Source organism: Cucurbita pepo, chromosome 12, assembly GCF_057944985.1.
Source record: "Cucurbita pepo subsp. pepo isolate OVF chromosome 12, ASM5794498v1, whole genome shotgun sequence".
Taxonomy (NCBI): domain Eukaryota; kingdom Viridiplantae; phylum Streptophyta; class Magnoliopsida; order Cucurbitales; family Cucurbitaceae; genus Cucurbita; species Cucurbita pepo.
In genome coordinates, this window is record NC_141809.1 from 9,110,135 (window position 1) to 9,182,223 (window position 72,089).

At 34.6% G+C, this 72,089-nt stretch overlaps 6 protein-coding genes across 14 annotated transcripts; 1 reads left to right on the plus strand and 5 right to left on the minus strand.

Moving 5' to 3' along the window:
* Nucleotides 1-2,570: 2,570 nt before the first annotated feature.
* On the minus strand, nt 2,571-3,246 carry LOC111807812 (uncharacterized). Its single transcript, XM_023693689.2, has 2 exons — nt 2,956-3,246; nt 2,571-2,858 (listed from the first exon to the last, which is right to left on the minus strand). The coding sequence occupies exons 1-2, from the start codon at nt 3,182-3,184 to the stop codon at nt 2,830-2,832; spliced, it is 258 nt and encodes an 85-aa protein (XP_023549457.2). The 5' UTR covers nt 3,185-3,246; the 3' UTR covers nt 2,571-2,829.
* Nucleotides 3,247-4,689: 1,443 nt separating this feature from the next.
* LOC147789975 (uncharacterized) lies at nt 4,690-9,617 on the plus strand. Of its 9 annotated transcripts, none has more exons than XM_087129480.1 (4): nt 4,690-5,621; nt 6,413-8,339; nt 8,714-8,760; nt 9,288-9,617. In XM_087129480.1, the coding sequence occupies exon 2, from the start codon at nt 6,775-6,777 to the stop codon at nt 7,540-7,542; it is 768 nt and encodes a 255-aa protein (XP_086985606.1). In that variant the 5' UTR covers nt 4,690-5,621; nt 6,413-6,774; the 3' UTR covers nt 7,543-8,339; nt 8,714-8,760; nt 9,288-9,617. The 9 variants fall into 9 exon arrangements, with proteins under 9 accessions (XP_086985606.1, XP_086985605.1, XP_086985602.1 ...); XM_087129479.1 differs by having other exon boundaries at nt 9,408-9,617; XM_087129476.1 differs by having other exon boundaries at nt 6,413-8,594; nt 9,284-9,417.
* Nucleotides 9,618-20,049: 10,432 nt separating this feature from the next.
* Nucleotides 20,050-20,628, minus strand: LOC111807245 (uncharacterized). Its single transcript, XM_023692886.2, has 2 exons — nt 20,338-20,628; nt 20,050-20,250 (listed from the first exon to the last, which is right to left on the minus strand). Exons 1-2 carry the CDS (start codon nt 20,564-20,566, stop codon nt 20,222-20,224), a joined length of 258 nt encoding a protein of 85 aa, XP_023548654.2. The 5' UTR covers nt 20,567-20,628; the 3' UTR covers nt 20,050-20,221.
* An 8,328-nt stretch (nt 20,629-28,956) lies between these two features.
* On the minus strand, nt 28,957-29,460 carry LOC147789976 (uncharacterized). Its single transcript, XM_087129418.1, has one exon. It carries the CDS (start codon nt 29,458-29,460, stop codon nt 28,957-28,959), a length of 504 nt encoding a protein of 167 aa, XP_086985544.1.
* A 4,338-nt stretch (nt 29,461-33,798) lies between these two features.
* On the minus strand, nt 33,799-34,351 carry LOC147789977 (uncharacterized). The gene is made up of 2 exons (XM_087129355.1): nt 34,061-34,351; nt 33,799-33,967 (listed from the first exon to the last, which is right to left on the minus strand). Exons 1-2 carry the CDS (start codon nt 34,287-34,289, stop codon nt 33,939-33,941), a joined length of 258 nt encoding a protein of 85 aa, XP_086985481.1. The 5' UTR covers nt 34,290-34,351; the 3' UTR covers nt 33,799-33,938.
* A 3,635-nt stretch (nt 34,352-37,986) lies between these two features.
* CCD7 (carotenoid cleavage dioxygenase 7) lies at nt 37,987-41,932 on the minus strand. The gene is made up of 7 exons (XM_023692618.2): nt 41,141-41,932; nt 40,629-40,757; nt 40,388-40,519; nt 39,388-39,657; nt 39,208-39,293; nt 38,324-38,638; nt 37,987-38,230 (listed from the first exon to the last, which is right to left on the minus strand). Exons 1-7 carry the CDS (start codon nt 41,910-41,912, stop codon nt 38,078-38,080), a joined length of 1,857 nt encoding a protein of 618 aa, XP_023548386.2. The 5' UTR covers nt 41,913-41,932; the 3' UTR covers nt 37,987-38,077.
* Between the last annotated feature and the right edge of the window lie 30,157 nt (nt 41,933-72,089).

Genomic DNA, 72,089 nt, shown 5'->3' on the forward strand with positions numbered 1-72,089 from the left:
ATGCTATAGGATGATGAGTGTCATATTGCATCATTTAAGATCGCTAGACACAACCCTAAGAGCATGAAAATGATATTAATATAAATATCCACGAAATGTAATGGAGAGACGAGACTAAAGGGTTGTATTTTCATAAACATAGGGCTACTTTCCCTAGAGATAGAGTGTGGACACTAGGGGGTTCCACTGACCAGACGTTGCTACAGATTAGTGACCAGAGAGGGTCTAGGGGGTGTGCAAGCCCACCTAGGGACTCACACTCGCATGTGTGGGTCGTGTGTAGTGGGTCGTGTGTAGGGAAGTATTAAACATCCATAGTTGTCCAAGACTAGTAGGGGTAATGATAATAGAGATAGGTCCCAAGAGCATGATTGCATGTGTTTGCATTTATGTAGCCCCCTATAGTGGGGCTAGTTACTAGTTACTAAGTATTCTTTGAAATACTCGGGCCGTGTGCTACATCATTCCACATCATTTTTAAGGTAAAGGCACATGTACGGAGGACTACTAAGTATTCTTTGAAATACTCGGGCCGTGTGCTACATCATTCCACATCATTTTTAAGGTAAAGGCACATGTACGGAGGACAACAGCATCGCGAACAGAGACTATGACACATGCAGGGTAGACACATATTTAAATTTATAGTCTTAGATTAGATTGGTTGTTTTGCTCTCATTGTTTTAAATTATTTTGTATTTATTTTTAATATCTCTAAATGTTAGTATTTCATATTTAAAGAAAATGGTTTTAAAAATTTTTGACATTTATACGATGAAATTTTCTTTTAAGAGTATTTAAAGAAGATGGTTTTAAATATTTTTCGACCTTTCTACGATGAAATTTTCTTTTTAGTAGAGTATGAAACATTAGTAGACTCATTTTTAACTCATTTCTTTATTTTTTATTATTTTTTATTTTTTATTATTATTATTTATTTATTTATTATTTTTTTTTTTTTTGTCTATATATAGACCTCATGTACAACATTAATAGATAGACCCAAAATTTGGTTCAGAAGATAAGGAATGTGGCTGCTTTGTTGCCATGACGATGGGTTTGGTCGGGGCTCAGCTCGAGGTTGAGTTTGAGAAGATAACATACAATCGCCAATTTCCATGTATTACATTCATTTGGTTAACGATCTAAGCATACTCGACTTCCAGTCAAGGACAATGATTTGAAAATTCATCATTTGCCTATTCGGAGAGATGATTGCCATTTTGGGTTTAAGGTTAACTTTTGGATAACAACTCTCTTCTGGTGCAAAGTGGATAGGCCAGATGCGTCTCTTTCGCATGCTTATGGCATGAGAAGGACCACACATAGCTTTGTGATAGATGCCGAGATCAAAATGTAAGAACTTATATTGGAAAAGCTAAAAATGATGAAATTTACCTGAGAAACAATGCAACTAACCTTTATTATTAATTCATTTTATTCTTGACTTATACCTGAACAAATGAAAATATACACCAAATACTTGAAGAATAAAGAGTGTAAGTTGGGAAACCTTGTTGATTTTTTTTTTTTTTTTTTTTTTTATAAAAATATATTTGATAACTAATTTTAGTTACTTCTCTGAAATTTAACAAAATTTGAAACTCAAAATTAGGAAAAAAAAAATTAGAAAAAATAAAGGTAATAATATATTAATATAGTTAAAATAATGTATTTTTTCACTTATGCTAAATCCACCCCATCAAACATCTGTAAATAAGTTTAACAAGTAAATAAGTTTCCATCAAATAAGTATAACATCCGTATTTTTTTTTATACGGGTGTGAAAATTTTACGTAATGGACTAAAACAGACAATATACACTAGTGGTGGACTTGGGTTGTTACAAATGGTATTAGAGTGATGTGAAAATCTCTCCCGGGTAAAGACACTTCGACATTTGGTTCTAAAGCCGTGAAGACAGGTTCTAAAGCCGTGAAGACAGGTTCTAAAGCCGTGAAGACAGGTTCTAAAGCCGTGAAGACAGGTTCTAAAGCCGTGAAGACAGGTTCTAAAGCCGTGAAGACAGGTTCTAAAGCCGTGAAGACAGGTTCTAAAGCCGTGAAGACAGGTTCTAAAGCCGTGATAGTAAAGATGTTTGCTATTACAAATAAAACCCTCTCACACTCCACACTATCTAGACAACCTCTTTGTGACCGCATAGATTATCTGGCACACGACCGTTTGAGGTAAATTACCTATGTAGTCCTTCGTTCCCTCTTAGGATGGGTTTACGAAGTCACACCCCAGACCTTAAACCATTTCTTCACATGATAGTAACTTCTTTAAGTTCAATGTGCTATCCTATCTGAAATTGGTCAAGCTCAATGATACAAATACTAGCTATGACACTACTAAGTTTGCCCTTGATCACTAGATAGTGTTAATGAGGTACCAAAGGAAATAGGAATTAATTTAACTCTTACCATACCATACCATTCACATGGCTAGTAGCTCGATCAATACCATACCAACCTAGATCAATATTTTAGCGTACTACTCTTAACTCAATACAACTATGCATGCTTTAGACTATGCATGCTTTATTAGGGAGAGAACCGAACAAATAATTCGTCCAACTATGCATGCTTTAGACTATGCATGTTTTATTAGGGAGTAATTCGTCCAACTATGCATGCTTTAGACTATGCAGGCTTTATTAGGGAGAGAACCGAACAAATAACTCATCGGAGATAACATTCGCATATATCACATTCTCAAAAAATGGAGGAGAAAGAAGGTTTATCAAACTCCCTTACAATCTTAAACTTGAATACAATTATTACTCAGATCCTTCTCAAGGGACCTCTTTCTTTTGCATTCCATTGTTCAGTTCTTCACTTTGATGTGTAGCTTATCTGTGAAACAAATACAAATACAAATACAATAATCAATTAATTAATTAATTAATTATTAAGAGAAAATAAAAATGATTTAAAAAGGAAGAGAACATACCAGCGGCTTCTTTCTCACCACAATCTTCGTCGCACTTAACTTCGCAGAAGCTTTGGCCATTGCCCTTTTCAAGGCATTCCTTCTCGCATTTTTCGTAGCATAACCTATACTCGTTTTCAAATTTAGCCTCATATTTGGCCTCCTTCGCGCTTTCAGTGGCACTCGAAACCTGCAATGCACCCACCACCACAACGCACACCAACAACACTGCAATCATCTTCTTCGCCATTTTATTTTATTTTATTTTATGCTTTTTCTTCTGCCTTTCCAATGCTTCTTTTTGCGACTGGATGAGTGTTTCAAAACCTTAGCAACCCTTTTATAAGCTTCTACCAAACCTAAATTTAGATCAATACCCTTATTTTCGGCCATATATTTGGTTCCCTAATAATTCTGTGCCTTTCATTTATAACCAATACTATCCATAACCAACCAAATTTCCTCTCAAATCTCCAAACTTATGTCACCAAATAAATACCAACTCCAAATCTTAGGTATTAGAAATGTAATTTACTCAAATGTATATGAAAACATATAGTGGGCAATAAGTGCGAGGGAGGACTCCTGGATTCCGAAGGGGTGGATTGTGGGACTTGTTAGATCACACATTGGTTGGAGAGAAGGGGTGGATTGTGGGACTTGTGAGATCCCACATTGGTTGGAGAGGAGAACGAAACGGATTGTGAGATTCAACGGAGAGGAGAACGAAACGGATTGTGAGATCCAACGGAGAGGAGAACGAAACACCCTTGGAAGGGTGTGGAAACCTCTCCCTAGTAAACCTATTTTTAAAACCTCGAGGAAATTCCCTTATAAGCAAATCTTATGACTTTTTTTTTTATTTTTATTTGCTTGAAGGTTACATTTACGGGCTAATTATGGTTGTAATATATGAAAGTTACTAACCTTGGAATGTCTCACGTAAGTTTGAGACTATATAAAACCATGTACTTTATCTTGGTAAAGTACTATATAAAACCATGTACTTTATCTTGGTAAAGTAGACTTGGAAAATGTAGTAAAAAGATCATTTTTTTTTCCTTTGACCAATGACTTAATTTCTTTGGAATTCTATATAATTTAGATTGAATGTTTAGAATCATTCAAACTAGACGATCTTGCTTGTGGAGTGATTTGAATATCAAACAACTGTTCTTACCTTGAGATACCTTCAACAAGTTAATTCGAATCTTACTTCTCTTGTAGTGATTCCTTATAATCCGGACTGTGTCAGTCAAGTAAGTGACTCCACTATCAATTTGGTTGGAAGAATTGCTTTATGTATGATGACACGTGCCTAGTGGCCCATGCACGTGTCACTACAAGAAATGGTACATTTAATAGCATTTCCTTATAGCCTTTTTCACATGACTCTATAAAAGTCCTTACAAAAAAAACACAGGTCGGCTCAACAAAATTTCATTTTAGGGCTCTTTTTATTATTTTTATTTGTCATTCATTTTCTATTTCGTTGCTCCTTCCTTCAAGCTGTCCAGCCCATTTTTATTTTAACAATTTGGATTGCATTTCTTTTTTACAAAATTTCAAAACCCTAATCGACCATGTCAGTACGAGCTAGAGAGCGAAGGAAAGTGCGAAGGGAATAAAGGAGAAGACGGAGGATATGGCGAAGGAGGGGTCGAACAAGGCGACGGAGACGGTGCAGAATATTGGGGAGAAGGCGAAGAGGACGGTGGAAGGGAAATGGGAGGCGGCGAAGGATACAACGTAGAAGATAAAGGAGAGGTTTGTAGGGTCAGATGAAGATGAGGGGGAAGAAGGGAGAGGGGGAAGAAGTTGGATGATTGAAATAATGGGTGGAGTTCCTTATAGTTGCATCAATGAAATTTCATGTTGTTTTAGGCTTTTCGATGTTCAATGTGTTTGTGGGAACTGTGGAATAAGGTAGATATTTGAAGGAAATTTGTTTTGTTATGCTCTTTTTAAGTGTCTATGAATTTAAACATAAAGGAATTTATTTCGGGTATATACATTCAGTCCAGATTTGTTGCTCTTTCGGCCAAGAGCTTTGATATGTGTTGTCCACTTCAAAGGGCAAGGTGAGATGAACCAGTATTTTTCTTTTCAATTTTTTCATGGTTTACTTCTTTCTTCTTTTTTTTTTAGTTTTTTATGGCTTTCTTTCTCTGTCTTTTAGCTTTAATAACGATGGCTCTAAATCATTTTGAACCCCATTTTTTTTTATTTGGCTTTCTGGGTGTTGGAATCTCGGTCGAAAATTTGTGTTTTGAGCTTAATTTGTGGAAGGGTTTTGATTGATAAGGCTTCTAGTGGGTAGAGTCTAAGTGGGTTGCTTCGATTTTGTGTCATGGTTGTGATTGAAGAGGGAAAATTTTAATGGAGGAGTGTCGGTTGAAAAGAGTTAAGGGATTGGTCACATTGTGCCTGAAAATGAGACGTTTGGCCATTTGATTGAAGAACATGGACGTGAGAGTAGCTCGTGCTCTGATTTTCTTACTTCAGAGACCACAGGGATTGAGGAGCACAGTCATAGCGGCTATGAGGACTCATCTTCCCCTTCTTCATTGAGTTGGTCCACTCGAAAAGCTGACGGACCCGATTGTATTAGACTTAATGTTCCTGATAAAGTAAAAAAAATTATGTTGTTAATAGGAAGGTGGAGAAGAAAGTATCTTCATCATCAGGTAATTTTAATCCTCTTTCCTTTATGCGGTTTCTCCATATAAATTGTATTCATCTTTTAATGGTGTGTGGGGCTATAGAGATTGAGATGATGAAGGAAAGATTTTCTAAACCGCTGCTTAGAGAAGATATGTTAGGCTGCGGAAATGGGGTTCGTACGACATTGGCTATATCTAATGCCATTACAAATATTTGTGATATGCTTTGTCTCTTTTACACCATTGTCTAATATTCTATCTAGGATTGGCATTGGTTACTGTGTCTAATGATGATTCCCTTCCCCATTGTTTTGTTATAGCCACTATGTTTAGGCAATTGTGGCGATTAGAACCTATTCCCCAACAAATTAGAACCTATTCCCCAACAGATTAGAACCTATTCCCCAACAGAAGAAAGTGTTAGGTTATGGAGCCTGCTCCTTATTTATAGCTTGGTCAACGGTTATATCCGGTAAAGCTATATTTGGTAAAGCTATATCCGTAAAACTATATATGGTAAATAGTTATATATAGTAGATTGCTAAATCTGGTAAAGCTATATATATAGTAAACTAAACCATATATATATCCCGTCCCATAGAGCTTTGAAAATGTACTTTCTATTCTCTGTACTCTCTCTTGTTGTACATACCTGAAGTCATCAATAAAAAAAATTCTTTTAGCCAGAGTTCTCCTTGCAATTTTCTCTATCCTATTCTTTGTGTTCATCTAGATCGAGCGTGTGCGTTGTTGTGCGATTCTAACAACTAGTATCAGAGCTAACGAATGGTATCGATCCCAACAACTGGTATCAGAGTCAGGCGGAAGTCAGAGCTAGGCGGAACTCACTACGATCTGTGAAGATGGAAAGTTCAAAGATTGGAATTGAGAAGTTCGATGGATCCGATTTCGGTTTCTGGAAGATGCAGATTGAAGATTATCTGTACCAGAAAGATCTTCACGAACCTCTGTTGGGGGTGAAGCCTGATACCATGACCACGGAACAGTGGAAGCTCAAGGATCGACAAGCCTTAGGGCTGATCCGGTTGACGCTATCCAGAAACGTGGCGTTCAACATTATCAAGGAGAAGACAACGTCAGGTCTGTTGAAGACACTGTCGAATATGTATGAAAAACTGTCGGCTATGAACAAGGTGTATTTGATGCGGAGATTGTTATGAGTCCTTGTGAGAACTGCATTATAAGCAAACATAAACGAGTTAGCTTCACAAAGACTATTAGAGAATTGAAGAAAAGTACCGGGACAACGAAGCAAGTGGGAGTTGAGGTTGAGTTGCTCAAAGATTCACAGAGTGATCTTGTAGCAGATACTCAAGAAACTCCTGAGACTCTTGCTGAGAAACCTAAGGTGAAGCAAGTGGGAGTTGAGGTTGAGTTGCTGAAAGATTCACATAGTGATGTTGTAGCGGATACTCAAGAAACTCCTGAGACTCTTGCTGAGAAACCAGAGGTGAAGCAAGTGGGAGTTGAGGTTGAGTTGCTCAAAGATTCACAGAGTGATCTTGTAGCAGATACTCAAGAAACTCCTGAGACTCTTGCTGAGAAACCTAAGGTGAAGCAAGTGGGAGTTGAGGTTGAGTTGCTGAAAGATTCACATAGTGATGTTGTAGCGGATACTCAAGAAACTCCTGAGACTCTTGCTGAGAAACCAGAGGTGAAGCAAGTGGGAGTTGAGGTTGAGTTGCTCAAAGATTCACAGAGTGATGTTGTAGTGGATACTCAAGAAACTCCTGAGACTCTTGCTGAGAAACCAGAGGTGAAGCAAGTGGGAGTTGAGGTTGAGTTGCTGAAAGATTCACATAGTGATGTTGTAGCAGATACTCAAGAAACTCCTGAGACTCATGCAGTTGGCGAGGAACCCGGTCTATCATTCAAAACACAGAAGGCGATACCATTTCACTCGGAGGTTAGTGGAAGATGGTGATGTGTTTTGAGAAGATAGAGGGTGCAAAGAATCCAGCAAACATGTTGACAAAATGTGTTGATGTTGGAATATTGAGGTTGTGCAAAACCTCAATTGGTATGGTGCAGTGAAGACATTCATGATCGTTTGAGAGTGAAATTCTTGGTTGACTGGATCAGTCTCCAAGTGGGAGAATTGTTAGGCTATGGAGCCTGCCCCTTATTTATAGCTTGGTCAACGGTTATATCCGGTAAAGCTATATTTGGTAAAGCTATATCCGGTAAAGCTATATATGGTAAATAGCTATATATAGTAGATTGCTAAATCTGGTAAAGCTATATATAGTAAACTAAACCATATATATATCCCATCCGGTAGAGGTTTGAAAATGTACTTTCTATTCTCTGTACTCTCTCTTGTTGTACATACCTGAAGTCATAAGAAAGAAAAATTCTTTTAGCCAGAGTTCTCCTTGCAATTTTCTCTATCCTGTTCTTTGTGTTCATCTAGATCGAGCGTGTGCGTTGTTGTACGATCATAACAACTGGTATCGATCCCAACAGAAAGTGCTCGGCTTCTTTGTGTTAGCAATCATTGACGCCTACTTGGCAGGCAAGCTAGAAGTACTGGATAAGGATAACTTCAAACAGGTTTTTTTATGGCCGTATGGGTTTTGGGAAAATAAACTTTTTGCAGGAAGTATTAGATAGTTTTGAAGTTTTCCTAAACCTTAAACTCTCCTCGCGTCGTTGAAGGAAGCTCTGGATTCGACCAAGGAGTTGCTTAGACTTGGGAGCAAGGGGAGCAAGGTTTGTTTGGTGCGTTTTCTCTACTTTTTGTGTGCTATCTGTTTAATTAGCGCAGTCTACCCTACAATGTTGTGAGTTGATGAATTTCGTTATGATTTAGTGTTGAACAAGTTTGAGCAAAGATCTGGTTTGGGGCTTGAAGGAGCTGCTTTGGCAGCTTCTATTTAATCGTAGATAGTTTTTTTGGTTGTGGTCGTTCACATGCTTAAGTCTCATAAATGTAAGCTCACATGGAAAGGATTCTCTTTGAAGCTTTTATGCAATGTATTATTCTAATTCACTTTCACTTCGACTTCGAACTTTATTTGGACTCAAATCTTCCTATATTGTGATAACTTTATTTGAAATTTTAAATGCATCATCACCTACTTTAGTTGATGTAGGTGGACAAGAGCTTGGAGGAATGCATTATGTCACATTATTTGTCGAAGTAAGAATCTTGCTTATCGATGTAACCTATAACCTGTATAGCAACTGTAAGAGTAAGTGCACTATCTCTCATTGAAGTGTTGTGATATTGTGGCTAAGTTGCATGGTTGAACTTGTTTTCATTAGTTGTCTTGTTGTGGTATTATTTCTATTTTTCGTAAAATGATTGTCGTTCAAACATTCAGCCAAGACACAAGACCTCCAAAACCATATGTTTTCTTATTCTATTGCTTGTTTTTTCTCTATGTTATTATTACTCTTTTAAATTCTCATATTCCAACCCCATCCCTAGATGAAGCTTGCTGGATTAATTTATGATGGGTTGGAAAAACCTTTTTATTCCTTTTCGTTCCTTAGTATTTTAGTATTTTTTTTGTGTTGTCATATTTTTTAGAATACATTGCTGCATATCATAGGTGATGGTTTTGAGAGCTTGTTTACCGCCCTATGATGCTTAAAATTCTCTCAAAGTTATGAAATAGAGTAAGGTTAGTCCATTGGAACTTTTTTTTTTTTTTTTGTAGATAGACCTAGAAAAACTCCTCAGTACTAGAAGGTTAGCACGAGGAAGGAGCGAGAAGCCTATAACCTACACATATAGAGGTACACATGCTACCTTCTTTTTATTGGGTTATTGGTTATTTATAGGAAATGGAAGGTGATAGAAGACTTAGAATACAAAGGCATGAAGCAATCCCAGACAATCGAGCATCGATCCAAATAATGGAGAATATTTTATTTTGTATTGTTTGAAGAACTTTTTTATTATACGAAATTACTGAATACTCATTCTGTAATGTAAATAGATGATGAAGTTTCAATTGTGAATGGAAATTACAGTATTTAACTTGCAATGAATTGTTTGTGTGTGGATTTAGTTAAAAATGAATACATGAATAGATTTTTTTTTTTTTTATCAAAATATAATTAATGAAATGATAATTAAATAATAAATGATCAAATAGCTTAAGCTATGAATACTATATTATAGCATTAAAAAATGTTATAATAAGTTAAAAGATAACATAATATTTTAGCTATATTCAACCTGCTATAGCTTTAATAAAATGCTATGAAATATTTTTATAACAATGTATATAAGTTATAGTTTTATACTATATTATAGCATATATTACAGCTATAAAAAAACGCTATAAAAAGTCCTAGACTTTTAATAACATGGGCTGTCACGACGTACGAAAAATGCTATAAAAAGTCTATGATAGCGTTTTCGTATGTTAATGTATTCATTATTTGTTTGTAGTGTGTCATATGTGTGATATGCTTTAATATGTTATGTTATGCTATTATATACTATGATATGCCATAATATGTTTTGAAATAAGAAAATCTATAATGCATAACGTCCCTATGCCAAGTCATGTATGAAATCATGTATAAGAATTATGTAAGTATAATTACCAAATTTAATATGTTATGAAAGAATGAAGGTTTGTCTTGCATCATTTATCATTTATTATGCCATGATAAAAAGTATGGGGACCTCATGCATAACTGTGTTCACGTGAATCAGAATACTTCCCCATTATGATGAGTATGAACGTGTATGCTATAAGACTGATTATGACACTTATGTTCGTCATGATGATACAACGACCGATATTTTCTTTAGGTGTTCGGCAACAGCCCGCCAACGAGTGCTAGCCAAGGCGATGTGCGAGCCTACCTGGTGGGGCCACATTTGCACGTGTGGGCTGTGTTTAGAGAAGTATTACACATCTAATTTAGCTCAAAAATTGGAAAGTCGCCTAAGAGAATGAAAGAATGATAGTTCCAACCATGTTGCATGTGTTTGCATTACACGAGCCCAATATTAATGATAGTTCAAACCATGTTGCATGTGTTTGCATTTCACGAGCCCAATATTGGGGTCATTTACGGAGTACTTCTTAAAATACTCTCATGGCTTTACTTGGGCTTCCCCAATCCTCAACAATGGATTTTATCGACATGGACATGGTTAAGTTTAGGGCATGGCTCTGATACCATGTTAGAAATCACAACTCTCCACAATAGTATGATATTGTCCACTTTGAGCAGAAGTGTGCTCATGCTTTGCTTTGGGCTTCCCAAAATGCCTCGTACCAATGGAGATAATATTCCTCACTTATAAACTCATGATCTTCCACTAAATTAACCAACGCGGGACTCACTCCCAATAATCCTCAACAAATAAAACTTTAAGGAATATTTGGGGAACGACCCTCTTTTGGTGCAAATTTGAGAAGTCAAGTGCCTATATCTCTTTTAATAGCTTTTGGCCCGAGTCAAGAAAAATAGATGACTTCGTAAAAGGTGCAGAAATGGATAAGAAAGAACTTATATTAAGAAAATACATATAACGACCCTAAATTTCCACATACTCAGAGTCGCTACTAACGTCTCGTGCTCATCTATAATGCGGAAATATAACTCTTACATGAACATAGTTGATAACGTAAACTTCAAAAAAACGTTTAAAACAACTTCTTCTCTGCAAAACACAGCCATGGTCTTACGTGTTTAAATATGAAATACTGAAATTTAGAGAAAACAAAAACAAATACAAAATAATTTAAAACAATGAAATGCAAAACAACCTATTATAACTTAAGACTAGAAATTTAAATATGAATCTACCCTATGCACGTGCCACAGTCTCTGCTCGCGATGCCGCCGTCCTCCGTACAAGTGCGCCTTGCCTTTACCTAAAAAATGATGTGGCACACGGCCTGAGTATTTCAAAGAATACTCAGTAAGTGGCCCTGCCATGCAAATGCAAACACATGCAATCATGATTTAGGGACCTATCTCTAATCATCTTAGGGGTGGCCTCCAGTCTCGAACAAATTGGATATGTAGTACTTCCCTACACACGACTCACTCGTGCGAGTGTGAATCCCCAGGGCGCTCGCACACCCCCTGGACCCTCTGGTCAAGCTAATCTGTAGCGACGTCCGGAGGTCAGCGGAACCCCATAGTGTCATGCGCCTCATGAACACCCTCATCTGTGTGCATTCGCACCTGTGCGCATTCGCGCTCATCATATGGTGAGCGTCTGCACTCATCATCTCTAGGGGAAGTAGCCGTCTGCTTATGAACATACAATATGCATGAGGTCCCTCTAAATCCATCATAATGTCTCTTCTGACACAACCCTCTAGTCTCATCTCTTTGTTACTCTAGGTAACACATACTCGTGGATATTTATATTAATATCATTTTCACGCTCTAAGGGTTGTGTCCTATGTCGATCTAATGACATGATGCAATATGACACTCATCATCATATAACATGCTCAATATGGAATACATCATCATATTAAGGTAAACGTCACGCAATCATCATACTCATCATATTGCCACAAAGTGCATCAAACATATCAAGTACAACATTCATCAAAATATATATATACGGCGCACATCAAGTATCGTAACCCACACATCATCATAACTCATACATCATCATAACTCATATACCGCATCGTACGATATAGTTCATACATCATCGTAACTCATACAATTTTTAGCCTATCCTATAGTAAAACCACTTACCTGATTAGCTTGTAAGGGTGTCACCAATTCATCCTTAACGAAAGTTTGATTTTTCCCTTTGTATCCAAACCAACCTATAAGAATCCATGACATCAATTTCATGTTCAATTCTCTGACTCTTACCATAGTTCATGTGCTAAACTTCATGCGAGCATTAAAGACTTTGCATGGATAAAGTCTTGGAACGTTATAATATACATCTAAATATATATAGATATTCTATTTATATTAAGATTTCATTTTCTATTTTTTATCTCGAGTGACTATTTTCTTGTCTTCTAATATTCTTTCTGTACTCTATTTTTTCTCTCAATCTTTTGTTGAAGACATATTCTTGACCAATTTTTAATCGATTCTTACTTAATCATATTATTGGTCAATTTTGATCGATTCTTACCCGGAACTTTTCCTTTTTATTTTTCTCTTCATTCCCTCCGTACTTCCTCCTCTCTTTTTTTCCTTCCCTCTTTATTTATTTATTTATTTTTCTTTCTCCTCTCTTTCTTTCCTTCCCTCTTTATTTATTTATTTTTTTTCTTCTTTTAGATATTTCCTCTTTTTCTTTTGAGTTTATTAATAGCTGGCTTTGGTCTTCTCTTTCTATTTTTTCTTCCTTCCAAAATCTTTCTTTTATCTTGTTTTTTTTTTCTTTCATTCCATTATCATTAATTCTTCCTTCCAAATCTTTCTTTTATCTTGTTTTTTTTTCCATTGGATTATCATTAATTCTTTCTTCCAAATCTTTCTTTTATCTTGTTTTCCTTCTTTTTTTCCTTTAATTTTATTATCATTTAAATTCACAGATATCATAGATAATTTTTTCTTACCAAATCTTTCCTTTCTTATTTATGGTTAATTTTTTTTTAAACAGAATCTTTTCTTTCTCCTTATCCTGTATTTACTTCTTATCTTCCCTCTTTCTCCCTCTATTTCTCTATTTATGTATTTAGCCTTTATGGTTAATTTTCTATCACCTCATAACCAAAACAGAATCTTTTCTTTATCTCTGTCTTGTATTTACTTAATCTTTCATTTTTTCCCTTTGTTCTGTATTTTTTTTATGGACAGATATTAGCCTCAGTGATGGTTAATTTTCTATAACCTGATAACCAAAATCTAAATAAATGGGCAGGGAACAAGAGATCTTATTCTGATTAATTAGATAAAAAAAAAAGGAGATAAAGAAAAAGGAAATCTGATTGGGACAAATGAAAAAGAGATCCGAAATATGACCAGTAATAACAAAGCAAGATCTCTCTCCAATAATTAAATCTACAGCTCTCCTTGCAAATCTGGTTAACCTAGGATGCATCCAATATTCTGATTTGAGTTTTTTTATGGAAGAGTTGGTTGAGGAGAGATAGTTGGGAGAGGGAGGGAGTTAGTGGGGAGTAGTGTAGGAAAAATTATTGTTTTAATTATTTAATTATTATTTTTTTTTTTTTTTTTGTGGTTACCATACCAGATGAAATTTATTTGCTTAACTAGATGAAATCTACTTGTTTAACTTTTTAGAATGGATGAGTTTGAAGTGGAATAAAGAAAGTAGAGTTTTGAATTATTTATTTTTATTTTTTATTTATGATAATGTATTTGTTTAATTAAGAAAAAGACGTGAAACGTCTACTAAAATATAAAATTTTAAATTGTAATATTGATTTTAAATTAAAACTAGGAAATTAAATAATATGAATTTTCAACTTAAGTTTCTCCCCGAACAATAAAATAGAAATAGGTAGATTTCGAACTCAAATCTGGAAAAAAAATTTATAACGGTAAGTTCAAATTAATATTTCATATATTAAACGTAAAGAAAATATATATTTAATTTTATGTGTTTAAATAATATATACTGTACCCACATTAATATATTAAATGCTAAAATATTTTATTTTGAATTAAATAAACATTTAATCTCATATTTTTGTCTCTCGACTTTTTCTCCTCCCATATTTGAGAATTGTCTTTCAAGAGGCTTGTTTGTCCCAAGTCAGATTCATATATTCGAGTCATAGTAAGAAAGATATTATATAGGAGATTATATGTTAATAGTTTTCTATATTTTCTGTATCTCCGATCTCGGCACGCTCCCAAAGCACCTTCCAAAGAGAAAAACAAAGAGGATAGAGGAAAGAGAGAAGTTTTCGAAGTTTTCCAGCGAGAGTCGCATATGATCATCATGTGAAATATTAATCTTCTCAATAAAAATAGATTAAATATTTCTTGGTCTAGTCCTATACAAACTCATTGTATAGGATAACCCCACTTACATGTCTCCACATGAACGATTTGGATTAAATCATTTGTAACGATTACAAAGTGAACCATATCAATAGTGTTTCCAGGATAAGGTAACAAACCAAACCTTATCCATATACTATAAACTCTTTAGGTTATTACTTGAACACGATCCTCTTGTATGTCAACCACATACGGTTCAAGATTGCATTAATGACCTTAGATTTTCATACCATGAATGACAATTAAATTACAAATAAAATAATAAAAATTATGGTTAAAAACTAAATAATTAATTATGAGGATTTACGGCATAAATCCCAACAATCTCCCACTAGTGAGACATGTGTCTTAGGGCATACTCTATACCCAACATGTTCTCCCACTTGCCCTAGAGAAGATGAGACATGTCTCGTAATCCTAGACATTCTAGATGACCCTCAAACACTTTAGCTTAGAGAGACATTTTATATAAATGATTATCCTTAAAAGTCATCTTGGTCACTACCACGATGCTTTCTCTCAATATCATTCTTTATAAATTGATCTTTTATAACTTCTGGATGTTGAACGCCAAAATAATTATATAAATCAAAATAATTATCATTAAAAATCATCTTTGATGTTGAACGCCATGTTTCTGGATAACATTAACCGGATCAACCCTAATGCTTGTCGATCCTAAAGCTTCCACTATTCTGTGGTCATGGTATCCGGCTTCACCCTAGTAGGGGTTCGTGAAGATCTTTTTGGTACAGATAATCTTCAATCTACATCTCCCAGAAACTGAAATCGGATCCATCGAACTTCTCAATTCCAATCTTTAAACTTTCCATCTTCACAGATCGTGGTGAATTTCGCCTAGCTCTGATACCAATTGTTAAGATCGCAAAACAACGCACACACCTGATCTAGATGAATACAAAGAACAGATAAAGAAAATGCAAGGAGAACTCTGGCTAAAAGATTTGTATTGATGACTCCAAGTATATACAGTAAGAGAGAATACAGAGAATCCATAAAAGTATATTTTCAAAGCTAGGCTTGAGTGAATATATATATATGGTTCAGCTTACTATATATAGCTTTACCAGATATAACCATCTACGTGTATAACTATCTACCAAATATATAGTTTTACCAATATAACCTCTGCTATATATAACTATCTACCCTATACAGCTTTACCGATATACCTTTTCTTTTTTTATATTATTTACTATTTATGACAATTTACTTTATATGTCATTTACCATATCTAGTTTTACTATGTATAACCGTTCACTAAATTGTAAATAAGTAGCAGGCACAGGTCCAGCCTGCCAAACTGAGTCTCAAACTCATCTCGTCCCAAAAGCCAACTGTTGGGTTTTACGTCCTACAACTCATAGTTTGTAAACAAAATATATTCTGTTTTTAATAAAGTTATTATTGATGTTTATTCAATAAAGATTGTTATTGAATAAAGTGAATTTTACGATCATTAATCTAAATCCAATAAACTAAGAACACTCTGACTATAGTATGATTACTTGAACTATATGTAGAGACATAAGAGTGGATCAAGTTCAAGTATATAGTGAAAATGATCTATAGTACATGGATAAGGCTGAGTACTTTCTTCTCGGGACACTATGGATGCGGCCCACTTTTGTATTTGATATAAACAATGTGATCACTTGTACATGTGGAGACATGTGAGTGGGGGTGTCCTATGCAATGAGTATTGCATAAGATCGGACCATGAAGAAAACCACTCTCACTTTATAATGTCGTTTACTGTTGAGACTAATTTTCTTTTCATTCGATAACCTAGGTAACTCGATTTCAATCCTGAGCTAACCATGAACTCCTGTGTATTCGGAATTATCCTTAGATTTGCATGGGTGAGAGTGGCTCTAGTTCGCCAACTCAATAGGCCTCCCATTTCAGGGGTAAGACTGGGTGAATGGCAGGGGACGTGGGGTGCAAGATGGAATTCACTCCTACCCGCTTTTAGGGATAGTAGAGAGGTTGTTCCCTTAAGTACTGACTCGAGGTCTTGAACAAGGGGCCCCACCCTCTCATTGGCCCGAGAGGGATTCGGTTTGGTGGTTGGACCACAAACCAATTGTTCATTACAGGATCAGTCCCGGACTTAAGGAACAAGATGTAACTTTAGGAGTAAAACGGTAAATTGACCCAGCTCTAGTTACGAACAACCTGTGAAAGATCGACTTACTAATCATGGTTATATCAAATGGACAAAAATATATCTATAGTGAGAGGAGTGCAACTACTAGGCTATAGTGGAGTGTCCTAGTAGTTAACGAATGTTGGTTAACAAGGTTAATGAGTTTAGCCGGTTAATCTCGGATCGTTGGAGCCGATGATCTGTAGGTCCTTTAGGTCCCCTTGCTAGCTCATATCGAACTAAACCTTAGAACAGTGTGATGAGTGAGTTCGAAGTGTTCGAATTCAAACTAGGGAATATATGCTAAATATGTACGATATATTTAACCGCATTTTGTTTCAATTATGAATTAAACAAAAAGGGAGAATTAGAGATATATAAATAAGATTTAAATATTTTAATTATGAATAGAGATTCATGATCCATACGTGCCAGAATTCATTGAGATTGGCATTTGATTTAATGTTAAATATTAATTAAATTGTTTAATTAATCATTTAATATTATTTTGATTTGAAATTAATTGTTGAATTAAAATAAATTGATTTCACCCCGGAAAAATTCATGTTTGAGTTAGTGAAATATTGAGTGTCAATACATGGTTTAACCAAACTTGCATGTTTGACAAATAATCCCACAAATTTGAGTGAAATTTTAAGTGTCAAAATTTGGTTTAACCAAACTTGCATGTTTGCCCGATAAACTCCACAAATTTGAGTAGAATTTTGAGTGTCGAAATTTGGTTAACTCAAACTTGCATGGTTGTCACATAATCCCACAAATTTGAGTGGAATTTTGAGTGTCAAAATTTGGCAATCTCAAATGTGCATGAACATGCAAATATGACTCTATAAATAGAGTGATCAAAGGTACATGAAAATTCTTCTTGAAAAACTTTGAGAAAATCTCTCCAAAAAATTCTTCTTGAAAAACTTTGAGAAAATCTCTCCAAACTCTCTCTTTAGATATACTAAATTCCTATCAAGTTTAGTCACTCACTCGATTCCACAATCCTGTTCTAAGGCCAGAGAATAGTAGGGAAGACCGTGAGGAAAAAAGAATTTGAGGTTAGTATTCAAACTCATTGAATGCTTTTGAACATGCTAGCTAGTTTACTATAATTGATGTACTTATTGTGCCTAAGATCCAAATTGCTTCCGCATGTGTTATATTAACACCATCACCAGCGACCTGCGAACCACGACCCAAACCGCATTTTGTCCAGCACCTCGACCCGAGACGCCTGTGCTGTCGTGGCCCGTTCAGATGACGCCACATCTCAAGCGGCGATGCAAAAAGCCCTTCGACTTGAGTGGCTTGGACGACGCGGAGGCTTGCGGTGGTGGGTGGTGGGCGGCAGCTTCCCGACTGCTTTCCAGTGTATTTTTCGGTGACTGTTCCGGTGACTTTTCCGGCGACTCCCCGGCTTGCCATTTTAACACCAACGACAAAAGTCTACAGACCACCTAATTAACACCAACGAGTAAAATCTCCTTTTGCTTCAGGACCCCATAGTAACAACAAAGAGTGTGCTAAACTATTAGCAAGAGTCGAAAGTTAAGAAGTTGATCCTTCTAAATAGGAACTTGCCAATCCATGGGTATACCATGAAGTTGCCAAAGTTGTACCTGTGAACCAACCTCCTACGGCAAAATAGGCACAAGGAAAGAGCAATAGACTAGACCAACCTACAAAAACATAACCAGTCATCCATAATATCAAATAAATCATTTTCGCCCTTGGTAAATTTACCACTATAGTCATAGTGATCCTCCTATTCAACTAACTTCAACCATTTTTGAACACCTCATAGCATTTTTAGGGCCTTTGAGTCGATTTATGTATGATTTCTACTGTACCTACTTTCTAATGGGCTTCGAATATAAAAATCATTTTTTATTGGTCCATAACCTAACCTAGATCAATATTATGAACTCAATACTGTAAATGAAAGTATCATTCTCGTTTCTATTCTTCGTCACATTGTTGTATCAATATGAAAATATTTGGCACATGGATTTTTTTTCTTCTATATATTTACCTCATGTCCAACATTAATAGATAGACCCAACAAAAATTTGGTTCCAAAGATGATAAGGAATGTGGCTGCTTTGTTGCTCGTGACGGTGGGTGCACTACCAATCGAAGGACAATGATTTGGGAATTTATCATTTGCCTATTTAGGGAGATGATTACCATTTTGGCTTTAAGATTAACTTTTGGAGAACAACCCTCTTCTAGTGCAAAGTGGACAGGCCAGATGCTCTTTCGAATGCTTTTGGCATGAGGAGGACCACACCTAGCTTGTTTTTTCTCTAAAATTTAAAATTAATAAAAAGAATTGAAACAGAGTTCATAACATTAGGACAAAAAAAAATGATATTTAGATTTTAGAAAAATAATAGCATTTTTGAATATTTTCATGGTATAAATTTATTTGTTTGTTTAAATATCATTTGATATAATTTAATTTGATTACTACCATAGAATAAAAAATCCCTCCATCGAGCACAAACTATAGAATAAAAAATTAGGATCTATAATTTTGGTAGATTACACCGTGTAGGTCGTTACAAATTTTGAGGGACAAGTCAAGCAAATTTCAAAAATAGAATAGAACGTTGTAACAATATGGTTGATGACGACATCACAACTTGAGACCATGACACATGTAGAAAATAATGTTTTAAATGATGAAGGTTATGTTTTAAAAAGTTTAAATGTAAGTATATTTCGCATTCAGTGTTTTAAGAAGGTTATTTAAAGTTGATTACAAAAGGGACGAACATTTTTTTTATCAAAGCAATTATTGGAATTTCCTAATGTTTTGAGCGGATGAATATGAAATTCCTTTTTTTAGTGACCGCACAAATTATCTGGCGCACGACCCTTCGAGCTAAATTATTTATGTAGTCCCTCACCCTCTCAAGATGGGTTTACGAAGTCGCACCTAAAGCCATTTCTTCACATGATAATAGCTTCCTCAATGCACCATCCTATCTGAAATTGGCCAAGCTCAACGATATGAATACGACAATGACACTACTAGAGGTGTTAATGAGATACCAGAGGATATAGATGCTGTGGAAGTAATTAGGATTTTTGGACATCTAAGCCGTTCAAGTTTTGGACTCTCATCCCCAAGACTATCTCGGCTAGTTTCTTGGCCTATTATGGTTCTGTGGTGCATTACTGTCTATACCTATAATAGTCTATTACATTCTGAGATACTCGGTTTATAAGAAATGTTCTAACCCACATCAATATAAAATCATCCTAGTTCTAGCATTCTACTATTAACTCAATACAACTATGCATGCACGATGAACCGAACAAATAACTCGTATGGAGATAACATTCATGAATCATATCACATTCTCAAAAATTGAGGAGAAAGAAGGTTTATGAAAGTCCATCTTGCAAGCTTAAACATGAATACAATTATTAGTTAGATCCTTGGAAGGTTAAGAGCCCTCTTTGTTTTGCATTCCATTATTCAGTTCTTCACCTTGATGTGTAGCTTATCTGTGAAACAAATACAAATACAATAATCAATCAATCAATTAATTATTAAGAGAAAATAAAAATGATTTAAAAAGGAAGAGAACATACCAGCGGCTTCTTTCTCACCACAATCTTCGTCGCACTTAACTTCGCAGAAGCTTTGGCCATTGCCCTTTTCAAGGCATTCCTTCTCGCATTTTTCGTAGCATAACCTATACTCGTTTTCAAATTTAGCCTCATATTTGGCCTCCTTCGCGCTTTCAGTGGCACTCGAAACCTGCAATGCACCCACCACCACAACGCACACCAACAACACTGCAATCATCTTCTTCGCCATTTTATTTTATTTTATTTTATGCTTTTTCTTCTGCCTTTCCAATGCTTCTTTTTGCGACTGGATGAGTGTTTCAAAACCTTAGCAACCCTTTTATAAGCTTCTACCAAACCTAAATTTAGATCAATACCCTTATTTTCGGCCATATATTTGGTTCCCTAATACAACAACAAATTCTATGCCTTTCATTTATAACCAATACTATCCATAACCAACCAAATTTCCTCTCAAATCTCCAAACTTATGTCACCAAATAAATACCAACTCCAAATCTTAGGTATTACAAATGTAATTCACTCAAAAGTATATCGAAAACATATACTGGCCAGGGTAGATTGTGGGACTAGTAAGAAACAAGTGTGGAGGACGCTGGGCCTCAAGAGGTGGATTGCGAGCGTTTGTTGCAATTATCTAGATTTGAATTAGAACTTAAATTATAAGAATTTTAAGTTTGAATAATTTGTGTTTTAGATCGGAAATTAAGCATAAAAACTTAGGTAAATCCAATCCAATAAATATAATCTAAGGGAATGTGGTTGTATGTGAATTTGGACAAATAATTACATCGGGTAGATGTAGACAAGAATTTGAGAAAAATAAAATGATACCATGTTGAAGGAAATTTATTATTAATAAAATTTAAGAATCTATAATTAAAGTCTAAATGAATTATGTAGGCTACCAATAATCAAAATTATACCAAACCAACTAATTGAAATACAAAACGATAAGACTTAGATTTGGAAAGTGGGAAGAAAAAAGAGATTCTCACATCCCAACTAAACCACGCTCGCCCCGACGACCTCCACCACCGAGAAAAGAATTGTATTTTTTCGAGGGGAAAACGAGAAGAAAGTTGTATTTTTTCGACGAGCGTAAACCAGCAAAGACACACGTGGACACAATGCAAGGGACGTTATAGCAAAGGAAGAACAAGGCAAGTGTACGGGATACATCACGGTAAGCTCGATAACCTTAGTTTTGGATGTACTTTTGCTGCAACCCAAATATCCATTCGGCTCAAGCCTGCACACCAGGCCGAGATCTGTAAATCGAAAGCCTCCTGCAACCTGCAGCAGCCTAAATTCACGACACTTGACCCCCATGCTTGCAGTAACCCGCGCCTCTACCCGACTCGACCTATACATGTGTCAGTACCTCGTTGCACCATATTTTGCACCTGCAGCCAGAAATTCCTTCTGCTTACACGTCTCAGCTTGGCTTCGCAGCTCAAAAATCACTCCCTCGGCTCAGTAACGGGAAATTGCCCATTTTCCAATGATCCGACCATCTCAAAGCTGAAATTGACATTGTTTAAGGCAATTAAGGTCAGTATAAGGTTCAATTCCTCGATTAAAGTTATGTTGAGTTAAGAAATTTTGAGTCACTAACGAAATGAGATGGACGTTCTAATAGGAAACGACAACCGGCAATACTTGGAGCAATTTCAAGGGACGAAAAGTAATCGTACTCGAATTTAGGAAAACACCTGCTAAAGCCAACCAATTAAGTGGCTTTACTATCGGTTTGGTTATAATTGTATATTGTATGATAACACGTCCCGTGGCTTTGCATGTGTCATATGCTCATATATTTGAATGGATATGAAATGATATGTGTACATTATGATATGTTAGTGTTGTGATGTATGTGATGAAATAATATGTTTAGGATATGATATGTTATAAGATTTATTTGAAGACATGCTCGTGTTATGATATGTGAGTTTTATGATATATGTTATGATATGATATGTGCATGATATGATTTGATACGTTAGAAGACATAATAAGTTTATGATATAACATATGTTCGACATGAATGATATATAATATGATTGGCATGCAATATGATGAATTGACATAATGCACAACCCCGACATATACATAGAAGTTCTGATAAAATGATATGATATAAAGGAAAATGCAAGAAGAGTTGTTATACATGATAATGAAAGGAAAAAATGTTGGGACCTTATGCATCATTGTGTGATCATGCATTAGGGGACGATATCCCTTCTCCTTTTATGATGGTACGGACGCATACATTACAAATAGGAAAATGATCATTATATTCACCATAATGCTGCTATGATGATCGTTATTCCTAACGAGTGTCCGGTATCAACAACTATTAGAGAATGCTCGCCCCACAAAAAAAGGACCTAGGAGGTGTGCAAACTAACTGGTGGTCCATACTCGTATGTGTGGACCGTGTGTAGAATAGTAAATACACATCCAATTACACGTTTAGGATATCCATCGTAGGAATATAGACTGATATGATAGGTTCCTCTCATGATTGTATATGCTTGCATCTAACCTCGATAGGGGCCACTTAGTGAGTATTTCTTAAAATACTCAAGTCATGTGCTACTCTTATTTTTCCACGTAAAGGCAAGGCAACCCTGTATGGCTGACGATGACGTCACAACCTAAGAGACTGTGACACATGCATAGGGTAGTTTGCAATATGAATTTAGTAGACTACAGGTTAGTTTGCATTTCCATTTAGTAGCATATAGGTGAGTATAAGACATTTTTACTTTATGTTAGTTTCAGTTTTTATTATTTTATTTAAAGGCCTTTTAAGAAACATGTAAGACCAAGCTTATGTTTCTATGATAAAGTTTTGAATGAAATATTTCTGCATAAAACATCTATGATATGTATACAGTAGCGACTTTAGGTTAAGTAGCAATCATATAGAGTACATATGTCGAGATATTTCTTTATCTTTAATAATTGGACTACAAGGTGACTTATCTTTGCATGCATTTAAAAATCAAATTAAAAAGGAAATGTAAAAATCAAGATGTAATGGTCAATTTAAAATATCATGTTCCGATTTTTGAAACTTTGAATCTTGGACCGCGACGAAAAAGATACGATAAAAGTACGATAAATTTTGGGCAATTTAAAATCAAATAACATCATATTTAAAAAGGAAATTTAAAACAAATTACAAAATAGTGTTGTTCAAAGTTCGTTAATAAACATGGACCGACAAACGAAATACAAATTTAAACAATGTAACAAACCCCAAAATACACAAAGGGTTGACGCCTTGGAACAACCTCTTTGTGACTGCACAGCTCCCGAACGCTACCCTAGGTCGATTAGTAGTAAACGATCACCAAAAAAAAAAAAAAAAAAAGAATCATATGAGTATAAAATTACTCAGTAAGAAACCTACCAAAAAGAATCATATGAGTATAAAATTACTAAGTAAGAAACCTACCTTTGGTATATGGAGCCTGCTGCCTAGATCTGGTAGAGATATATTTAGAAGATATTTCGTAAAGATCTTGTACAATCCTAAGATATATATAGTAGATATTTGGTAAAGATTTGATAGAGATATATTTGTTAGATTATGGTAGGTTTAAATCTTTGTAAGCTCTATTTAGTAAATTGAAACCATATATATAGATAGGCATAGGCAGTGCTGTCAAGACGTACTTCTCTTCATTCTGTATTCTATTTGTACATACTTGAAGCCATCAATAATAAAACCTTTAGCCAATATTTCTCATTGTATTTTCTCTCTCATGTTCTTTGTATTCTTCTTGATCGAGTTTGTGTATTGTTGAGCAATCCTAACAATTGGTATCAGAGTTAACAACGGGTATCAGAGCGAGACAAAATTCACCACGATCTGTGAAGATGGAAAGTTCAAAGATTGGAATTGAAAAGTTTGATGGATCCGATTTTAGTTTCTGGAAGATGCAAATTGAAGATTGTATGTGCCAGAAAGGTCTTCACGAACCCCTGTTGGGGGTGAAGCCGGATAGTATAACCATGGAGTAGTGGAAGCTCAAGGATCGTCAGGCCTTAGGGTTGATCTAATTGACGCTGTCCAGAAACATGGCGTTCAACATCATCAAGGAGAAGACAATGTCAGATATGTTGAAGACGTTGTCGAATATGTACGAGAAACCGTCGGCTATGAACAAGGTGTATTTGAAGAGGAGACAGTTTAATCAACAAATGTCTGAAGGTGAATCTGTTGCTGGTCATATAAATGAATTTAATATGATTACAAGTCAACTGAGTTCGGTGGAAATTAATTTCGAGAATGAAATTAAAGCATTGATTTTGATGTCATCTTTACCCGAGTCGTGGGATACTGTTGTTGCCGCGATCAGCAGTTCACGAGAATCTGATAAACTGAAATTCGATGAAATTCGAGATGTAGTTCTTACAGAAAGTATTCGCAAACGGAAAATCAGAGATTCATCAAGCAATGCTCTCAGTGTTAATCGAAGGGGAAGAAGCAAATCAAAGGGCCCAATCAATGGGCGATCAAAATCAAGGAACCGAGGAAAATATCCAAACAAACCAAACGTAAAGTGTTGGTGTTGTGGAGAAAAAGGTCACTTTCGGGTAGATTGTACAAAGAGGAAGCAGAATCACAAATCAGAAGATGATGATTTGGTAAATTCAGCAGAAGACATTGGGGATGCTTTAATCCTCAGCGTGGACAGTCCGATTGAATCCTGGATTTTGGATTCAAGTGCATCTTTTCATTCGTCTCCAAATAAAGAGCTATTTAGAAATTTCAAGTCTGGAAATTTCGAGAAAGTGTATTTTGTCGACAACAAAGATTTAAAGATTGAAGAAAAAGGGGATGTCTGCATAAAAACTCAGGTAGGAAATCAGTGGACATTAAAGAATGTCAGATATATTCCTAGTCTCAAGAAGAACCTGATCTCTATTGGTCAGTTGGACAACACAGGTTATGCAACAAAGTTAGGGAAGAGTTCATGGAAGATTATGAAGGGTGCTATGGTGGTAGCACGTGACATAAAATCTGGAACTTTATAAACCACTGCAGGGTGTATGAACATGGCTGTTGTTGCTGAGATTGCTTCAAATTCAAGTCTATGGCACAATAGACTTGGACATATGAGCGTGAAAGGAATGAAGATGCTGGTTGCGAAAGGAGTTTTATAAGGTCTGAAATCTATTGACGTGGGTCGTTGTGAGAACTACGTTATGAGCAAGCAGAAACGAGTTAGCTTCACAAGAATTGCCAGAGAATTGAAGAAAGATACCGGGACAATGAAGCAAGTGGGAGTTGAGGTTGAGTTGCTGAAAGATTCACCTAGTGATGTTGTAGCAGATACTCAAGAAACCCCTGAGACTGTTGCTGAAGAACCAAAAGCGGAGCAAGTGAACACCTGAGTAGGTGTTGAAAAGATCATCCAGAGCCATCAGAGTACCAGATAGGTATGTATTTTCTTTACACTATTGATTGGTGACTGATGAAGGGGAACGAGAGCCTCTTGATGAGGCCCTACAGTTGGAGAATACAACTAAGTGGGAGCAAGCCATGAATGATGAGATGTCTAGGCTTCAGAAATGCGTTGCTCTTTCATCTGCTGAGGCTGAGTACGTGGCAATAGCTGAAGCTTGAAAGGAGATGATATGGATGACAGGCTATCTAGAAGAATTAGGCAAGAAGCAGCGTGAGAAGATTCTTCAGGTAGATAGTTAGTGTCATGTAGTTGGCGAGGAACCCGGTCTATCATTCAAAGACAAAACACAGAAGGCGATACCATTTCATTCGGAGGTTAGTGGAAGATGGTGATGTGTTTGGAGAAGATAGAAGGTGCAAGGAATCCAGCAAACATTTTGTGTTGGTGTTGGAACATTGAGGTTGTGCAAAGCCGCAAGTGGTATGGTACAGATCGAGAATGAAATTCTTAGTTGATTAGATTAGTCTCCAAGTGGGAGATTGTTGGGGTTGACTAGACCAGAGATTGTTGCGGTTGATGGATTAGTCTCTAAGTGGAAGATTGTTGGGATATTAAGCCTGATGCCTACATCTGGTAAAAATATATTTGGAAGATATTTCGTAATGATCTGATAGAGATATATATAGTAGATATTTGGTAAAATTTGATAGAGATATTCTCGTAGGTTTAAATCTTTGGAAGCTATATTTAGTAAATTGAAACCATATATATGTTGGAAAGAGGGATAGTGAAAGAGATAGGAATAGATGAGAATAGATAGAAGCTGCAGTGCTTTATTAATGTCTACCGACTTAATGCCTAAAGGGTTACACAATTCCAGTATTTATACCTAATACACTATACCATAAATATGAAATCATGCAAATCTAGATAAATTCAAATCTACTAACAATCTCCTAAAATCTCCTAAAATCTTGGTAGTTTGAATATTTGAATCATATCTCAACTACTACTTTGAATCATATCTCAACACTCCCCCATGATTCAAAGTTGCAGATGTAAGTACAAAGCTTTTCTTCTGACAAGGCCTTCGTAAGTATGTCTGCTTTAACCCGTACAATGTCTGTCTCAACTTGTATACCTTTGTTTCTTTGTCTTCCTTTATGAATCCCTTTGGCGGTGTTACATAAACCTCTTCTTGTAAATCTTCATAAAACTTTTCGTTTGGTAGGTCAACCATATCCCATGTTCCATCTTTCTTAACGGACTGCATCTCTACTGCCAGGGCTTTCTTCCCGTCTTCTTTTTCAGTTGCTTCTTCATAATTCATAGGGTCTGAAATAGTAAGAGCAAACTGACATGATGCATATATGTCAGCTAAAGATTTATACTTCCTTGGAGGTGTCTCATCCGAAAGTTCTTCAAGAGAAGAATTGCTATTAAGTGATGCTGAAGATGATGAATTTGACACACTTTGTGTTGCAGTGGATCCACTGGGAGATGCACTGGAGTTGACCCTTGTCTCTTCATTTGGGGAAACTTCAACTGTAATCTTTTGCTGCTCCTGTTCTTTACTCCAACTCACGTTTTCATTAAATATTACATCTCTTCTAACTAAAATCTTTTAACTAACGGGGTTGTATAGTTTATATGCCTTTGATTGAGTACAATAGCCAATGAAAATGCATTTTTCAGATTTTTCATCAAGCTTTTGACGAGTTTGAGGATGTTTCAAAGCATAAGCAACACAACCAAAGATTCGTAAATTTCTTACAGATGGTTTCCTTCCATGCCATGCTTCATAAGGAGTTCGATTCATAACCGCCTTTGTTGGTGAGATGTTTAATAGATAAACAGATGTTGCTACGGCTTCGGCCCAAAATTGGTTTGGAAGTCTCCTTGCTTGTAACATACTTCTTGTCATCTCCACAATAGTTCGATTTTTTCGTTCAGCGATTCCATTCTGTTCTGGAGTGTAGGGAGCTGTTAATTCCCTTTGGATGCCCTCTTCTTCACAAAAGAGATTGAAATCTTTAGATATGAACTCGCCACCTCTGTCTGTGCGAAGAACTTTAATGTGACAGCCACTTTGGTTCTCTACCATAGCTTTAAAAATCTGGAACTTCTGAAAAGTTTCTGACTTATGTTGTAGGAAGTAAACCCAGCTCATGCAACTATAGTCATCAACGAATAGTAAAAAGTATATACTTCCACCCAAGGACTTCGTTTGCATTGGCCCACATAAATCAGCATGAATTAGTTTTAGATAATGTGAAACTCTTTTAGCTTTTCCAACATGAAAGGACTTTCTAGTCTGCTTGCCATAAATGCATCCTTCACATAAATTAGTTGAGTCAATTCTTGGTAATCCGAAAACCATACCTTTATCCCTAAGTATTTTCAGGCCGTTCATATGAAGATGTCCATATCTGAGATGCCATAATGTTGAATCATCTTTCATGCTAGCAGTAAGAGCAAAATCCTCCATGTTAGAAACATCAAGTGGAAACATCTTATTTGAAGTCATGACAATTTCAACTTTATAGCCTGATTTCTTATCTGTGATGACACATGTGTTATCATCAAATAGAACTGAGTGTCCTCTGGTCATCAATTGTCCAACACTCAATAAATTGTACCCTAAATCAAGTACAAATTGAACATTATCTAATTGTTTTATCTTACCGTGACTGGTTTTGACTTTCACTGTACCTTTTCCTTCAACTTGCATCTCTTTTGTATTTCCAAGTTGCACCTTAATCTTTTGCGTCTCATCAAGCTCTTTGAATAAGGATTTGGTGCCTGTCATATGGTTCGAGCATCCGCTATCAACAAACCATAAGCTACCTTTTTTCGGATTAGTATCCATGCACGCCACAAACAACTTTTCTTCTTCTTCTTCATTCTCTGCTGCAAAATTCATTTGTTGATTTTTATACCAACAATCAGATTTTGTGTGACCATACCTTCTACAATGGTAACATTGTATGACATTCCTTTGTTAATTGAATTGTCTCTGTCCATCACTTCTCCAACTGTTATCACGACCACCATGGAAGTTGCGAAATCCTCCTCTTCCACGACTTCTACCTGCTAAATGAATATTTTCTCTTTCGTTATTGGTTGTCTCCTTCACTTGTAGTGCCTTTTCTTCGTTTCTTTCTGATGCTCTTTTGATTCTTGCCTCATGAGCCTAAAGCGAGCCCATCAGTTCATCAATGGAGAGTATGGATAGATCCTTAGCTTCTTCTATGGCGGCCACCACATGGTCAAACTTTGGAGTCAAGCTTCTCAACACCTTTGCAACAATTGTTTCGTTTGAAATTTTCTCTCCATAGGTACGCATCTGACTGACTATTGCCATTGATCTTGACAAAAAATCAGCAATTGATTCGCCATTCGTCATGAGTAGAGTTTCAAAATCACGTCTTAGAGATTGCAATTTCACTGTCATGACCTTTGAGTCTCCTAGAAACTCCTTCTGTAGAATTGACCATGCCTGCTTTGATGTGGTTGCTGCTGCAATTCGTGAAAAAATAGTCTCATGAACTGCTTGCTGAATAATGAATAGAGCCTTGGCATCGTTTTTCTTGGTTTCTCTTAGTCTCTCCTTTTCTTCTATTGTGGGTTCTAATACATCAGCAAACCCGTGCTCCACCAAGTCCCATAGCTCCTGCGATCTGAGCAAGGTCTTCATCTTGATGCTCCACCACTCGTATTTCTCACCATTAAATATTGTAACAACGGTGCAGAGGAAGAAAAACCAGCTACTGCCATTTTTGTTTTGTGAAAGAAAATAATCACTCGCCCTCATGTCGAACGAACCTGGCTCTGATACCAAAATTGTTAGAAGGAGGGATAGTGAAAGAGATAGGAATAGATGAGAATAGATAGAAGCTGCAGTGCTTTATTAATGTCTACTGACTTAATGCCGAGAGGGTTACACAATTCCAGTATTTATACCTAATACACTATACCATAAATAGTAAATCATGCAAATCTAGATAAATTCAAATCTACTAACAATCTCCTAAAATCTCCTAAAATCTTGGTAGTTTGAATATTTGAATCATATCTCAACTACTTCAAATCATATTTCATTTTGAATACTTTGAATCATATCTCAACAATATATACCCCATTAGGTAGTGCTCTCAAAATGTACTTGTCTTTCTTTTATGTATTCTATCTTCTTGTACATACCTAAAGTCATCAATCATAAAACTTTTGGCTAATATTCCTCATTGTATTTTCTCTCTCCTATTTTTTGTGTTCATCTTCATCGAGTGTGTGCGTTGTTGAGCGATCCTAACAATTGGTATCAGAGCTAACAACTTGTATTGCTCCTAACAGTAGACTCTATCATATCTTTATTTTAATAAGTTTTCACATGCTTTTCTCTGGAGTTCGAGTCTAGGTTCTACAGCTACCTAAAACTTATGTGGAGGCCTCAAAGTTTCGAGCAATCTCTTTGTTGTAAAAATCGAAACATGATATGTGGAAATGTTCTAACCCAAGTGAATGTAAGACCCTCCCTGCTCTAGTGCCCTACTCTTAACTCAATACAATTAGGCATGCTTTATTAAGAAGATAACGCTATCAATCACCTAGAATAAATAACTTTTTTTCTAAGTATACATGCAAGCTCAATAGAGAGATAAACATTCATCAATCACTTGTAGCATAAATTATATTCTCAAAATAATCATGTAAGCTCAACATGAAGATAACATCCATCAATCACCTCAAGCATAAATCATAGCAACCTAACAAAGTATCTAGCACACCAGAAATATCTCATACAACATGCAATTCAAAAATCTCATACTAAGAGCATTCCAATAATTTGCCACAAAAAACATAACATACTTTACAAACGGCTCACCTAATACCCTAATCATGCATAATCTAACCTATGTCAGGTTATGCTCGCATGCTAGCACATCCAAGCGATCCGTATAAGTATTGTTCAAGGAAATTGATAAATGGTTACTTAATTGGTCACGTATGCCTCCCCCATGTTTGTTTGGTGCTTCAAATTTCTGAAAATTTTCTCTAGTTGGACCTAATTAAAGTTACAATAGGCTTAACATTGAAATGGGGATGAAAAGCAATCAAACGAAGGTCGAACGGAATGAAAAACCACCTCTCACATGGTTAGGATTTATGCCAAGCCTAGTAATTAATTATTTAATTTTTAATAATAATTTTTATTATTTTATTCACAATTTAATATTATCTATTTCATAAAAATTATGTAATATTGAATAGCATCTGATTGACTTACAAGAGGATTGTGTTCAAGTAATAACCGAGTTTATAGTATATGGATAAGGTTGGGTGCTTTAACCTGTTAACACGATTTATATGACCGCATTTTTAATTGTTACAAATGATTTAATCCAAATTATTCATAGGAAGACATGTGAGTGAGGATGAATGTTCATAGGGAGACAATATTTCACATGATTATATGCGACTCGATTTTAGTCCTGAGTAAGTATGAACTCTTGCTTATATGATATCTTGTTCTTTGATTTGCATGAGTGAAAATAACTCTTATAGCTAATTCAATATGTCTACCATTTTGTGGACTTGACCAATTAATAAGTATTTTTAATATTCACTCGTTCCAACATTTCCTTTTTAAGGTGATTGATATCCTTTTTAAGGTGATTGATACTACACGTCGAGATACAGGTGTGCTTAAGAGCTTTGTAGCCATATAGGGATTTTGACCTAGGACATCCATATTGTCCACATAGTCATGGGTAAACTTCATTAAACATCTCATAATTTGTAAACAAGTGTATTGAATTTTTGTATTGACCATGAAGGGTTTAAAATGGATTGAAAATTTTTATAATAATTTCATTATATATTTTTTTAATGCACGATTCTCATTTTAAAAATTAAATAACTACTAAGCTTTAGGACAAAAATCCGGTTGATTTTGTAATATTTCAGGATGAATGTATGCATGTCTAACCCACTAAAAAGGTATAGGCACACGGTAATTCTTTTTAGAAATTAAATGGATTGGGTCTTATAGATAGGCATGAAGGTAATAAAAAAAAACATAAAAGAAGACGAGTTCTTCTTTCTTTTATCACTTAGCTTAGGAGCCGTGCGAGATAAAAAATTTATGCACGATTTTCAATGAGACAAAGAAGTGAGGAATGAAAGTTTCATGCACGGTTTTCAATGAGAGAAAGAAGTGAGGAATCCTCTTTTAGACTCTGACTCTCCCACTCTAGTTGCTTTTCTTTATGTTACTTCGAAAATAGCTGCTTTAGCTTCAACCACTCAATTTTCGATATTCCTTTTAATTTCTCACGAATGACATCTTCTTCTGGAAATCCTAGCTATTTTTTAAAATTTTATATTAAATCTAAGGTTATTAATGTAATATTGGAGAATCTCATTGCTATTACTCAAACAAGCATGAAACGTATGTATGTTTGTTTATTGGAATGATTGTTGGAGATTAAAATGGTGGATACACAAAATATCCTCTTTTGACTCTTTTTTCCAGAAAACTTTATTAGCGAGCATTGTTTCTATTATCTACTATTAACTCAAAATAATCACGAAATCAAGATCTCCTAAGAATATCCATCATTTTAGTTAGTTATTACTTTGGAATTTTCCATCATTTTAGTTAGTTATTACTTTGGAATTTTCTAGACATTCTCTTTTACTTATTTTGCAAACTTGATGTATAGTTTAAGATGTTGGAATGTATTATGATGCATTATTTTTTTACTTGGTTTTAAGATGTATTATGCATGAAGCTTAAAATCCATGAGAATGTGAAATGCATATTTTCGTTCTTAAATGATTTTCATTATTTTTGGCATTATAGATCTAGTTAAAAGAATCAAAATAGGCTTACTATGTCGTACTTATTATTTATGTAAGATAATTATTTAAAACTTCATATACTTTAAATTGCATATAAGTTTATTTAATGAAAAAAATTGCAGAAAACCGAACAATTATACAATATCTACCTTATGTAACACATTGGGATTATTTAATTACTATGTTTACATAAGCAATATCTACCTTATGTAACACATTGGGATTATTTAATTACTATGTTTACATAAGCAATAACCGTAAATGGTCCAGAACGGTTGGGAAATAGTCAAGTACCTAAAAAGTTGGGAAATACTTTTGTTTTTGTAAAAGTTTTTTAATTATTAAATATAAAAAATAAGCTAAAAATTATAGTTTTAGAAAAATATTCATCATTGGTTATATATTTTCTAAATTATATTGAACTAAAAGTAACTTATTATTATCAACTAATTAAATACACATAACTAAAGCACAACAATTGATGAAAACAAACTTTGATTTATTAAATTTTCCATACATAATTATAATTATACAATTTTAAATTGAATTAATGAAAATTAATATGAAATTTTAAAAAAAGGATGAAACTGTTCCATTCCATTTATTCAGTGTACACAAATTAGGCTACAAAATCTTTTGGATTTAGGCTACAAAATCTTTTGAACTAATCCAAAAATGGTTCGAAGACTTTAATAATAATATTATTATATTAATAACTAAAATCAAATTAAAATATCACATATTTACAAGTCACACCTCATTTACCAACATTAAATTTTGTTAATTAGATTAGATTGGGAAAGCTCCAAAGAGGACAATATCTATTAACGGCCATAACAAATAGCATTAGAATGAGACACTGAACTATGTGCCAGCGTGGCAGCGAGAAGGTTGTTCCCTGGAGAAAGATAGATATGAGACGATGTGCCAGTAAAGACGCTGGCCCCAAAAAAATCAGTTAGATTTTTCTAATAGATAAAATTAATTATATATTTCTTTATTATGGAAAAATGCTCCATGGAAGGAAGAAGGCAAGTCATATGCTAACGCCTCATCCTCGCGGAGTTGCGATTGTGCGGCACTCACTCCTCAGCAACAAGTGAGTTAAGCCTATAAGTTCTCGCATTAACTATCGGGTAGAGAGAATAATTATAGTAGTGAAAGCTTCATATAATTCGAAACGAGAGTTATTAAAATTAATGAAGAGTTTATTGCATTGATTTATAAATGAAAACATTTAAATGACATAATAAAAATTGTGGAGAAACTTAGATCCTTGTTAAGAGCCCTCTTTGTTTTGCATTCCATTATTCAGTTCTTCACCTTGATGTGTAGCTTATCTGTGAAACAAATACAAATACAAATACAATAATCAATCAATCAATTAATTATTAAGAGAAAATAAAAATGATTTAAAAAGGAAGAGAACATACCAGCGGCTTCTTTCTCACCACAATCTTCGTCGCACTTAACTTCGCAGAAGCTTTGGCCATTGCCCTTTTCAAGGCATTCCTTCTCGCATTTTTCGTAGCATAACCTATACTCGTTTTCAAATTTAGCCTCATATTTGGCCTCCTTCGCGCTTTCAGTGGCACTCGAAACCTGCAATGCACCCACCACCACAACGCACACCAACAACACTGCAATCATCTTCTTCGCCATTTTATTTTATTTTATTTTATGCTTTTTCTTCTGCCTTTCCAATGCTTCTTTTTGCGACTGGATGAGTGTTTCAAAACCTTAGCAACCCTTTTATAAGCTTCTACCAAACCTAAATTTAGATCAATACCCTTATTTTCGGCCATATATTTGGTTCCCTAATACAACAACAAATTCTATGCCTTTCATTTATAACCAATACTATCCATAACCAACCAAATTTCCTCTCAAATCTCCAAACTTATGTCACCAAATAAATACCAACTCCAAATCTTAGGTATTACAAATGTAATTTACTCAAATGTATATGAAAACATATAGTGGGCAACAAGTGGGAGGGAGGACTCCTAGATTCCGAAGGGGTGGATTGTGGGACTAGTAAGGAACAATTTTGGAACAAGTGTCAACGAGGATCTATAATAAATATCATGCCTAATCATTCCCCACAAAAGTTTTAGCACGTGCTTCAAACGTCTAGAATTCGAGGTTTCAAAATTAGAGTTTCGATTTTAAGTACTTTTTTACTGTTTTATACACACCGTTTCTTCGACAATCTATTCTAAATCATCATGCCTAATCATTCCGTTTCTTCGACAATCTATTCTAAATCATCATGCCTAATCATTCCCCACAAAAGTTTCGAATAAGCAGGACAGTTACTCAGTTTTTTTAGCACGTGCTTCAAACGTCTCGGTTTTGGGGTTTCTGAATTAGGGTTCGATTTTAAGCACTTTTTTACTGTTTTATACACTCCGTTTCTTCGACATTCTATTCTAAATCATCATGCCTAATCATTCCCAGCAAAAGTTTCGAAAATGATGAATAGTTACTCGGTTTTTTTAGCACGTGCTTCACACATCCTAAATTTCGGGTTTGCGAATTAGGGTTCGATTTTAAGCACTTTTTTTTACTGTTTTATACACTCCGTTTCTTCGACATTCTATTCTAAATCATCATGCCTAATCATTCTCCACAAAAGTTTCAAAAAAGATGGAATGTTACTCGGTTTTTTTAGTACGTTTTAGTACGTGCTTCTAGTACGTGCTTCAAACGTCCTGATTTTAGGGTTTACGAATTAGGGTAAATGAGTAAATTGTCAAAGCCATTCAAAAGCTATATCGGGTGAAGTTATATATGTTAAATAGTTATATATACTGTTATATGGGTAAAGCTAAATATAGTAAGCTAAACTGAAAATTTACTTTATGTATTATCTGTATTCTCTCTTCAATATAAATTCTTTAACCATAGTTCTCCTTGCATTTTCTCTATCTGTTCTTTGTGTTCATCTAGATCGATTGTGTGCATTGTTGTGCGATCCTAACAGCATGCACGTCCAATCGATCTAGTGCAATTTTTATTCCAAGAGGGATATTTCAAGTAAAGCAAGGGAAGTTTGAAGGACCTTGTAATAGCCCAATTGACTTTCAACTTGAGAAACATTGCCGGCACCAAAAAGTGTTCAGAGAAATAATTGGATCAATTTTCCACGTGTTGATAGATTGACATTATCAGGTAAAGGAGTTTTTGATGGCCAAGGAAAAGGAATGATTGCCACAAACACATGAATTGTGCCCAACTCCCCGTTCTAAGTAATATGCCTTCAGCTTTCCTTCTCAATCTCATGCATCTTGTTGTTTTTTAAAGGGCCTCTTACATGTCTGCTCTAATGTTGTGACATTTATAATTTGGTAAATGTTCTTCATTGAGATAATCTTTAAACAAAGTGAAAAAGTGATTTTTTTTTTTTTAGTTTTCAATTTTATTGGGTTCTGTTCAAATTTTTAGCTTCATTATCGACTCTCACAAAATATTATTTGATTATACAAAATGTTTAGAGTTTGAGGTTCAATTTCATCACCAATTCAACCGTTAAGAGAATAACATCACTTGATAGTAAGAACTTCCATATCAACGTCCTCGGCTGCAACAACCTGACGTTCCATAATATAAATATAATGGCACCAGAAAATAGTTCCAACACTGATGGAATACACATCGGTCGATCAAATAAGATCACAATCACAAAGTCCAAAATTGCAATTGGAGATGATTGCATTTCTCTTGGAGATTGAAGCAAACTAATTGAAGTCACCAATGTGACGTGCGGGCCAGGACATGGAATAAGCATCGGAAGTCTTGGAAGATACACTAACGAAGAACCTGTTGAAGGTGTCATCGTAAAGAACTGCACGTTAATTAACACCACTAATGGTGTTAGGATCAAAACGTGGCCAGCTTCTGCGGCTAGTGGCACTGCCACCAATATGCACTTTTTGGACATTATAATGGTCAATGTTAGCAACCCTATTCTAATAGACCAAGAGTATTGTCCGTGGAATCAATGCAATCGGCAGGTATGGATTGCATTCTCGAACCTTTGATTCATTTTTTCATTATAACTTCACAAATAAACCATTTGTTGTCTCATTTTAATTTTCAGATTCCTTCAAAAATTAAGATTAGTATAGTGAGCTTCAAGAACATTAGAGGAAGTTTTGCAACTCCGCTGGCAATCAAACTTATTTGCAGCCGTCACTTACCATGTGACGATGTAAAAGTAAGCAACATTGACCTCACTTACAATGGAATTAAAGGTCTTATTTCCTCCCAATGCACCAATGTGAAACTCATCATTTCAGGAAGACAGAACCCTAAGATATGCTCCTCTCCTTATGTTGTCCACATGAATTGTTCATTGCCATAGAACTTCAAAATAATAGACAACCTTAATTAAAAAAAGAAGATCGTCTCTACCATTTGACTCTCATTCTTTTGAGTTTCTTTTGTTGTACTTTTCGAAATAAATAAGATGGTCGAATGTTTGGAGGAGACTTTGTATCGTGAACAACCTAATGTTTTTAGTACCTCGACCTTATAAAATAAAATGGTTTCACACTTCTTTTTCATTTTAGATTTGAATCCGAAATAAGGCAATGTTTATTTAAAAAAACTAATCCATTACTCAAGAAAAGAATCTTTAACCAACAAAAATATCAAACTCCTCTTTCTATTAGTTACCCTAAACATATCATTTACTATTGGAAATTTTTTAGAATAAGTTAGATCGAATCTCCTAACCATATCCGCTGGATATGACACAGATCCATTATTATTGTTAGAGAAGAATTGACATTAGAGGTGACTAATCCAGCAAGTCGTGTTCTTAAATCTATCTTTTCCGTCAATTGTATAATTTCGGTTGCAATTTTTGGGTATGACTTGAAAAAATTAGGTTTTAGATTAGAAAATTAAGTGACAAGTATTAATATGTATTTTAGGAATTTACATTTAATATTGAATTATCTACCTATTTATCTGGACCAATTTTAGTTTTAGGGAAAAGGTCCATAGTCCTAGAAAAATTAAATTAAATATCAAAAGTAGCTAAAGGTTCTAGGAGTTTAATGTACAAGAACTCATCAAAATTGGCTCAAATCCGTGGTAAATAAGGCCAAAAAAAACAACAAAAATCACAAAAGAGAGAAAATAAAAACAAAACTTGGTCTCGATCGATGATGCTATGTTTCGTGTTTTCAAATCTTAAGATATTTGTTGTTCGTGAGTTGAGTTAGGTCGATGAATTCTGGAATGACCAAGTATATATTGTTTTCGATTAGTAGTTTTATAGGTAGCTTGGTAATTAGGGTTTTATTTTGAACTAAATGTATAAGTTTATGGGTTGGTTTAAAATGTTTTATTTAAATTTGTGCATATGTTATTAAACAAATTTTATTACAAAAATGAAAAACAACATTATAAATTTACACGTAAGAGAGTTGAATAAATTTTTAGGGTATTGTATTAGCAGCCCAGAAACCATGGAAGCCAAGAGGAAAATTGAGATGCTTTGGGACTTCAAGCCTTGCTACAACTGCATCCCCTTCTCCAATTTTTTTAGCCTCCAAAATCATAAGATAACATCTTTGTATTGATACTGCGTACTGCATTTACACACTCAAATCATTTACTTCAATTTCTTAATGTTTAATAAAATAAAATAAAAAAAGTAAAAGATGTTTTATGAGTTTGCTAACCTCAACCACAAGAACATATCCATCATCTTCTCCATCTCCTTTAGGAACAAAAACAGGTTCTCCCACGAATCTCCGATTACCCGCAGACCATGTTCGGGCGGTGTTCATGACCGTGTCAAGTTTTACGATCGTATCAAACGGAAACGACGGTAGCGATTCCCGATAACCGGAGGAAGTTGCAGCATATAAGTAATTGTTTTTCATCCCTGAGAATGTAGGGTTTATCGCTGGAAAATCTGAGGCTTTTGTCCATTGGTTCAAAGGCTCCACGCTGCATTTTTCGCATTCCCCATTCTTACTTAAACTTATGGACACCTGCAAAAGATCGTTGGGAGGGAGTCCCACATTCGTTAATTTAGGGAAGCCCAAAACAAAAAGTCATGAGAGCTTAGGCTCAAAGTGGACAATATCATACCATTGTTGAGAGTCGTGATTTCTAACATGGTATCAGAGTCATGCTCTTAACTTAGCCATGTCAATAGAATCCTCGAACATGTAGTAAAAAATTACTAAAGTGTCGAGCAAAGAGTGTATCTCAATTAAGGGGAGGCTGTTTGAGGGCTCTATAGGCTTTAGGGGAGACTCTATGGTGTACTTTGTTGGAGGAGAGAATTGTCGAGGATTATTGGGAAGGAGTCCCACCTTGGCTAATTTAGGAAATGACCTTGGTTAATTTAGGAAATGATCGTGAGTTTATAAATAAGGAATACATGTCCATTGATAATGATAATGATAGGTTCATAATAGAAGGTAGATAATGATAGGTTCATAATAGAAGGTAGATAATGATAGATTAACAACCTCTAATGCTCATGGGTTCAAAATGGATAATGTCAATACCATTACGGAGAGTCGTGATTCCTAACAAATTTAATAACATTTACCTTAACAAGGCGAGGCAACAACTCACTTTTGGTTCCATTGAGGTTCATAATAGACGGGTCGAGTTTTTCCGTCTGCCAATTATAACCTTGTGGGAATAGATAAGAGTGAATACCTTAATAGGCGAGGCAACAAAATAGTTATGAAACGGGACGAGAAGTATTGAGGAAAATAGGTCTTACCGAATAGTTTGTCGAAATTGAACCATTGATAAGAGCAAGCAGAGGCATGGATTTGGAAGTCCAAGTTGCCTTGTGGGTTGGTAAGCTCAAAGGCATTGCCAACATGGAGTAGCCAAAGGCTTGAAGGAATTTGAATGGGCTGTCTCCAATCTCTGGTTGGGTGATGCTCACCAAATCTAGGCAACAAATAAACTGGAGATGTGGATTTGCTTGTGTTTACACCCAGCGCCGATATCATTGGAGATGCCCCGCTAACCGCACCCATCGCACCTTCATTTCCACATTCAATGCAAATATGTTTTCATTATTATTAAATATCATTCCATTATTTTAAATTTTTTAATTGATATATGTGAGATCCGGCATCCATTTGGGAAGAGAACGAAACATTTTATAAGGGTGTAGAAACTTTTCCCTAATATGCCCGTTTTAAAACCTTAAATGGAAGCTAAAGAGAGAAAGTTCAGAGAAGACAATATCTAATACTAGTGGGCTTGGGCTGTTACATAAATGGTATCAGAGTCAGACACTGGGCGATGTGCCAGCGAGGAAGCTGAGCTCCAAAGGGGAGTAGATTGGGGTCCCACATCGATTTGAGAAAGGAACGAGTGTCAGTAAGAATGCTAGACCCTGAAGGGGACGGATTGTGAGATCCCACATCCGTTGGGAAGAAGAACAAAATATCCTTTATAAGGGGGAGAAGAACAAAATATCCTTTATAAGAGTATTCAAACTTATCTCTCTCTAACATATACGTTTTAAAAATGTAGGTAAAGCCTAAAAGAAAACAATATGTACGGGTAGTGGACTTGGAGTAGAGAAGAGAAAGTTCAAAAGATAACAACAATTTCATCATGTAGATTTTGAATTCATTTGAATCCAACCATAAAATATTTGAGTTAAGTTGGTTTGAGTTATTCGAGTCATCTATTCAAATTAAAATTTCAATTGTAGCTCAATAATAATAATAATAATAATAATAAGAACAAGAACAACACACCGAAGAGATCAAGCTTAATTCTGTTAGCGAAGAGGATGTAATGAGTATCGGTAAAAGCCCAATCATGAATCATTAGGTGATCATCGATCACAAATTCTTTCTTCTCTAATAACTTGAAATTACTGTCAAATTCTGCACAATAAAAACCCCAAAAGAAAATCAAGTGGTAATAAATGGTAACAAAATATATAAGAAATAAAATTAAAAAAAAAAAATATATATATATATATATATATTATACCATAAAATGTGAAATGACTGGTAGGTAGAAGCATATCTTCAGCATTGCATGAGTTTAAGAGGAGGCGATTCCTTTGAGCGTCCACCTTGTAATGCGACAACAGCCTCCTTGGTGGCATCTTGAACACTCCTGTACCCATTATTCCCACATTCTATTTTTTAATTACTTTTTTTATTATTTTTTTATTTCCCATTTTGCCCACTCCACCATTATTTTCTCTTTTTTTTTTTTTTTTTTTTTTTTTTTTTTTTTTAATTCAAAACCAATTATTTTATATATTATTCTTACCTGCTTTCCTCTCCCCATTTCTATTGCTAATTCCTATTGTTTTTAATAATAATTATCTTCTTATTTTACCGGTTTTAATCCCTATTTCCACCCATGGTTTAATTTCAAATATTTATTCTAATTTTATATTTATTAGAATAATATATGTTATAAAGTTTAAAATAAAAGTAATTTATTATAATTTGATGAAATAAAATTGAAACTAAGCATCACTAAATACCAACCGTAGAGAACAGGCTTCAAAAGCTCCGCAGCAAAACGCCAAAACCCAGCACCGTGACGTCCGCCCTGGGACGGCGAATCACGATCACAGCCACCGTCAACACCTGAAAACTTGCCGACAGTATCCAGAGTCTCCGGCTGAATCTCGTACGGATCTCCGCCCTCCCACAGGCACAAAAGGCGGCCGCCCCACTGCAGCACACTCGTATTCGCCACATTTTTCATAACCTTCGTATTCCCCAACTTCCTCCCTCCTTTCAACACGGAGAAAGGCCCTCTATGCGTGAACCGCCACGTGTCCGTCGCAGGATCGTGCTCCTCCATCTTCGCCTCCGTTCTCACGTACTTCGCCATGAAACTGACCTCCTCCTTTTTGTTCTCGAAAATGAATGCCCTGAGGTACCCGTGGCCGTCCAGGGGGTGTACTGTAGAGCCATGGTCGTCAGAGAACAGGCCTGGTCCGGCGAGGTAGTAGGTGCCGGAGGGGAAATTTTCGGGGATGGCACCTTCAACCAGGCGGAGGACGGTCGGGTCCGCCGTCTCGGTCCGCTGTGAAACGAAGAGGAACTGGTAGTCCCAGAAGGCTGCGATGGAATCATCAACGGTGGGGATGGAGGGAGGAGTATTGATCGATATCTGGCCGGTGTTCGGGGAGGGAATGGATATGGCTTTGGGAATTAGAGAAGGCGGAAATCGGATACCGGTCGCCGGAGGAAGTTTGATCGGCGACGGAAATTGAGGTCGGAGAGATGGAGTGAGTCGATTGGCCTGCATCTCTCAGAAGTGTTTGTTAAGTTGGGGCTGCGACGGTGGTTCCGTATTTATAGAAGAAAATGAGGAGCAGAGGTTAATAGTTTTAAGATGAATTGATAAAAAAAAATTAAAAAAAAAAAACTCTTTGATTTATTAATACCTAATTAATACTTAAAAGTTTTGATATATATATATATATAGAAAATAGAGCAGTTAAATTGAAAATTAATTTGATTTAGTTGGATTTGTTTGTCGCCTAATAATTGGTTCAAATTAAATTGAATTGGGTATTCAAAATAATTGAATTGGGTCTAAAATATTAAAATATTGGTAAATGAATATGGAACGTTGTAAAGGGGGGTGAATATTTTGGACTAATTACGGATCTGCCATTGGGTTTGGCAGTATATGGGTTTTGGAGTGGAAGGGACAAGGGATGAACCAACGAGGAGGGCATTATACGGTTTGTAAAGCTAATGGCGGACACCATATTTTGGGGTTTTATGCGCTCAGATTATTATTATTATTATTATTATTATTATTATTATTATTATTATTATTATTATTATTATTATTATTATTATTATTATTATTATTATTATTATTATTATTATTATTATTATTATTATTATTATTATTATTATTATTATTATTATTATTATTATTATTATTATTATTATTATTATTATTATTATTATTATTATTATTATTATTATTATTATTATTATTATTATTATTATTATTATTATTATTATTATTATTATTATTATTATTATTATTATTATTATTATTATTATTATTATTATTATTATTATTATTATTATTATTATTATTATTATTATTATTATTATTATTATTATTATTATTATTATTATTATTATTATTATTATTATTATTATTATTATTATTATTATTATTATTATTATTATTATTATTATTATTATTATTATTATTATTATTATTATTATTATTATTATTATTATTATTATTATTATTATTATTATTATTATTATTATTATTATTATTATTATTATTATTATTATTATTATTATTATTATTATTATTATTATTATTATTATTATTATTATTATTATTATTATTATTATTATTATTATTATTATTATTATTATTATTATTATTATTATTATTATTATTATTATTATTATTATTATTATTATTATTATTATTATTATTATTATTATTATTATTATTATTATTACTACTATTATTATTGTAAGGTTTAAGGAATCTAAGGAGAAGATTAAGAGACCCAAGTGAGGAGAAGAGGTGTAAGTAAATGATTTCTTAATAATATTTGAAAAGGATTGGGGACCCTTGAATAACTTTTAGTACAAAAAAGACAAAGCATAAACAACAAAAATGTTATTTTCCAACTTTGAGTAATTTTTTAGATTTTTAATTCCTAATTTCCTCAATAATGTTGTGATAGGAAGAAGGAAAAGCTTGAAAATGCAATTGGAGCCTACACGCAATCTCATCCTTCAAGCTCGGAAGAGCAGCAGATTTTGAGTTTTTAAAAAATGGGTAAAATTCAAAGGAATTGGGGTAACTCCAAATTCCTTCTCTACCATCCTAGTTTTGTGGCATTCAGAGGACAAGATTTCATAAACAAGTCGAGGATGAGGAACTCTCTATCCTGCTCCTCAATAATCTCCCAAATCTGTACAAAGTGGGTATGTAGCCGAGAAGAAGAATCATGAAATTAAGGGCATCCACACAAAATCATCCTTCCAAATCTATTTCCTAAGCTTCACGGGAAGATGAGGAAGAGATATCATGAACGAATAGATGCCTGAAAGTGTCTTACCACGAATTTTGGAAGCTTATAACTTTGACTATGGTCCACAACAAGGCGAGTTCTTGGTCCCCTAACTCTTCCTTACAACATGATCTTCAAGTCTTTTCAAAAAATGGAGAGAAGAAACGCTCTATCTTTATTGTGGGAGGGAGTTTTTAAACGGACCTGGCGACTGTAACGACCTGAAATTTTCTACTTAATTTAAGGTCGCTACTGTATACGTACCATAAACATTGAATGCGGAAGAGTTCATTTAAATTCTATAAAACATAACTTTTATCTTAAAACACAACCATGGACTTACGTGGTTCGAAAACATTTTTAAAACGACACAACAAAAGACTAAATAAGAGTTTAAGTTAAAAACATCCTATTCTAGCCTAGGTCTAAGAAAATAAATACCACTACCCTATGCATGTGAATAGTCTCGAGTTGCGATGCCATCGTCAACCATACAGGAATGTCTTGCCTTAACCTGAAAAATGTAGTAGCACATGGCTTGAATATTTAAAGAAATACTCAGTAAGTGACACCACTATTGGGGTTAAATGCAACAATCACATGCAATGAGATGATGAGACCTATCTTTCATTTCGTTTTTCCTACGGTGCTATCCTAACGGGTAATTTTGGACGTGTACCATATACTCTACACATAGCCCATACGTGTGAGTATGGGCTCACCAGCTAGTTCACACACCGCTAGACCACTTTCCTTATCCGGTAGGCATACTCTAGGAGCCCCTTAGGCCGGACACCCGCTAGAACTAGTAACCGTCACGGCAGCGCTATGCAAAGCATAACGATCGTTGTCTTGCCATTGGATGTACGTGTCCGTACCCTCGTGATGGGATAGGGGTATCCCCCCAAATGCATGAGCACACATAATGCATGAGGTTCCAAAATTTTTCCATTTTCATTATCCTTTAATACAACCCCGCTACCCTTATGTACATTTCATATCATCTTTCATATCGTTTCAGATATCGTTCATTATTCATGTCATATCGTTTCTCATTCTTCAGTTCTCAAATCATACATAATTCTAACGGGGTTATATTTCATGTCATTTATCGTAATTTCATGTCATTCATATCATGCTGTATACACACAATTTAAGAGACCTAACATAACGTTCTATGCTTTTAACATAACATTTCATCATATCGAGTTATAACGTAAACACTCCATAGTCATATCGTTTTCTAACTTATCATAGCCTTAACGTTCTTATACCTATCACAGACATATCATTACGTGAACGTATCTTAGTCATATCATCACAAGAACGTATCCTAACGCTATCGTTTATCAATCTATCACAACCTATCCCTTTCTACTCGTAACCTAACCGTATTCTTCCATCAATCTCACTTATCCATATCACTCCGGTATGTAACCTAACTTTAGCGTTTCATGAACGTATTTTACTCCTATCGTTACATTTCGTTTTGTGCATCCTTCTCGTATCCTATCTCAAACATATCATTGAACACATCGTACCGTAATTATTATCAAACAATTCACATATTATAACATATACATAACAAATAAGAAGCATATCGATCCACAGACAATTCACGCCTATCAATATATATGACACGTGCAGAACCACGGGGCACATATCAACAGCAAATATAACCATGCTGATAGTAAGATCACTTACCTGGCTAGCTTAAGTCGTTGTCACGAATATATCTTTAATGAAAGTTTGATTCCATTCTTTGAAATCCGAGTCAACCTATGTGAGCCCATGACATCGGTTTCAAGTTTGAAATCTACAAAATTATTTCTCTAATTTACATGGGTCCATTGTTAAAAGTCTTGAAATGTTATATGTCTATAATTATACTTTTATTAAAAATCTTATTTTCCCTAGTTACTGTTGTATAAAAAAAAAGAGTAGATATAACTATTTAAGTTATTCTGTCTTTACTATTCTCTTTTTATTAAAAATCTTATTTTCCATGGTTATTGTTGTATATATAAAAAAAAAGAGTAGATATAACTATTTAAGTTATTCGGTCTTTACTATTCTCTTTTTATTAAAAATCTTATTTTCCATGGTTAGTGTTGTATAAAAAAAAAAAAGAGTAGATATAACTATTTAAGTTATTCTGTGTTTACTATTTTCTGTATTTACTTTTCTCTCTATATTTAGTGTGTGGTTTTTAATTCCTTAATTTTTTTCATCTGTGCCTTTTCATTCTATTAAGATGTATTCCAAATTTATAGTGGATCTGTTCACAAATCTTCTTGATCATTCTATTTTTAATCTATTGATTTGGTTACTAATATAAATTTAATCTAATATTACTAATTTAGCGTGATTTGCTAGAATTCAGGTAAATGATTCACATTTAGTTTCTAACTCAAAGCTCAACAATTATAATAATTCAATAAAGATCTAACTATAATTGACTGTAATTTATAAAAAAAACAATAGAATAAAAGAGAATGAAAATTTAATATATACTGGTTGATCAGATCTATCTTAAATCTCCCATGAATGACAAATGGAGTAAAGGCCACTCTCATTTTTTTTTTCTCAAGTAAAACTGATAATTATTGTTTTTCAGTTTCTTTTTTGCAATAACTGTTGCTTTCTAGCGTAAGAATGGGTAGTGGAGAGATAATTGTGAGAAGGGATGAGAGGTTAGTGGAGAGAAGTGGGGAAAAGGGGTTAGTGGAGAGAAGTGGGAAAATGTTGTTTTTTTTGTTTATTTATTTATTTATTTTTATTATTATTATTTTAACTATTTTTTTATAATTATTTTTATTTGTTTTTTTATTATTTATTTTTGGCTATTACAGCAATAGTCTATCTTCTTCAGATGTTTTGGGGAAGAACATGATGACGTGGCTGGTTTAATTGAACCGACCATGCCAGCCTAATTTCTCTCGATTATTCTTAAATTAAACCTAATTGTGACCAGGTCTCAAGAAATTGTTTACCATTAGCTAGACTCAAAAATGGATTTACCAAATTTTTTTTGAAACAATTTGATTACCAGAAGTAGGTCTAGAATGCCAATACTAAGGTAAGTAGCCAAACTAAACTTTTCTTAAGAAATACCTACGAGAATCACTTGGAATTCAATATGAACCTTAGATTAAGTTATACTTAAAGGATTTTGGAATAAATAAATCAATAATAGTGAGTTATACACCTAAATTGAACATTTTGCTCAGAAATCAAGTAACGTTAAAATAACCTACTAAATGAACTATGTTATACATAAATTTTAATGTTAGAGATAATATGACGTAGTAAGGTTATATATGAAATTTGATAGTCATTGAATAAAGTTAAATAGTTAAACCAAGCAATGATGCAAAATGGTGCTAATGTCCCTATGGTAAAACATCTCCTATTCATGACCCAAATGACCTCCAAATGTGATGAAATGAAATTCTATAAGAGACCTTATTATATTAAGTTAAGGATCATATAAAGTTTTGGAACCACTGGATCATTTTTTAGACTTGAACCAAGTTTAAGGTAGTAAATGATCAAAAAAAATTCTGTAAAGATTTTTTAAGATGTTTCAAGGTCTAAACACCTTCTAATGACTCAAGATTTGAAGTAAGGTCTCTCCATAAGGACATAAGTATTTACCTAATATTTCAAGAAATGTGGATCAAATTTAAAATCTAAATCAAGCTAGGGATATAAATTAAGGCTTAAGAAAAACCACAAGACAACTCCGTAACCAAGATTCGTGATCTTTCTATAATATTTAAGAAATATGTTTTCACCTTATGATATTTTGAATGACTTAGGCATTTTATTAAGAAATATCACTGACATATGAGGTTGGAAGAGAGGTTAAGAAAGTAAGACAAGACTTCTACCTCGAGAATAACTCTTTGAGCAAGAAGCTAGAACCCAAAAACTAAAAACCGGTCAAGAACTAAGAGAAGTACAACATAAGTCATAATTTCACTAAGAAAAGAATAATGCCAAGTACCATTCAAGAACAAAGGACCAAGGTTTGTAGACTTAAAAAATCAAGAATCCCCTGGACCTCCCATGGTACAACATCTTCATGATTCATACTACATTGTTTGGAATGTTAGGAGCCTTGAGTGTAGATTTTTAGATCGCATTGCTTGGAATGTAAGAAGGCTCAGATGCAGGTTTCAAACTACACCGCTTGAAATGTATGAAACCTTGGGCATAAGTATTAAACTATGCTGCTTAAAACATATGAAGCATTGGACATTAGTTTTCAAAATGTATCCCTTGAAACGTATGAAGTTTTGGATGTCGGTTTCAAATTACATCGTTTAGAACGTAAGAAGCCTTTAGTGTAAGTTTCATACTATATCATAAAGAACACATGAGGCCCTAGATACAGGTCCAGACTACGTCACGAAGAACGCATTAAATCTTGGATGTAGGATCAGACTGTGTTGCTTGGAACACATGAAACCTTGGACACAGGTTGTCATGTTAATGCCTTATACGGTAAATCTTTGGGAGAGTGTCTTAGGAAACAGAACAAAAAAGAAGAACAAAACTAAGAATAAGGATACGAACTAAGAACCAAGAACCAAGGTCAAGGACTAGAACATGAATCAAGATCCTTATAGATAAATTAACTTTAAAATCTTAAACACATTTTTATAGATAAATTAACGCTTTGAAAATAGTTAAAATATGCTTTTTGATACCGGTTATATATTTATAGTTGAATACAATGTTTAGTTAATGGTGAAAACCATGATTATAATAAGAGAGAGTTAAAGACAAAGTAACAGTACTTACCATTACCAAGATGTGCTTGATGAACCATTCCATTGAGAGGAACAATTACCTTGGTTGTTGTGTCAATGTCATTATCATTTTCTTTATTTTATACTATTAAATTCATCCCACCAAATCTTTTCCATTCTCCTCCCACCTCCTATCTAAATTTCTATTTCTCAAAAATTTTCATATAATTCCCTATTTTTAATATATACATGGTGTGCTTGGTCGAGAAAGACGCAAGCATCTACGGAGGCACAGTCCGCAGTATGGCGGTGAATGCCAACTGATTCTCTCGGTACTCGATCACTTCTCCTTCTTTTGGCTCGACGGCGTGCCACAGACCTTGCGCCTGTAGGTTGACGCGCATCTTCACTCGGGGCCAGGCCTGCGTTCTTTGAGCTCGACTCGGGGATTCGCGGGACGGTGAAGTTTGGCGATGGCTCCAATGTCGAGATTGAAGGGCACGACACCATTCTATTTATCGGCAAGGGAGGTAAGCACCGCAAGCTGACCGACATTTACTTCATCCTGAGGTTGAAGGCTAACCTTGTGAGTTTAGGTCAACTTGAAGCCACACATACATACATTACATTTATATATATATATATATATAATTTGAAAGAATAAAAAAATAGATAATTTTCACAAAGAATTTTTTAATAGATAATTTTCATTTTTCAATATATATTTTATAAAAAAAAAATGATAAACAATAAATAATATAATATAATATAACATTCTAACATAATTTCTAAAAACTAAAAATTTTATATTACAACACATGCCCACAAAATTAGTTTTGTATCCTAGGTTAAAAAATATATATATCATTTAGTTATGTAAAAAACCTTTCTTGATTTGAGGCAAATTCGGGTAACATATTTCAACTGCAATATCTATACCTAGTTATAAATTGGATTTCTCAAACTCTATAGATTGTTAACTTTAATAAGCATTTAAACCTCTAACCTCTTTTTCATCCAATCGTATTCCCATTCTTTCTTTTTAAGTTTTGATTTTATTGATTCAAAAATGACTTTTTATAATGAAGAATTATGAGAATAGTTATAAAAAAAAAAGGTTAAATTGTTTAAATAATGGTAAAATACAAATTGGTAGTTAAGATTTGAGTTAAAATTTAAATTAAAACACCTAAATTTCTTAAAATCTGAAGTATTTAGAAAATAAATTTAAATTCTTTCAAGTGTAGATGTATATATGCATAGATATATATTAGTTTGAGTTGGTTTGTAGAGATGGATAGGGTGGGCCGGGTAGGGTCTCAGGCCTTCAATAAGTCTATCTTTGCCCCTCTTGTCTATTCGATGTCTATATCTTGCTTATGTTTCAACTTGTCTTCAATGCCCACTTCATGTGGTATGTTAGATGATGTACTGTTCTCCTTGGTCGCATCATGACACTCGTCTAGGCCCTCGCGTGACTGGATGGGTGCCACTTAAGAGTCGCCGCTTCTCTTGTCGTAACGTGAGGGTCACAACCTACTCTCTTCATAGTTGGGTTGTGACATTGTCTCCACTTAAATTAGTCATTGTCGCGGTGAGACATTTTTTAAATCCAAAATAATAAGTCCAACCCAACCCATCTCCATCTATCCCTAATTTTTTTGGATTAAATTGATTTAGATTATTTATTCAAAAGTAAAATGCTAGTTGGTAGAATATCTATTTATTTATTTTCATATGATTTACAACTAAATTTGAATATATATTTTAAAAAATTACCTTCTAAATAGATTTTTAAAAAAGAATTATTCTAAAAAATAGTTAGAGAATAAATTATTAAAATAATAATTATAAAATTAAATAAAAATAATATAAATGAAAGGTGGGTTCAATATATTTGAAAAAAAATATATATTTGATGCCAAAATAATTCATATTTGAATTGAGAATGGGAGGAAGTGTGATGGGTGTACCAATGATTAAAATGAGTATAATTTGAATTGATTTTTAGAGACGGAGGTTGATAAAATAGTTTGAGTGAATGGGGACAAAAGCCAGAAAGTGGGTCCTATAATTCCAAGATTTGAAATTTGACGTGATCTCTAGTCTCTTCAACCATCTATAGCAGAATCATACGTCAAAGTTAAACCCAAACCAATTTCAGATTCCACTATCATGCGTACATTCACATGGATCTACGAGATGCGCTCGTCTACGTGCTCTTTGGGTTTGATTATGGGCTAGTGTACGCATACGTTGTTGAAAGTCACATAGAGAAAGGAGCCCGCATAATATCATAACGTGCATAATGTCATAGTCTATTTGCCCGTACTAGTCATAACAGGAAAATGTCTCGACGCATGTGACATACAAAATGCACGAAGTCTCATAGTTTCAAATCATGAAATATACTTAGGGTGCAAATCATACTCTCATTCTTTACTTGACTTAACGTTCCTATGAGTCATGCATAAGTAGATTGGACAAATCTACGTGGCGTGACATGTGGAGGTTCATACATCATACAACATTGATATCTTAACGCAGTTTCACGACATAACATAATTATATCATAGTATAACTCATATCATCACATAAATCGTTAGATAACATATCACACATCAAACATCCTAACATCAGAAAATATGACATGTACAACATACCACTAGTAGGCAAGACCAAGGGAAAGGGAAAATTGTCAAGATGCTACAACCCGGTTTTTGCGAGTTCGTCTTTGGCCTTGTTCTTGATTCTTATCCTTGGTTCTTGTTTTTATTTTTGTTCTTATTCTTCTTCTCATTCTCATTTTGTTCCCTCAAATACACCTTAGGATTTATGGTACAAGACATGAATCTAACAACTTGTGTTTAAGACTTCATGTGTTCCATACGACATAGTCTGAACCTACGTCTAAGGTTTCATGCGTTACAAGCGATGTAGTTTGAATCTGTATCCAAAGCTCCATGTGTTTCTTGTTATATAGAGTCAGAAACCTACCCCCTAGGGTTATTATGTTTCAAGCAGTGTAGTATGAAATATGTGCCTAAGGCTTCATGAGCGATGCAGTTTGAAAATCTATGCCCAAAATTTCATACATTTCAAGCGACATAGTCTTATAACCTATGCTCAAGGCTTCAGACATTTCAAACGACGTAATCTAAACATGCATCCATGGCTTTTTACATTCAAAGCAATGTAGTCTGAAAAACCAACATCCAAGGCTTATTACGTTCCAAGTGATGTAGTCTGAGTCATGATTATGTTGTATTGTGGGAGGTCTAGGGGTTCTTGAATTCTAAGTTTGAGGACCTTGGTTCTTCATTCATAGAACTTCAAATTGAAAAAAAAATGGACAGTTACTTGGTTTTTTTAGCATGTGCTTCAAAAGTCCCGATTTTTGGATTTTCGAATTAGGGTTCGATTTTAAGCACTTTTTTTACTGTTGTATACTCTCAATTTCTTCGATATTCTATTCAAAATTATCATGCGTAATAATTCCCCATAAAACTTTTGAAAAAGACTAACAGTTACTCGGTTTTTTTAACCCGTGCTTCAAACGTCCCGAATTCGAGGTTACCAAATAAGGGTTCCAATTTTAAGCACTTTTTTACTGTTTTATACACTTCGTTCTTCGACATTCTATTCTAAATCATCATGCCTAATCATTCCCCTCAAAAGTTTCGAAAAAGATGGACAGTTACTGTGTTTTTTTAGCACGTACTTCAAACGTCTCGAATTCGGGGTTTCCGAATTAAGGTTTCAATTTTAAGCACTTTTTTATTGTTTTATACACTCAATTTCTTCGACATTCTTTTCTAAACCTTCATGCCTAATCATTCCCCAAAAAGTTTTGAAAAAAATGGATAGTTACTCGGGTTTTTTTGCACATGCTTCAAACGTCCCGAATTCGGAGTTGTCGAATTAGAGGTTTCGATTTTAAGTACTTTTTTACGTTTTATATGCTCCGTTTCTTTGATATTCTATTCTAAATCATCATGCCTAATCATTCCCCACAAAAAATTCGAGAAAGATGGACAGTTACTTGGTTTTTATAGCACGTGCTTCAAACGTCCCGAATTCGGGGTTTCCGAATTAGGGTTTCAAATTTAAGCACTTTTTTCTTGTTTTATACCATCCGTTTCTTCGACATTCTATTCTAAATCATCATGCCTAATCATTCCCCACAAAAGTTTCGAACAAGACTAATGGTTACTTGGTTTTTTTAGCACGTGCTTCAAACCTCACGAATTCGGGGTTTTCGAATAAGGGTTTCGATTTAAGCACTTTTTTTACTGTTTTATACACTCAGTTTCTTCGACATTCAATTCTAAATCATCATGCGTAATCATTCCCCACAAAAATTTCGAAAAACATGGACAGTTACTCGATTTTTTTAGAACGTGCTTCAAACGTCCCGATTTCGGTGTTACCAAATTAGGGTTCGATTTTAAGCACTTTTTTTTACTGTTTTATACGCTCCATTTCTTCGACATTCTATTCTAAATCATCATGTCTAATCATTCCCTACAAAAGTTTCGAAAAAGATGGACAATTACTTGGTTTTTTTAGCACGTGCTTCAAACGTCCCGAATTCGGGGTTTTCGAATTAGGGTTTCGATTTTAAGGACTTTTTTACTGTTTTATACGCTCCATTTCTTCGACATTCTATTCTAAATCAGCATGCCTAGTGATTCCCCGCCAAAGTTTCGAAAAAGATGGACAGTTACTCGGTTTTTTTAGCATGGCTTCAAACATCCAGGTTTTGGGGTTTCCGAATTAGGGTTTCGATTTGAAGCACTTTTTTACTATTTTATACACTCCGTTTCTTCGACATTCTATTCTAAATCATCATGCCTAATCATTCCCCACAAAAGTTTTGAAAATGATGGACAGTTACTCGGTTTTTTTAGCACGTGCTTCAAACGTCTCGATTTTGGTGTTTTCGAATTAGGGTTCGATTTTAAGCACTTTTTTACTATTTTATACACTCCAGTTCTTTGACATTCTATTCTAAATCATCATACCTAATTATTCCTCACAAAAGTTTCGAAAAAGATGAACATTTACTCGTTTTCTTAGTACGTGCTTGAAACGTCCCGAATTCAGGGTTTTCGAATTAGGGTTTCGATTTTAATCACGTTTTTACTGTTTTATACACTTCGTTTCTTTGACATTCTATTCAAAACCATCATGCCTAATCATTCCCCACAAAAGTTTCAAAAAAGATGGACAATTACTCGGTTTTTTTAGCACGTGCTTCAAACGTCCCGAATTTGGGGTTTCCGAATTAGGGTCCGATTTTAAACACATTGTTACAGTTTTATACACTCCGTTTCTTTGACATTCTATTCTAAAGCATCATGCCTAATCATTCCCCACAAAAGTTTCGAAAAAGATGGACAATTACTCGATTTTTGTAGCACGTGCTTCAAACGTCCCGAATTTGGGGTTTTAGAATTATGGTTCGACTTTAAGCACTTTTTTACAGTTTTATACACTCCGTTTCTTCGACATTCTTTTCTAAACCATCATGCCTAATCATTTCCCACAAAAGTTTCGAAAAAGATGGACAATTGCTCGGTTGTTTTAGCACGTGCTTCAAACGTCTCGAATTCGGGGTTTCAGAATTAGGGTTTGATTTAAAGCACTTTTTTACAGTTTATACACTCTGTTTCTTCGACATTCTATTCTAAACCATCATGCCTAATCATTCCCCACAAAAGTTTCAAAAAAGATGGACAGTTACTCGGTTTTTTTAGCACGTGCTTCAAACATCTCGGTTTTGGGGTTTCCGAATTAGGGTTTCGAGTTTAAGCACTTTTTTACTGTTTTGTACACTTTGTTTCTTCGACATTCTATTCTAAATCATCATGCCTAATCATTCCGCACAAAAGTTTCAAAAAATATGGACAGTTACTAGGTTGTTTTAGCACGATCTTCAAACGTTCCAAATTCAAGGTTTCCGAATTAGAGTTCCATTTTAAGCACTTTTTTACTGTTTTATACGCTCCATTTCTTCGACATTCTATTCTAAATCATCATGCCTAATCATTCTCCTAGAAAAGTTTCGAAAAAACTGCAAAGTTACTCGATTTTTTTAGCACGTGCTTCAAACATCCTGAATTCGGAGTTTCCGAATTAGGGTTCGGTTCTAAGCCATTTTTTACTGTTTTATAGACTCTGTTTCTTTGACATTTTATTCTAAGTCATCATGCCTAATCATTCCCCACAAAAGTTTCGAAAAGATGGACAGTTACTCGGTTTTATAGCACGTGCTTCAAACGTCCTAAATTCGGGGTTTCCAAATTAGGGTTCGATTTTAGGCACTTATTTACTGTTTTATACACTCTGTTTCTTCGACATTCTATTCTAAATCATTATGCCTAATCATTCCCCACAAAAGTTTCGAAAAAGATGGGCAGTTACTTGGTTTTTTTAGCATGTGCTTCAAACGTCCCAAATTCGGGGTTTCCAAATTAGGGTTTCGATTTTAAGCACATTTTTACTGTTTTATACGCTCTGTATCCTCAACATTCAATTCTAAATCATCATGCCTAATCATTCCCAATAAAAGTTTCGAAAAAGATGTACATTTACTCGGTTTTTTTAGCACGTGATTCAAATGTCCCGAATTCGGAGTTTTCGAAGTAGGGTTTCGATTTTAAGCACTTTTTTATTGTTTTATAAACTCCGTTTCTTCGACATTCTATTCTAAATCATCATGCCTAATCATTCCCCACAAATGTTTCGAAGACATGGATAATTACTCAGTTTCTTTTGCATGTGCTTCAAACGTCCCGAATTCGGGGTTTCCTAAGTAGGGTTTCGATTATAAGCACTTTTTTATTGTTTTATAAAGTCCGTTTCTTCGACATTCTATTCTAAATCATCATTCCTAATCATTCCTGAAAAATTTCGAAAAAGATGGATAGTTACTTGATTTTTTTAGTTTGTGGTTCAAACGTCCCGAATTTGGGGTTTCCGAATTAGGGCTCGATTTTAAGCACATTTTTACTGTTTTATACACTCAGTTTCTTCGGCATTCTATTCTAAACCATCATGCCTAATCATTCCCCACAAAACATTAAAAAAAGATGGACAGTTACTCAGTTTTTTTAGCACGTGCTTCAAACGTCCCGAATTCGGGGTTTCCGAATTAGGGTTTCGATTTTAAGCAGTTTTTTACTGTTTTATAAGCTCTGTTTCTTTGACATTCTATTCTAAATCATCATGCCTAATCATTTCTCACAAAAGTTTCGAAAAAGATGGACAGTTACTCGGTTTTTTTAGCACATGCTTCGAACGTCCCAAATTCGGGGTTTCCGAATTAGGGTTTCGATTTTAAGAACCTTTTTACTGTTTTAGACGCTCCGTTTCTTCAACATTCAATTCTAAATCATCATGCCTAATCATTCCCAACAAAAGTTTTGAAAAATATGTACATTTACTCGGTTTTTTTAGCACGTGATTCAAATGTCCCGAATTCGTGGTTTCCAAAGGGTTTCGATTTTATGCACCTTTTTACTATTTTATACATTCCGTTTCTTCGACATTCTATTCTAAATCATCACGCCTAGTGATTCCCCACGAAAGTTTTGAAAAATATGTACAGTTACTCGGTTTTTTTAGCACGTGCTTCAAACGTCCCAGTTTTGGTGTTTCCGAATTAGGGTTCGTTTACCTTTCTTGTTGTCGCCAAAGGTTACTGAGCCACCATCCTTCTAGGAAAGATTCACAAATTTGGATTGGTTTCCCATCATGTGTCATGAGCAACCACTATCCAAATACCACTTATTTTTCTTGGAGGCTTTCAAATAAACCTATAAATAAAGATATTCAAAATTGACCTTTTGTACCCATACTTGTTTGGGTCCTAACAAGTTAGTTTTCACAAATTTAGGATCATGCTTGCATTCATATTAAAAAACTTACTACACGAGAAACAAACAACATCATGCAGGAATTTATTTCTTGAACTAAGTTTCTGTATTCTATTTTAAATACAAAAATTATTTCTTAAAACATTGTTAAATTTTATATTTTGAGAAAATTTTCTTCCGGAAGTAATGTTTTGAGAATTTTTCAATTTAAAGCAATTAGGTCTAATATGACTTTAAACACCACAACAATGACAGGTAGATACAAATCTAGATTTATCATACTCAGATACAAATTTGCATGTGTTAGGCTTAGGCATGATGGGGGATGGTTTAACAAATATTGTTTTAGAACTTGAAGAAGTAGAACATTCATCAACATAAGCCTAATCTTCTTTTATCACCATAAGACTTACCTGCTTCAATTATTTTATCTAATTTTTGAGCACCTACGGTTGATTTTTTAATAGACTCTTTAGCACCAAGTTCTTGCATAGTATTTAATTCTTTTTCTTTGTGTAATTTAATTAACTTGTCTTTTTCACAACAATCATGCTCAAGAAATTTAATTTTATCAATTAATGTCGTTTTCTCATTACAATCAAATACATGCTTTTCACAGGGTATATCAAATTTTACAACATTATGATTATTCTCTTTTAAACAAGAAATTTCATTTAATAAAGACTTATCTTTAATAATTGAAGCCTTATATTTCTTTTGAAGCATAATATACTTTGAACAAGTTTTTCTAAATCAAGTTGCATCTCCTCAAAAATTTTAAATAATTCATCGTAAGAAGAAGATTCAAGAATTACCTCATTTTCTTCATTCTCTTTGTCACTATGAGTCATGAAGCAAAAATTTGCGACTTCTTCATCACTATCATCCCAAGTAGCATTCATTGCTTTCTTCCTGGATTTCTTAGATAATTTGAGGAGATGACAATCCGATCTTATATGACCCAACTTTTTACATTCATAACATATTATCTCATCATATTTGCTCTTCTCACCTTTTTGGTTGGTGAAATGTTTCCTAAATTGTTTCTCTCTTTTGATGAAATTTTTATACTTACGTGTGAAGTAGGCAACATCATCCTCATCAAGGGCTTCCTCATCGTCGGAGTCAACTTCCAATGTGATGGACTTTAGGGCTATACTTTTTTCTTTCTGGATTCCTCTTCTATGCGCTCCTCCTCTTCCATGCGCTCCTTCATGGTAATCTCATGCGTCAGGAGAGAACCAACAAGTTCATCCAAAAGAAGCTTTGTGAGATCTTTTGCTTCTTGGATTGCAATCACTTTTGCTTCCGTTTTAGGTAGAGACCTAAGAATTTTTCTGACATTTTTGGGAGTAGAATATACTTTTCCAAGATTTTTCAAAGCATTTAGAATATTAGTAAATCTAGTGAACATATCGTCTATAGATTCATTTGCATCCATTTTAAATAGTTCATAATTATGAACTTACATGCTAATCTTTGTTTCTTTAACTTGATTTGTTCCCTCATGAGTTACTTCCAGAGTTTTCCAAATTTCATATGCTGAAAAACACATAGATACTCTATTAAATTCATCATTACTTGGGCACAATAAAGACAGTGAACATTTTTTTTTTCACATCATGCTCATCAAATTCATCCTCCATTTTAATCTCCTCAATATTATTAATCATTTTTATTGGAATATAAGGGCTTTTACTAACATTTAACTTGATAATTAATTGATTGCAAATAAATTTTCATTATAACTTTCCCATAAGTATAATTTGTTCCATCAAGGAGGTCTAGAAGTTGATTGTCCTTCACAAAAACAGTTTTTAACACGTAGATTTGCCATAAGCCTTAAAAATAAAGTTTATATAAAAAAAATCAATAAGAGCAACCTGCTTTGATACCAATTGTTGGATCGATATGACAACCGTAGAGGGCGTGAATAGGGTTTAAACAATTTAATTATTATTATTTTTTTAATAACAATAAAACTTGATACCATGGAATAAAAGTTAACAATAATTTAGAATTTAATTAGGAAAAGGAATTTAAATAGGAAAAGGAATTTAAATAGGAAAAGGGTTAGAAAATATAACCTTAGTTTTATACTGGTTCGATCAAACTCGACCTACTCCACTTCCCAAGCGCCTCTTGGAAATTTGAATAAAACTTTATGACTCTTTCCTCGGATCAGAGCCCAACCGCTACACCGCTCTTTTTGCTAGTTCAAGAGAAAACCCAATCCTTTCCACGGCTCAGGATCAAACCGGTACACAACTTTTTTTACGAATTTAGGAGCAAACTCAATCATTTCCACGGCTCAAGATTAAACCGGTACAATTGTCTGAAACTTTATAGAAACACACCACAACTCTCTAAAGTAGTAGATTTACAATTTTCTCACAATACAATAGACATCTCTCCCAAGAATAAGATAAACAGAAATAAGATTGGAAGCTTTGGAGAGAGCAACAATAGAGGCTTTTTAAAAAAAAAATGTAGATGGAGGAAACTATGGATGTTTGTATTGTGTTCTATGTTCTGTATGTTGTGTTCTAAAAAATATGAAAAGGGGATGAATGTAAAGAGTGATGAAGTTGTAAAAATAGGAATTGATACAGACCGCTCAAACTTAAATGGACACAAAATTAATATTTTTTTTTTTTTAAAGTTATTGTAAAAAATTATAAACCACATGTTTCATATATATATATATATATATATATATATATATATATTATTTTAAATAAATATTAAAAACATTTTAAATTCATTTTTATTATATATATATATATATATATATATATATATATATATATATATATATATTATTTTAAATAAATATTAAAAACATTTTAAATTCATTTTTATTATATATATATATATATATATATATATATATATATATATATATATATTTAAATGTAATAATATAATTAAAAATGTTAATGAAAACAACTTAAAATAATTGTTTAAAAGTTTTATAAATCAAATCATTATAAATGTTATTGAAATAATTTTATAATTCAAATAATTTTCTTTCTCAAAATTAGTTTTCATAAATAAAATCATTATAATTTCTTTCTTCGAAAATTTTATAAATATTATTAAAAATTCTACCATTTATTACTCTACCAAAGTTATAAATGTCATATTTCGATTGGTTTATGATGTCAATTTTGCTGCTGGTCCATGATGTCAATTTTGTCATAAGATCATCATGTCAAGTATCTTGTTTTGAATTCGATTGGTTCATGATGTTAATTTTGCCGGCACATCATCACGTCGGGTATTTTGTTTTGACTGGACTTCTTCGTTTTATCTCTAATTTAATTGAGCTAAAAAAGACGTTGAAATCGTTATTCCCAACCTTAAACTGTGGACAAAATACTTAAAATTGTTAATAATTGAAGGTAGGTTTATTATCATCAAAACATCAATTAATTAATTAATTAATTTGAGATTAAGGGCCAAAAAAAACTAACAAATAATAAGAGCCTACAAGTAGCTTGCTGAGTCTTTTACTCTTTCCTTATTTTATTTTTTTTATTTTTTATTTTTTTTCAGGTAATAAGGAGCTAGTCGAGGTTGGAAGCGGACTCTGAAGCAGGTGTCATAGACAAGCCTCACCCGTCGTCTTCAACCCATTTGTTTTGAAATATTTTGTGTTCGTTCTTTATTTTGTGTTTTAACTATTGTGTTGCGTTTTAATTACTCATGTATGAACACTATTTTGTTTTAAGTAATGTTATGTTTTAAATACTGTTTATTTTATTTCGTGAAAGTTTACTCACCTTTTTGGAGTATCGAGTCAGCCCGGTCCTTATATATGATGACCAGATAAAAGCCTTGTTGGGCTAGGTCTTGAGACACTATGAAAATTAGACTAGGTGAAGGACCAGAATGACCATAACATAAAATTAATTTCCATATTATACTTTTACCATTTTAATTCAAAATGTTAGAGAGCAACAACTGAGAATCAGTTTCAAGCATATATTTTTCGATTTAAAAAATAACAATTATCAATCACGATTCTATTTTTATTATAAACCATTTAATAACCGTAACAAAAAAAAAAAATTAATAATAACTAATCTCTTCCCTTCCCAAACTCTCACATAACTAGTGCGGTAAAATATTCAACAAACTCCTTCTCACAAAACTATAGGTTACAAAAACTTCTCACAAAACCATACCTTACAAAAAAGAATAAAGAATAAAAAATAGAAAGAATTAGAAATACAAACAAATGGGTTAGTTTATTTATTTATTTTTTGGTTATTACGGATCAATGGTTATCTTCTATTACACTATTTTTCAACTATAAAAAGTGAAACAAATCAAGCACAAATGTGTTTATACCCATCTCTTTTCAACACTTGCACTTTCAACCATATGAGTTTATTTTCAACACTTGCACTTTCTCTCTTAATTTCATTGCTTTTTGCTAACCAAGTGACTACTATCCAAGAATCATTCATCCAAAACCCAAATACTAGGGTCAAGATAACAAATGCTCTAAAATCTAAAAATCAGCTCACTGTTCACTGCAAATCTTGCGATGATGACTTGGGAGTCCACAAGCTGACACCTTAGGCCAGCTACGACTTCAGTTTTCATCCAAACTTATGGGGCACGACATTGTTTTACTGTTCCTTCCAATGGCCTAGTTCGTTTCATTACTTCAATGTCTACATAGATAAGAGAGATATAGATAATTGTGAAAGTAGTCTATGTTCATGGCATGTGAGTGAGAAAAATGTCTGTATGTTCAACTATAAAACCGATAATTATGATATTTTCTACAACTGGTCAAGCAAAAAATCCATGTATCCATCAATTTGAAAGTCTGATTTTAATATTGAAATAAATAAATATTTTTTATATGTTGTTTATGTGGGATTTTTTTTTAAAAGCTTGATATGATTAGTACGAGTGAAATATAAACGATGTTAATTATCTATCGACATAGATTATAATATGAAAATTTGATAACTTATATTCGTCATGATTGATAATCAAAACAACTATATCAGATGGGACATTGCATTAGATGGATTTTGAGGTACGGTAAAGGTAAGGTAGAGCCTTAGGCTTGGCCTAGAGTAGAGGCAATCGGTTAGAGTTGTTACATCTATGATTGAACAAAGTTTAGTTTCTATATAAGTCATGTTCGGTGAGTGATGAACCTTGTCTAAAGTCTAATGAAGCCATAAAGTCAGGCAAAAAAAAAGGTTTTTCATGAGTGTGTCAAAATCGTGACGTTGTATGGTTGAAAATGTATGAATGTGACAGTATTCGAAAATGCTTACACAATGTACAGGGAGGTCAATTGAATCAAGTTCACAACCAATTGTTATTAGAAGACAGTCACGGGTAGTAGTCCCATTTATTTAAGTTCTCAACTTTGAGAGAAATTAATGGAAAATATTGGGTTTATATAAGGAAATGATAATACAAAGATTTGATATAAAAGGCACTTTACATTATGTCATAAGGTAATAATATATACATTTTCCTTGAGAAATGACATATTAGAGGAGGGAAATACAGACTTACCCTAAGAAGACATTTTGCAACTCGATCGTAGATGGTAAAATTACAATTTAAAGGTTGATTATTTTTTTAAACAAATTGAGAACGAGGAGTTTCCAAAATTTCTAATCCATTTTAGATTAGAAAGAACAATAAACGGGGTTTTCAAATAGTTATCAAATTGTTCGGTCATTTAATAAAAAAAAAGCAAGAACTATTTCAAATGAACCTTATGTAGCTGATCTAGATCTCTTGGTGGTGGTTTGGTTTAAAGTTTTGTTTACCATGCTTACGAATCAAATAATTATGTTTGGTGTAGTATGGAAAATGTTATAAGAAAGAGAGGACCAATTCATCTTAGGATCATGTATTCATGATACGTAGATGTACGACATAGAGACTAATAAAGAGTTAACCAATTCATCTTGGGATCGTGTATAAAACTGTGATTGATAAATACGATTTGGGGAGGCAAGTGATGAGATATGATGTAACACCCCCAAAAAATAAAGGAAATTAGCTCCAATAAGAACAAACGCCCCATGTAAGATCCAAAGGATTCAAGGACTTAAAATTAAAAGGATCAAGCAAGCAAGGACAAGAGTCTTAAGCAAGTCATTTCTACATGGTTAGAAGTAATTTTAAGAATTTAAGGCGGCTGGACAAAGATGGAGAAGGAAAAAGGGGGTAAAAAGGGCAAAAAGGTCATTTTTTCAATTACCGAGGATCTTTCTCGATTTTTAATTCCTTATCAAGAAGGAATTTCAAGATGGTCGAGAAGGGAAAAATGACCAGCAACATCAAGGGATGAAGGATTTTAAGAAAAATTATGGATGTTTCGAGAAAAATAATAATAAAATATTTCGAATGTGACAAATTACCAAAAATACCCCTAAAGTTCCGCTTAATTACAAAACTGCAATTAAAGAAAATATGCAACCTTGGTTCTAGAACTGTCCAGCATAAAAAAATCAATCGTATATTCACTTCCAATCGTTGGATTGAGCTATTATTTGGATACGTTTAACAAGACTCAAGGTTTTGTAGATCCAACGTTTAAAGTTTAAAACCAATGTCGGTAGCACATTCATCGTTTTAGATACTTCCACTTAAATTTTAGATAAATAAAAAACGAGAAAATTCACCACAATTCTAGAACAATCAATGGCGGTGCAAGCTTGATCTATAAATAAGAAGTTATGGGCAATGTTTCAAGACAAGAATTGAGGGATGATTCCTAAAATTCGAGTTTGAAGCTTTTAGATTATGGATTTTTCTTCCTCAAATTTCTTCTAAATTCGAGGGTTGTAGTTAACCATTTTCCATCCTACCAACTCCTACACATTCCATATGGGATTTCCAACGATTTTTGTGAAGGAATTGGGCAATGAAAAGCTCTAGAATCGGCTGTCCCGAAAAAAGGCAAGAAACATGTTTTCCGGCAAACTTTGGAAGGTTATAACTCAAGCTACAGACCACGACAAGGTATGAAATTGGCCCATACTTCTTCCTTGAAACTTCATCTAAACATTTTGTGAAGAAATTTATCCCATTAGAGGTGTATATAGAGCTAACAAAGGCAAAACATGACGAGTATGATAAGGAAAAATCGTGATTTTTGCAGCAACCAATGAAGAAGATGAAGTCCAAAGTCAAAGGTCAAACTTTGACCAATAAAAGTTAAAGGTAGCCATATGTTGACCTTTCTACACTGTTTGATCGATTTGGACCCCTTTCAGACTGGTTCTCATGAATTTCTTTATGGTTACTGAAACTAGACTTAAAGATGAATCTAGTAAAGATAATTTGGAATAATTCAGAGACCAAAAGCTCAAGAATTGGAAGTCCCGAACACAGATGATGAGGTAAGTAGCCACCTCGAACTTTTCTTAAAAAATACTTGTTGGAATCGCTTGAATCTCCACATGAATCCTAAACCAAGTATGGATTAAGGATATATAAAAGAAAAACTCAAAGAACCATGAGTTAAAGCACTGAACCGATCAAATTGCTCGGTATTGAAGTAACATTAAAATAATAAACTAGATGAACTTCCCTGCCTATAAACTTTTAATGCTAAGCATATTATAGCATGTGGAGGTTATATATGAAATTTGGTGGTCATTGGACAAGGATAGGTAGGTAAACCAAGAAATGGTGCAAAATGACCATATTGCCCCTAAGGATGTCTACCTAGAGTTCATGACCTAGAGGACCTCCAAATGCTATTAAATTCCGTGGTAGGCCTTATCATGTGATGTCTAATGATGTAGAGAAGTTTGAAAGCCATTGGAACACGTTAAGTAGCAAAGCCAATAATAAGGGGTAAAATGACCAAAATGCCCCTCGGACTACTTATTTAAATTCAAGGTCTATACGTCCTCCAAATGATTTGCTACTTCTTATAAGGCCTATTCCTAAGGACAACAAGGTATGTTCAAGAGTTCAAGTTGATTAGAGCAAGCTTGGAACCTAAAGCAAGTTAGGACCAAAGAAACACCTAAAGGAAACACCTCAAGACTTAAGACCCTTCTTGAACCCTCTAAGGAATTCATTATGAATCTATGACCTTGTAGAACAACTCATGCTTGTTATTACGATGGATTCATATGTTTACGGATGCATGTTACAACTTACAAGATTGAGAACCAAGAACAATACCATAGAAGCTCTACAACTACCAAAGCAAGAAGAATGCTAGGTACCACTCAAGGATAAGGGAACCAAGGTCCTAAAACTCAGAAACTCAAGAAAAAATCATAAGACCTCCCACGGTACAACATGTTCTTGACTCAAAATATGCTGTAAGTATTCAGATTATGCCGCTTGGAATGCATGAAGTCTTAGGCATAGGTATTCATGTTGTAACATAGGGCAAGCACTGGGTGCAGGATTTCAGACTACGCTTCTTGGAACGCATGAAGCCTTGAGCGTAGGTATTCAGACTATGCTACTTGGAACGCATGAAGCCTTGGGCATAGGTATTGAGACTGTATCATAGGGCAAGCCCTTGATTCAGAATTAGACTACATCGTTTGTTACGTCAGAAGCCTTGGATGTAGGTTTTCAGACTATGTTACTTGAAATGCATGAAAACTTGGGCATAGGTTTTCAGAGCATGTCGAAGGGCAAGCCCTAAGGTGTGGGGTTAAGACTGTGTCGCTTGGAACGCATGAAGCCTTGGACACAGGATGTCAGGTTCATGTCTGATACCGTAAATCTTCGTGGCAGTGTGTTGGAGAAAGAACCAAGAACCGAACAAGAACTTAGAAAGTACCAAGGACAAGAGAAAGATCATGGACTAGAATATGGATCAAGAACAAAGAACCATTGTACTAAAGCCCTTAAAAGATAACCACGGTTCTAGAATCAGTGCAACAATATGATAATATCTTGGTTAACTCATTCAGTTGAAGCAGATATGGCTGATGGAATTATTCACGCCAAGACAGCTCATCAAGTGTGGGTTGATTTTCTTAATCAATTCTCACATAAGAATGCTTTAGCAATTTTTCAGATACAAAAGTCGATGACAATGATGTCACAGGGAACCATGGCACTCTCAGCATATTTCACCAAGGTCAAAGCACTCTGGGATGAATTGGAAGCGTACCGCATGTTGAAAACACTCGCACTCTTTATTAAGACCAATCGAGAAGAGAATACAAGACACTTTGTAGAATACTAATACTTTATAATGCTTGGGATTTCTTGGGATGAAAAAATAGGTAGGGTCGAGGGGTATTTATACTATACCCTACGCAATCTAGACCTAACAAATGTAAATCCTTTTCCTAAGATATCGAGATCACTTTCCTAAAATATCTTGTATCTTTTCTAAAATCTCTACTAAAATAAATATACAATGGGCCCGTACAATTATTGGGCTTGACTCTATTGGCCTAGTGATGATATTTTAACACTCCCCCTCAGCACTAGTCCTCAATCGCCGTACCATGTTAAGCTGACAGAGAAAACTCTAATGTTTGCCCGTATTCGGCTCTTTTGTAAACAAGTCTGCCACTTGGTCATCTGTCTTGATCAGATACATCTCAATTTCTTCCTTTAGGACCTTCTCTCTAATGAAATGGTACTGCACCTCCACATGCTTTGATCTACCAATTTTCTGCTTGGCGAATCACAGATTGGTTGTCGCAATGAAGTGATATTGGATACTCAATTTTTTGGTGCAAATCTGCCATCAAGAGTTTCAGCCATGTACTTTCCTGAACTGCTCCAGCCGCTGCTCTATACTTTGCTTCTGTAGTTGACAATGATACTGTTGGTTGTCTCTTGCTACACCAAGAAATTGTTCCCGAACCAAACTTGAACACATACCTAGTGGTTGACCTCCGAGTATCATGGTCTCATGCATAGTCTGATCACATTATCCAACTAGCTTGTAGTCTTTGTTTCTTTTGTACAAAAGACCATAGTCGATTGTACCTTTGACGTATCTCAAGATCCGTCGAGTTGCATCCAAATGAGGCTTCTTTGGACTTTGCATGTACCGACTCATAACCCCAACTGCAGAAGAAATATCAGGCCGAGTTAAAGTTAGGTAGAGTGCATTTTAAGCACTCTACATAAGACACCATTTTAACTGTTGTTTATCTTATAAATAGAACACCGTCACCATTATTATCTAACAAGACACCCTTTGAAGCACTCAAGAAACTACCACCTACATTTCACCATCTTAAAGTTTTTTATTGTATGTGTTATGCAACTGACACATCCTAAGCAAAAATTTGAACCTCGGGCAATTCCTTGTGTTTTTGTAGGATATCCATGTGGTCACAAAGGTTACAAGGTTTATGACATGCAATCTAAATTTTTTTTTATCAGTCGTGATGTTAAATTTTGTGACGATGATTTTCCTTTTTCATCAGTTTCAAAAACTTTGACATTAGCTCCTTCAACTCCCATTTTACCACTTCATGATTCATCCTACTCAAACATCCATTCTAGTCCTCCCCCACCTTCTATTCCTTCACCTACTACTTCGTTGTCTCCTCCGCCTTCTATTCTTTCTCCAGATTCACCCACTAATTCTAATCTTATCCCACCTGATACATCAGTTCTACTCCGACGTTCTACTCGTACAAAACAGCCTTCAGCTTGTTATAATGATAATGAGATGTCTTTTGGAGTCAATCATTTAACCTCTAGCTCAAGTCCCAACACTGGCACCTGGTATCCCCTTCATGATTACTTTTCATTCTCTCGTTTTTCTCCTACTCAACATGCTTTTCTAGCTCTTATTACAGCCCAAACAGAACCAAAAACCTATGATGAGGCAGTTGGTGACCCTTTATGGCAGCACGCTATGAATGATGAAATTGCAGCCTTGGAACGTAATCATACTCGGTCTCTCGTTCCTCTACCACCTTGCCATAGAGCTATTGGCTGTCGTTGGGTGTACAAGATCAAACACAACTTTGATAGTTCTACTGAACGTTATAAATCTCGATTGGTAGCAAAGGGATACACTCAGGTTGAAGGTGTTGATTACAAAGAGACATTTTCTCCTACACCGAAACTTACTACACTTCGTTGCCTACTCACTATTGTCGCTGCTCGAAAATGGTTCACTCATCAGTTGAATGTTCAAAATGTCTTTCTCCATGGTAATCTAGACGAGGAAGTCTATATGTCTTTACCACCAGATATTCGCCAACAGGGGGAGAATATAGTATGTCGACTCCATAAATCTCTCTATGCTTTAAAAATGGCTTCTCGCAATTGGTTCTCCATATTATCTACCACTACACAGAATGTAGGCTACACTCAATCTAAAGCAGATTATTCTTTATTTATTAAGAGTAAATGTACTTCTTTCACTGCAGCTCTTATCTATGTTGATGATATTCTGTTGACAGTCAATGATCTCAAAGATATTCAACATCTCAAGACTAGTTTACTCGAGAAATTCCTTGTTAAAGATTTAGGGAATTTGAAATATTTTCTAGGCATTGAATTTTCTAGGTCTAGAAAAGAAATTTTTATCCCAAAGGAAGTATTCTCTAGACATTTTTCAAGACACGGGTCTTACAAGAGCACGTCCAGAAAGATTTCCTATGGGGCAAAATCTGAAACTTTCTTTAACAGAAGGGGAGAAGTTGAATGATCCAAGTAAATACATACGGTTGATTGCCAGATTATTATATTCATCCGTTGCAAGGCCTGACATAGTGTATTCAGTTCGTATGCTTAGTCAATTTATGCATGAACCAAGAAAACCACATTGGGAGGTAGCTCTTCGAGTTCTGAGATTAATCAAAGGTACTCCTGGTCAAGGACTTGTACTACCATCTAAAAACAACTTAAGATTACAAGCATATTGCGATTCAGACTGGGGCGGTTTTCGAACTTCCAGACGATCAATTTCTTGGTTCTTCATTTTCCTTGGAAATTGAATTATTCCTTGGAAGTCTAAAAAACAAACCAATGTGTCCAGATCATTAGCAGAAGCTGAGTATCGAGCGATGACAAATACTTGTTTAGAGTTAACTTGGTTAAGATACATTCTTCAAGACTTGAAAGTTCCACTGTCCGAACCAGCATTATTGTATTGTGATAATCAAGCAGCATTACACATAGCAGCCAATCCAGTTTTTCATGAACGTACGAAACACATGGAAATAAATTGTCATATGATTCGAGAAAAATTACAAGCTGGAATCATCAAACCATGTTATGTTTCGACTAAAATGCAATTGGCAGATATTTTCACTAAAACTTTGGAAAGACGTCAGTTCTATTTTTTGAAAGACAAGTTCGGTGTGATTGACAGACACTCTCTTAAGAGAAGATTAAGAGATCCAAGTCAGGACAAAAGGTCTAAGTGAATGATTTCTTAACAATATTTCAAAAGGACTTGGGACCCTTGAATAACGTTTGGTATAGAAAAGACAAGTATAAACAACAAAAATGTCATTTTCCAACTTTAACCAATTTTTTGGTTTTTTAATTTCTAATATAGATGAAATTTTAAGGCACCATTTATAAATAAGAAGTTCTGAGCAATATTTTGGGTCAAGAATCGAGTGATGAGAATTCTTAAAACTCGAGTTTGAAGCTTTTAGATTATGGGTTCCTTGCTCTTAGATCTTTCAAAATTCAAGAGTTTTTTATTATGGGTTCCTCAACTCCCACTTGCTTTGTTGTCTTGGAACCTTGCTCCACATTTGGTTCCTCAGCAGTAGTCTTAGGAGTTTCTTGAGTATCTGCTACAAGATCACTAGGTGAGTTTCCCTGCAACTCAAGCTCAACTCTCACTTGGTTCGTGGTCTTGGAACCTTGCTCCACATCTGGTTCCTCAGCAGTAGTCTCAGGAGTTTCATGAGTATCTGCTACAACATCACTAAGTGAGTTTTCCTGCAACTCAAGCTCAACTCCTACTTGCTTCGTCGAACCTTGCTCCACATATGGTTCCATTTCCAACCACACTTTCTTCAATTTTCTGGCGATCCTTGTGAAGCTAACTCGTTTCTGCTTGCTCATAACGTAGTTCTCACAACGACCCACATTAACAGATTTCAGACCTTCTAAAACTTCTTTCGCAGCCAGCCTCTTCATTCCTTTCGCGCTCATATGTTCAAGTCTATTGTGCCGTAGACTTGAATTTAAAGCACTCTCAGCAACAACATCTATGTTCATACACCTTGCAGTGGTGTATAAGGTTCCAGATTTTGAGCCACGTGCTACCACCGTAGCACCCTTCATAATCTTCCACGAACTCTTCCCTAACTTTGTTGCATAACCTGTGCTGTCCAACTGACCAATAGAGATCAGGTTCTTTTTTAGACTAGGAATATATATGACATCCTTTAATGTCCACTAATTTCCTGCCGGAGTTCTTATGCAGACATCTCCTTTTCCTTTAATCTCCAAATCTTTGTTGTCGGCAAGATACACCTTCTCGAAATTTCAAGACTTGAAATTCTGGAACAACTCTTTATTTGGAGACGAATGAAAAGATGCACCTGAATCCAAAATCAAGGATTCAATCTAACTGTCCACGCTGAGGATTAGAACATCCCCAATGTCTTCTGCTGAATTTATAGAATCATCATCATCATCTCCAGATATATGATTCTGCTTCCTCTTTGGTCTTGTACAACCTGTCCGAAAGTGACCCTTTTCTCCACAATTCCAACACGTTACGTTTGGTCTATTTGGAGATTTTTCTCGGTTCTTTGATTTTGGTCGCCCATGTTTGTTTGAGCTCTTTGATTTACTTCTTCCCCTTCGATCAACACTGAGAACATTGCCTGATGAATCTCCAGTTTCCCGTTTACAAATACTTTCGGTGAGAACTACATCTCGAATTTCACCAAACTTTAGTTTATCAGATCCTCGGGAACTAATTGATTGCGGCAACAACAGTATCCCATGACTCGGGTAAGGATGACATCAAAATCAACGCTTTAATTTCGTCTTCGAAATTAATTTCCACCGAACTCAGTTGACTTATGATCATATTGAATTCATTTATATGATCAGCAACAGGTCCACCTTCAGACATCTGTAGATTGAACAATCTCCGCATCAAATACACCTTGTTCATAGCCGATGGTTTTTTATACATATTTGACGGCGTCTTCAATAGATCTGACATTGTCTTCTCCTTGATAATGTTGATCACCACGTTTCTGGATAGCGTCAATCAGATTAGCCCCAAGGCTTGTCGATCCTTGAGCTTCCACTGTTCTGTGGTCATGGTATCCGGCTTCACCCCCAACAGAGGTTCGTGAAGATCTTTTTGGTACAGATAATCTTCAATCTGCATCTTCCAGAAACCGAAATTGGATCCATCGAACTTCTCAATTCCAATCTTTGAACTTTTCATCTTCATAGATCGTGGTGTATTTCGCTTAGCTCTAATACCAGTTGTTAGGATCGCACAACAACGCACACACTCGATCTAGATGAACATAAAGAATAGGATAGAAAAATTTGCAAGGAGAACTCTGGCTAAATGATTTATATATTGATGACTTCAAGTATGTACAATAAAAGAGAATACAGAGAATAGACTGGAATATATATATAGTTCAGTTTGCTATATATAGCTTTATTAGATTTAACCATCTACTATATATAGCTATTTACTATATATAACTTTACCAGATTTAACTATCTACTATATATAGCTATTTACCATATATAGTTTAATCTAGCTTTATCAAATATAGCTTTACCCGATATAACCGTTCACCAAGCTATAAATAAGCAGCAGGCTCCATAACCTAATAGTTGGGTACCTAAGAAAGAAGTCTCGTGAAGACCACAAAGACTACCAAGCTCGGAAGAGCAGGAGATTTGAGTTTTTAAAAAACGGGTAAAATTCAAAGAAATTAGGGGTAACTCCAAATTCCTTCTCTGCCATCCTTTTCGTCCCAAATTAAAAAATTCTTTAGTTTTGTGGCATTGAGAGGAGAAGATTTCATAAAGAAGTCGAGAATGAGGAACTCTCTATCGTGCTCCTCAATAATCTCCAAAATCTGTAGAAAGTGGGTATGTAGCGGAGAAGAAGAATCATGAAATTAAGGGCATCCACACAAAATCATCCTTCCAAATCTATTTCTTAAGCTTGACCGGAAGATAAGGAAGAGATATCATGAAGGATTAAATGCCTGAAAATGTCTAGAACGCCTCAACTAATAAGAGCTTTTCTCTAACTAGGACAAAGTTTTCTGACGAATTTTAGAAGCTTATAACTTTGACTATGGTCCACCACAAGGCGAGTTCTTGGTCCCCTAGCTCTTCCTTACTACATGATCTTCAAGTCTTACGAAAAAATGGAGAGAAGAAACGCTCTATCTTAGTTGTGGGAGGGAGTTTTTAGACGGACCCGGCGATAGTCACATGTCTTCTTCCCGTGTTTTGGGGAAGAACATGATAACGTGGCTGGTTTAATTGAACTGGCCATGCCAGCCTAATTTCTCTCGATTATTCTTAAATTAAACCTAATTATGACTAGCTCTCAAGAAATTGTTTACCGTAAGCTAGACTCAAAAATGGACCTACCAGATTTTTTTTGAAACAATTTGAATAACAGAAGTAGATCTAGAACGCCAATATTAAGGTAAGTAGCCAAACTAAACTTTTCTTAAGAAATACCTATGAGAATCACTTGGAATTCAATATGAACCTTAGATTAAGTTATACTTAAACGATTTTGAAATAAATAAATCAATAATAGTGAGTTAAGGACCTAACTCGAACACTTTGCTCAGAAATCAAG

What these genes read in the sequence shown, in the direction of transcription:
- LOC111807812 (XM_023693689.2), bottom strand. Translation starts at nt 3,184, where the DNA reads ATGGCGAAGAAGATGATTGCAGTGTTGTTGGTGTGCGTTGTGGTGGTG. An exon ending in TGGTGAGAAAGAAGCCGCTG is followed by an intron (nt 2,859 to 2,955) that starts GTATGTTCTCTT and finishes TTTGTTTCACAG; the next exon opens with ATAAGCTACACATCAAAGTG.
- LOC147789975 (XM_087129474.1), top strand. Translation starts at nt 6,775, where the DNA reads ATGAGTCCTTGTGAGAACTGCATTATAAGCAAACATAAACGAGTTAGC.
- LOC111807245 (XM_023692886.2), bottom strand. Translation starts at nt 20,566, where the DNA reads ATGGCGAAGAAGATGATTGCAGTGTTGTTGGTGTGCGTTGTGGTGGTG. An exon ending in TGGTGAGAAAGAAGCCGCTG is followed by an intron (nt 20,251 to 20,337) that starts GTATGTTCTCTT and finishes TTTGTTTCACAG; the next exon opens with ATAAGCTACACATCAAGGTG.
- LOC147789976 (XM_087129418.1), bottom strand. Translation starts at nt 29,460, where the DNA reads ATGAAGACCTTGCTCAGATCGCAGGAGCTATGGGACTTGGTGGAGCAC.
- LOC147789977 (XM_087129355.1), bottom strand. Translation starts at nt 34,289, where the DNA reads ATGGCGAAGAAGATGATTGCAGTGTTGTTGGTGTGCGTTGTGGTGGTG. An exon ending in TGGTGAGAAAGAAGCCGCTG is followed by an intron (nt 33,968 to 34,060) that starts GTATGTTCTCTT and finishes TTTGTTTCACAG; the next exon opens with ATAAGCTACACATCAAGGTG.
- CCD7 (XM_023692618.2), bottom strand. Translation starts at nt 41,912, where the DNA reads ATGCAGGCCAATCGACTCACTCCATCTCTCCGACCTCAATTTCCGTCG. An exon ending in AATTAAGCTTGATCTCTTCG is followed by an intron (nt 39,658 to 40,387) that starts GTGTGTTGTTCT and finishes GTGGAAATGAAG; the next exon opens with GTGCGATGGGTGCGGTTAGC. An exon ending in TGTTGCCTCGCCTTGTTAAG is followed by an intron (nt 38,639 to 39,207) that starts GTAAATGTTATT and finishes GATCTTTTGCAG; the next exon opens with GTGTCCATAAGTTTAAGTAA.